Source organism: Microtus oregoni, unplaced genomic scaffold, assembly GCF_018167655.1.
Source record: "Microtus oregoni isolate MIOR12 unplaced genomic scaffold, Mior012 000019F_ref0000042, whole genome shotgun sequence".
In the NCBI taxonomy this organism is placed as follows: domain Eukaryota; kingdom Metazoa; phylum Chordata; class Mammalia; order Rodentia; family Cricetidae; genus Microtus; species Microtus oregoni.
The window spans coordinates 2,941,978-3,008,333 of NW_024543078.1; the positions used below are offsets into that span (position 1 = coordinate 2,941,978).

Below are 66,356 nucleotides of genomic sequence, written 5' to 3' on the forward strand. Positions count from 1 at the left end.
CACTAGTTGGGCGGTCGTGGTACACGCCTTTAATTTCAGCACTTGAGAGGCAGAGACAGACATCTCTGAGTTTGAGGCCAGCCTCATCTAGAGAGTTCCAGGACAACACAGAGATACCCTGTCTCAAAAAAAGAAAACAAAAAAAGCAAACAAACAAAAAGAGTGTAGGCACCTCCACAACCCTAAGAACACCCACCCCCACACTCTGGCACCCACAAACCACTTCCTGTTATGAAGTTTCACACCGTGTGGCCTTTTGTGTTGGATTTTCCCCAGCACCGTGTCCTGAAGGTTGTTCCATTGATATGGCAAATATCAGAACCCACTCCTGTCCACTGGGAACAGAGGGGTCAGTCCCTCATCCATACTGCCCCCCCCACCCCCGTGGCTACCAGTAACCTTTCCTCTCATTTTGTGCTCTATTTTGTAATATGGGGTGGTGGTGAGTGCAGTGCTCTCAGAGCACAGAAGGGGGCGTCAGATCCCCTGAAGCTATGAGTCACCCGGAGTGGGTGCTGGAAACCGAGCCCAGGTTCTGTCTCCAGCCTGAGGAGCGTCTGGGACAGGGGACAATGGGGATTTCAGACCACAGTTCTGCCAGATTCAGGGCTTCCAGGCTCAGTGGAGGGTAGAGATGCAGCTTCCCTAACCTGCCCTCTCTCACTTCTCAGCAGGTAACACATTTGAGACCCACATCATTGGGGGTCAAGAGGCAGTTCCACACTCTCGCCCGTACATGGCCTCTCTACAGAAATCAGGGTCCCATGTGTGCGGAGGAGTTCTCGTGCATCTAAAGTGGGTGTTGACGGCTGCCCACTGCCTGTCCGAACCGTGAGTATCCCACCCCCTCCCCCAAACCTCCAAAGACTCTGGCCAACCCTCTGAGGGATAAGGCTGTTGGTTCTGGTGTGGAAAGGATGGCTCCTTCCTGTGACCCCTAACAACCTGCCAAGGAGACCAAGTCTGCGTAGCAAGAACTGCCATGGAGACATCACTAAATACATCCATCCTGAGAGGGATGCACCCTGGGAGTGCCAGCCTAATGCCAACTCTCATCTTCAACACTAAAGGAAAAAACCCTGAGCCCTGAGCAAAAGGAAGGGGCCCTTATGTGTGCTTTAATCCCAGCCTTCGAGGAGGCAGAGGCAGAGGCAGAGGCAGGGGATCTCTAAGTGATCTACATAGTTCCAGAAAAGCCAGGACCAATATTAAGATTTATCTTAAAAACAAAACAAAAAACCCGAAGTTAGCTCTTGTATTCCAGAAGTCTAGGCCTCGGGCGTGGCTTCATCCAGGTATTCCCTTGAGGGTCTCTCTCACCTGGCTGCAAGCGAGGACCCCTGATTCTTGTGGAAAGAGGTTATTTCTCTGTTGTTTGGATAGATGCAGGAAGTCTTCAGAGTCTCCCCATCTGGCGCTGGGCAGGAGCCGGAGCAGGAAGTCTGGGGTAGGGGGTGGGGGTAGGGGGTCCGTGAAGATGGAAGACGACCTGCCAGGAGTGGGCTGGGGAGGATGCTGTGGGTGTGGGGAAGGAGGAACGACAGCTCTCAGGCTGCAGGCGGTTGTGTGCAAGCCGAGTTCTGCATTGCAGGGTACAGCAGCTGAAGCTGGTGCTAGGCCTGCACCACCTCCATGACTTGCGAGATCCGGGCCTCACCTTCCACATCAAGGCAGCCATCAAGCATCCTGGCTACAATGACAACTATGAAAACGACCTGGCGCTGTTAAAGGTGCAGGATGGAGGGCCTGAGGGCTTGCCATGGCCCGACTTCCCTCAGACACTCACTGCCCCTCTTGTCCCCACAGCTGGATGGACGGTTGCGGCCCAGCAGGAATGTCCAGCCGCTGGCTCTGCCCAGAAAGAACCAAGCCAGGCCGGCAGAAGGTGCTCAGTGCAGCACCGCTGGCTGGGGAAGGACCCACCAAGGTGGGCCTTTAGCCCGCGCCCTGCAGGAGTTGGAGCTGCGTGTCCTGGACACCCGCATGTGTAACAACAGCCGCTTCTGGAACGGTGCCCTCGAGGAGGGCATGCTGTGCTTGGCGGCGGCAGCCAGGAACCAGGCGCCCTGCAAGGTGAAGGGGACTTGCAGGCTTGGGCAGCAACTCAAGCTGGCTTCTGACACCTTCAGTGGGGCGAGGTGGGGGTAACACTCATCTCATTTCTCAGATGCAGAAACCGAGGCTCTGGGAGAGTAAATACACTGTCTAGGTTAGAAGTCAGGAGGAAGCCAGAGAATTGTGGTTTGAAATCCAGCCCACAGACTAGTCACCTAGGCCCAGAGCAAAGGCCCTGGGGTAGAAAGGAGAAGAGAGAAAAGGGGAAGGAAGACAGGAAGGCAAGTATGCACCGTGGCTTGTAAACCCAGGGCATCCCAGGCCCCTGGTCCACTCCACAGGCACAAAAACTCATCCATATCAATCACCATCAACAGGGCGACTCCGGAGGACCCCTGGTGTGTGGCAGAGGCCAGGTGGATGGGATCCTGTCTTTCAGCTCCAAAAGCTGCACAGACATCTTCAAGCCCCCTGTGGCCACCGCTGTAGCCCCCTACATCCCCTGGATCAGGAAGGTCATCCGTCGTTGGCCTGATGACCAGGACACGCTCGCTGACTAGGGTGGGGAGGGACTAGGTGTACCTCTGAGGACCAATAAATGATGATGTATCTGTTAAATCCAGCCCTGTCTGCCTCTGACCTCCGTAAGCCTCCGTTTTCTGGTGGCTAACACCGGCCTGCCTGCTGGGTGCCAAGGCAAGAACAATGGCAACAGGTCTGCCAGCAGGGGGCGCCAGCTGCCCTCTGCAGCTCTCCCATGAGCTGGCGAGATGGGGAGGCTCCACACAGAATCCCCAACACAGCAGCTAAAGGGTCGTTCCAGTGGGTGTCAGCACATCCAGCATCAGTTCCAGAACATTCCACCCTAAAACAGCCCCATCTTCTTGAGAGGTCTCTCCAATCCCCTCCTAGGCACAGGGCATTGTCCCTCTCTGGGTTCTCCTGGACATCTCCTGTCGTGTGGTTTCACACTGTGTAGTCTTTGTATCTTCAGGGTCCATCCAGACTGTGGCCGGTATGGGATCCTCCCTCTTCTGACTACCTGGTTTCCTATGACAGAAAGCGGATCAGCCAGAGAGAAATCATCACCACGGGTGTGTAAAATACGTTCACAACAAGGGTGCCTGGGAAATCTGTCACTCGTCACTCAGCCCTTACCTGTCCTCCCTGAAGTTGAGGGCTGAGGCAGGAGGATTGCCTCCATTTCAAAGTCAACCTGTGCCATATGACACCCTGTCTCAAAAGTGGGGGTAAGCTATCTCTACAGCCTGCTCCCAGAATATTCTTTTTTCCCCTTGAAATAGAGTGTCGCGCAGCCCAGGCTGGCCTAAAACTCCGGCATCTAATGTAACTGAGAATGACCTCCTGACAACCTCTTCCAGGCCTGGGTGCTGGGGTAGCAGCCATGTTGTCTCTGCTGCCGCTCACACCCACCTGACCTCTGTGCTGGGGGAGCGTGCTCTGCTTAGCTGTTCCCCTCATTTCTGTCACAAAACAGCTTTGCAAGAACAGGAAGTCTGAGAAAGGCCAGCCAGAAGTCAGAGGGTGGAATTACAGCCATGAAGCTCAAACGCCTTTGGGCGACTTATTTTCCACTCTGCACTTTGTCCCAAAATGCTGGATTGACTCAGCCTTGTTCTCTGCCTTGCCCCAGGGACATCCCTCCTGCCTCACCTGGCTTCTGGACTCTGGGTGGCCCTGGCACCGTAAAATAGGTTTCAAAGGTATCAGCAGATTAACTTGGTTTTATAGGTGAATGGCAGGGAAAACAAAGCTGGGGTGGTGCCGGCGCCGGCACACCTAGGATCCCAGCCCTCAGAGGCTGAGGTGGCCAGGGCAAGGATTGCACCTCAGGCCGGGCTGTGTAGCCAGAGCGCACCAGCAGGGTAGGGTGGGAGTGGGGGGACTGGAGAGATGGCTCAGAGATTAAGAGCACTGGCTGCTCTTGCAAAGGACCTGGGTTTGAAACCGAGCGCCCACATGATGGCTCACTGACCACTTGTGACTCAGTTTCCAGGGGCTCAGACACCTCCTGTCCTCTGAAGCCCCCTCCCCAAAATAAAAGTAAATCTTAGAAGAAGAGGAGGGTGGGAGGGTTGTGAAGGGAATGGGAGGAGGGGAGGGAGTGGGAATTTGGATTGGTGTTTTAAAAAATCTAATAAAAAAAAAAAAAGAAGAGGGAGGTAGAGGCCTGAAGCTTAGGGATTTGAGGCCTCCCTGGGCTACACGCGGAGACCCTGTTATCCCGCCTCCACCTCCCCAGCAACAGGCACGGCCTGTTCTGAACTTTGGATGACTGGGGTAGGCCGGCACTCAGATAATCAGCTTCCACTAGCTTTCTCTTTCTGTTTATTTTTCTTTTTATTTATATGTTTGTTTTGATTTTTTTGTGACAGGGTCTCTGTAGCTCTGGCTATCCTGTAATTCCCTATGGAGACTCACCTGGCCTCAAACTCATAGAAACAGCTCCTGCCTATGCCTCCCTAGCACCTGGATTAAAGGAGCACACACCACACCCGACTCTTGGTCATTTCTGCGAGGACACCTTACTCTGTCCCAGGGTGACCTTGAAAATCCTTGGTGATCCTGTGCCTCCGCCTTCAGAGTTTAGGGAGTCTAGAGTGCGAGCTGCCAAGCCCTGAGCTCATCTTCCTGGGACGTTTGTGCTATCTCTGGCCGTTCACGAACAGCCCTTGAAACCCTGGGTTGTGTGTGCAAGTTAACCTTCGGTATCAACAAAAGTTGTTTTAGTTTTGTCGGGGGTTTTTGTTTGCTTATTTGTTTTTGGGGTTTTTTTTTTTAAAGATTTATTTATTTATTATGTATACAGTATTCTCAGTACTTTGCCTGCAGGGCAGAAGAGGGCACAGATCTCATTACAGATGGTTATGAGCCACCATGTGGTTGCTGGGAATTGAACTCAGGACCTCTGGAAGAGCAGCCAGTGCTCTTAACCACTGAGCCATCTCTCCAGCCCTGTTTGTTTTTTGAAACACGTCTCTCAGTAGCTATGGAGCCTGTCCAGAACTCACTCTGTGGACCAGGCTGGGCTTGAGCTCCCAGAGATCCCCCTGCCTCTGCCTCCAGAGTGGAGTGCTGCGATTAAAGGTGTGCCTGACTGTTGTTTTGTTTTTTGAAACAGTTTCTCTGTGTAGTCCTGGCTGCGCTGGACTCTCTCCACAGGACAGACTGACCTTGAACTCACAGGGATCCGCCTCCAGAGGCCTCTACTGAGACCTGAAATGGCTAGCCTGGCTGTCCAGTCATTCCCAGAGATCTGCCTTTCCCTCCCTTCCAGCGCTGGGATTTCCAGCCCTCGATGCCACTTCAAATCCTCTACAGAGCTGAACCCAGACCCTCGAGTTTGTACAACAGGGATTTTACCAGTTTCCCAGCCGGCCCAGCTCACTCTAGGTTTTCTCCCGCTGATTAACACCCTTGAGGCTGAACTGTGTGGGGGCACAAGCGGAGCCAGGCAGAGCTCTGTGAGTGTGAGGCCAGCCCTGGTCTACAGAGAGGTTCCAGGACAGCCAGGGCTACACAGAGAAATGTTGGAGGAGGCCGTTAGTTGGTTCCCAGCCACTTAGCCCCAAAATAATCACACAGAAACTGTATTAATAGAATCACCGCTCGGCCCATTAGCTCTAGCTTCTTATTGGCTAACTATTACATCTTAGTTTAACATATCTCCATTCATCTGTGCATCACCACGAGGTCGTGGCCTGCCAGCAATGTTTCAGCACATCTGTCTCCAATGGAGGCTCCATGGCTTCTCTCTGACTCCGCCTCCTTTCTCCCAGTTTAGTTTTCCCTGCCTACCTAAGTTCTGCCCTATCAACAGGCCAATGCAGTTTCTTTATTCCCCAATGATACTCACAGCACACAGAGGGGAATCCCATATCAGAGAAACCCTGTCTTGAAAAACTTAAAAAAAAATTATTGAAACTTTTACCCATAAACCCTTATGACCCTTCCCAAGGATGTGGTGGCCTTTGTCCCTGACTATACCTCTAGCAAGATTGGTAAGGCGTAAGAAGGAAGTGGCCAGCTGGATCTCAGCCACCAGCATGCTCACAGCCTGCTGCACTTCCTCTCTGCCCTCAGTCCCTTCGCAGGGTTCTGGGGCGGCTCCAACTGGACACAGATCAAAGGGGCCTGGCCTGTATGTGACAGGCAAGATGTTTACTAGTGTTATCCAAGCCTTCTCAGCTGTCCCACCCAACCCCAAGAAGAGCAGGAGGCCAGGGGCTTATGAAGAGCCAGGCCCCCTCTGCAAACAAGAAAGAATATGGAGACCGGAGTACTTGCCCTACCCAAGTAGTGCAGACCCATGTGGCTTTTCTCTCCTTCCTTTCCCTCCCTCCCCCCACTGGAGGAAGAATGAGCTCTGTTGCCTCCTCTGCCCTGGCTCGAGCTCGCAGTGATCCTCCTGCTTCAGCTTCTAGTGCTGGGGTGGCAGACATGAACCAGCACAGCCTGGTTCCCCCAGGACAGCACTGGACATCAAACCGACCCCTCAGATCCCGACTTGCAGCGGAGTGGAAACAGCCAGGCTGAGTGTCTGAAGTGGCTGGGACAAGGCCTGTGAGGCATGACAGGATTCCAGAGATGGCACACTATGGAAGACAGAAGAAGAGCCAAGGAGAAGATCACCCTGCCACCGCTAGCAGCTGTCCCAGGCTGTGAGCAACGATCGATCACAGAACACAGAAGGCCTGGCCCTTAGGATCAGAGCCTGTGTGCAGCCAGCATGGTGTGCATGCCTGCTGTGGGGACTGCATGTCTGTCGCCCTGATGAAACAAGACCAAGGCAACTTAGGGAAGACAGTTCCAGGCGGTTAGAGTCCGCTGTGGTGGGGCAGCATGGCCCTAGGTGGCAAGCGTGGCGGAAGGAACAGAAGCTGAGAGCTCACACAGTGAACCACAAACAGAAAGCGCCAACTGAAAATGGGGTGATATAATTCCTCCAGCAAGGCTGCACCTCCTACCTTCCCAAACCAGACCCGAGGGTATGGGGACATGTCAGTCAAACCACCACATGTCATCGCTGCATTTGAGAGAAGGGGTTCTATTCCCAGAACCCACAAAGTGGCTCACAAATCTCTGTAACTTCAGTTCTAGACGATTCACTGCCCTCTTCTGGCTGCACTGGTAACTGCATCCATATGGGGCACACATATATATATGCAGACACACACAAAATAAAACCAAATAAACCTCATTTATACATGAATATATAATAATAAAAATAATTTAAGCCAGGTGGTAGTGACCCATGCCTTTAATCCCAGCACTTGGGTGAAAGAAGCAGGAGGATCTCTGTGAGTTCAAGGCCAGCCTGGTCTACAGAATGAGTTCCAGGACAGCCAGGGCTACAGAGAGAAACCCTGTCTCGAAACTGCCCCCCATCCAAAAAAAAAATTAAAAAAATTAAGCATTCTTGCCGGGCGGTGGTGGCGCACGCCTTTAATCCCAGCACTCGGGAGGCAGAGGCAGGCGGATCTCTGTGAGTTCGAGACCAGCCTGGTCTACAAGAGCTAGTTCCAGGATAGGCTCCAAAACCACAGAGAAACCCTGTCTCGAAAAACAAAAAAAAAAAAAAAAAAAACTAAAGAAAAATTTAAGCATTCTTATAAAAGTTAAAAAAATAAACCAGGTGTGGTGGTACATACCTTTATTTTATTTATTTGTTTGTTTGTTTGTTTGTTTTTTACAGGCAGGGTTTCTCTGTAGCTTTGGAGCCTGTCCTGGAACTAGCTCTTGTAGACCAGGTTGGCTTCGAACTCACAGAGATTCACCTGTCTCTGCCTCCCGAGTGCTGGGATTAAAGGCTTGCACCACCACCACCCAGCCTTTAAACCCAGTACTCAGGAGGCAGAGTCAGGTGGATTTCAGTAAGTTCAAAGCCAGCCTGGTCTACAAATTCAGAACTGCTAACAGAGAAACCCTGCCTTGAAAAAAAAAAGTTAAAAACAAAAGCTGCCAAACATAACAACAAATGTATATATTACAATTATATCTGAGTAGATCAAGGGGGTGGGAGAGTCAGAGAGCTGCCCCACCCACCCACCCAGAGCACAAGCACTTGGAAAGCTTTTCTATAGGCTGGGCTAGCTCCTGGTGTTCCCACTTCCCACCCGCTCCTCAAGAGTCCTCCGCAGGTGGGGAAGTCAGAAAGAATTGCTGTGGTCTCTCATCAGCAGCCAGAGTTCCAGATCCTGGTCTGTGTAGTTAGTGCCTGGGAGGGTCCTTCCTTCCTCTCCCAGACTCAGGGACAGGCTCTATGTGGGGCTTGACCCTCTTCCTCTGGCTCTACCTGGATTCCCCTGGGGGTCTGTAGTCAGATAGTCAGAGGCTATGGGAGTGAGTGGCTGGTGTGTGTGTGTGTGTGTGTGTGTGTGTGTGTGTGTGATCTCTAGTACAGTAAAATAAATAAATAAACGAAATGAAAAATATCCTGAGTTTTAGCCAAGTGGTGGTAGCACACACTTTTTTTGGGGGGGGGAGGGTTCGAGACAGGGTTTCTCTGTAGCTTTGGAACCTCTCCTGGAACTCGCTCTTGTAGACCAGGCTGGCCTACGAACTCACAAAGATCCGCCTGCCTCTGCCTCCAGAGTGCTGGGATTAAAGGCGTGCGCCACCACGGCCCGGCGGTAGCACACACTTTTTATCCCAGTTCTTGGCAGAGAAGCATGGGATCTCTGAGTTCCAGGCCAGCCAGAGCTACACAGACAAACTCTGTCTCGAAAAACAAAACAAAGCAACAATAACAAATCCCGAGTTTTAAATACACAACAGATAATTCTCAATATGTGTAAGTTCCAAACACTGGATGAAAAAGACCCTAAAAAAGTTTTAAAATTATGACATTCAAATTTCATTGATTGGTTTGTGTTTAGTTGTTTTCTTCTTTTCTTATTTCATTCATTTTATGTGCACAGTGTTTTTTATTTCATTCATTTTATGTGCACAGTGTTTCGCCTGTGTGCATGTTTGTGCACCCCTGTGTGCCTTGTTTCTGAGGTGGCCAGAAGCAGGCATCAGATCAGATGGCTGCAGGCTGCGTGTGTGAGGAGATGGAGCTGTCAGTACTCTTCAGGAGCTGTGCCATCTCTCCATCCCTCCTTCCCTTTGCTCAGGGGTGCTTTTTTGTTTTTGTTTGGTTTGATTTTTGTTTTTCTTTTTTTTATTTTATTTAATTAATTAATTTATGTATTTATTATTTATACAGTGTTCTGTCTCCAGGCCAGAAGAGGGAACCAGATCAAATTATAGATGGTTGTGAGCCACCATATGGTTGCTGGGAACTCAGGACCTCTGGAAGAGCAACCAGTGCTCTTAACCTCTGAGCCATCTCTCCAGCCCCTGATTTTTATTTTTGACACCTCTCATGCAGCCCAAGGTGGCCTCAAACCCCTGAACTCCTGATTCTCGGGCTTCCAGGGTGCTGGATGGAATGTCAGGAATGCAGCACCATTCCTGAAGGCTTTCCACGTTTTATCTGCTAATCCAGGCTGCTCTAGAAGCTGGACTTGGGAGGTCAGATGGCTAGGACAGAGTCAGGCAAAAGGATTTCAGGAGGCTGCAGGCCATGTAGGGTCAGAGAGGACACAGAAAAGTCTGGGAGGGGGCTGGGCTCCTCTGTGTAAACACAGGCCCAGGCTTCCTGGCCAACCTTAAGTTTCCCAGAGGCCTGGACAAGTAGGGGGTTAGGAATTCCACACTTGGCCTGACCTTGTTTGTTTTGACCCTAAGGCCCTTTGATGCCAGCTGGCAGCTCCCCTGCCCTGGCCCTCGTTCTGCACGTAACTTGGAAGGCTTTCTCCATGAAGGCTTTGGGGATTCTGAGCAGTTCTGAGGCCCCCAAACCTCCGGGAGGCCGCTGAGGCTGAGTGTAAGTGGGTCCCAAGGCCCAAAGTAACACAAGGCTCCTGTAATCGCCATCGCCTCTGTCCGTGGCTGTGTCCTTCCGGACATTTCCGAAGCTCCTGGCAGAGTGTGCGTACACTCAAAGGAGCTGCAGAGCCTGGTATGTGTTGCCTAGCTGATCTTGAACTCCAGTGTAAGCGATCCTCTGGCCTCAGACTTCAGATTCTGGAGCAAATTAGACCCACAGTTGGTTTTTGCTTTGTTCTGAGATAAGGTGTCTCTGTGGAACCACCCTGGCTCTTTGAACTCACTCTGTAGATCAGGCTGGCCTCAAACTCGGAGATCCCTCTACCTCTGCCTCCCAATTGCTACGATTAAAGGCGTGCACCACCACAGCCCAGCTCAACTACAATTTTTTTTTAAATGAAAAGGAGAGTGGGCGTGGTGGCGCACGCCTTTAATCCCAGCACTCGGGAGGAAGAGGCTGGCGGATCTCTGTCAGTTCCAGGCCAGCCTGGTCTACACGAGCTAGTTCCCAGGACAGGTACCAAAATCTACAGAGAAACTCTGTCTTGAAAATCAAAACAAACAAAACAAAACAAAAACAGAACAGCCAAAGGCATATGGAGAGGCCCTGTCTCAAAAGACAAAACAGAAAAAAGAAAAACAAGGAGAAAACAGAGAGAGAAAAACTTGAACCCACCAGAGGCCGCCCAGGACCCGGCCCCACCCCGTCGTGGGTGTGGCCTGTGTGGTTAGCGCCAGCGCTCCCCACCCCCACCGAGCGGCCGCTGCTGAGTACGTGCTGAGCGCCGGACGCCCTACCTGCGACGCCGCGTGCGTGCGTGCTTGCGTGCTTTCGCGCGTGCGCGCGTCCCGCCCTCTCGTCCTTCTTATAGAGCCGCAGCGGGGTCGCGCTTGGAGGAGTCGACATGGCGGCGGCGTTGCTGCTGGCGCTAGGCTTTGCGCTCCTGGGCGGCCAAGGTGCCTCTGCGGCGGGTAAGACCTGGGACTCGGGTCAGGGACCTAGAATGAGTCCCAGATTTGGGGGAACCCGGTGGTGTAGGGAGCCACAGCTTTGGTTCCCTACTCGAGGAGGAATAACTGGTTGTGGATGACCCTCGAGTTGACCCCCAACCTAGGCTGGGCGACAGGGTGGAGGGAGGTGATCGTGGGGATGCGGCCCTGGAGAGACAAATCTAAGGTTAGGGGTCTGAAGCTCTGGGGAGACATTCTAAGGTTGGGGGACCCGTAGAGGGAACCGCCACCTTGCGGTAGTCCCCACCTGGGCATGGGCTGGGAGGTAATCCCGAGGTTTTGGAGTACAGGAGTGGAAATGACCCCAGATTTGGGACAACTGGGGGTGGAGAGAACTGCCGTACTGTCCCCACTCCCGGAACAGGGCTGGGAGGTGACCCTGGGGATTTGGAAGTTTGGGGGAGTTGGGAAAGAGGCGACCCTGAGGACACCTCTGAAGTAGAGTGGTCATGGGCAGAGCTATCTCTGTTAACACCTGGGTAGCAGGGCTGAGCTGGGAGATGACCCCGGAGATTGACGACCTCCTGGTTTAGGGACCCAGGGATAAAAGGAATCACCACGCTGATAGTACCCCCACATGAAAGACAGGGCTGGGAAGTTATCCTGGGGACTGAGGAAGCTGCCACTGTGGTCCCCACCTAGAGAACACGTCAGGAAATGATCCCAAGTTTGGGGGACCTGGGAGTGGAAGGAATTGCAGTCTTGGTGTCCCTGCTGAAGGAACAGGGTAGGAGTGACAGTCCCTAATTTGGAAGTTAGATCTGCCACTCTGTGGAGGATCAGGGTAGATGAGAGGAAGCCTTTCCGGAAAGGTTTGGGGGACCTTCAAGGAGCTGGGGGACTAGGGTGAAAGGAGCTACCATTTCAGTGTATCTAAACTTGGGGGGCCGGGCAGGGAGGTGATCCAGAAGATTTGGGGTCCAGAAGTGCTCGGGAGCGATGTCTCCACATTTGGGCCTGTGGTTGGCAGTGAAGCGAGTGGGAATTGGGGAGGCAGTGTCTCTGAGGTTGTGGTGATATGAGGATAATGGAAACCAAACACTTGGTATCTTCACCCAGGGGGAAAGGTAGGGAGACAACCTGAGGGGAGGTCTTGGGGACAGTGTAGGGGGATGGAGCTGAGGAAGGTGCCACATTGATGTATCAACTTATTGAGTTCAGGGCTACGACACTTTTGGGGAATCTGGAAGAATGAGAGTAAGTTGGCCATGGGGTGGGGGACAGCTTTGCCTGTGCCCCTGGTGTTGTTATCTGGGTGGGGAGTTCCTGAGAGTGGAAGTCTCACAGGTCTCTTCAGGTGTTCCCAGCTGTCCCCGTCCTCGCTGGAGTGAGCTCCCAGGCTTGCTGTAGTCCAGGGCTGTAGTCACTCTCCCTGGTCCTTGCTCGGACTCCCCTGGAGTGAAGCTTCACAGGTCTGGGGACTGTTGAATCATCCTTCTGCACGAGATTCCCGGTGGCTGAGGCCCCGCACACTCAGTTGGCTCCTGCCCTGGAATCTAGCCTTGGGTTTTTGCCTGGTTGGGGCGCAAAAGGGAAACTGAGGCCATAAGGTAGGGAAGGCTGGTGCTCAAGGTCACGGCAAGGTTGATCTTGGAAGGCAGTGTGGCAGGCCTAGAGCATGCAGCTGCTCTCCTGCCTATTCCAGACAGCAGGCAAAGGGCAGAACCCAAGCTCTGCCGGAGAATTGGGGCACATGGCTGCCATCCCTAACAGCAGTGGATTTGGGAGGGGGCTGTGCCTGGCAGCAGTGCCCTGGGTTAATCCTGACCTGCTTTTCCCAGTCCCTCTTCCTCGTCATCAAAACATCTTGAGGTGCCCCATGAGGCTGGCTCTCGGGTGCAGATAGCTGCCCCCGGCAAGGTGGACACAGCTGATAAACTACCCTGTCCCGGATGGGGAGCCTGGCTGGAGTCCCCCACCCTGCCTGGGCACAGGTCCAGTGGCTTCCTGCCTGGGGTTAAGCAGACCTTTGCAGTGCCCAGAAGCCAAGCACAAAGTGTAGCTTGCGGGCAGGTCCCAGCCCTTCCTGGGAACAGCCCCACAGTCAAACAGCTTGGGCAGGGCTCAGGTCAGGCAGCAAGGTGCCATTTTCACTGTCTGCTGCACATGGGGCGGGGCTTCACCTCGAGGGCCTGTGTGGCATGGGCATTCCTGTTTTGTTTTCCTGATTGTCTGAGGCTGGGTTGGACACTAGGGCCTCTTACAGTTCCACACAGCCTGGAGTACACCTGTTTTCCCAGTGACTACCTCAGGTGACGAGCCTCCAGCCTAGGTCAGCCCTGGGTAGCAGGACACTGGGTATGGGCTGCCCTCCAGAGTAGTGCCCCCTTCCTGCACCCTGGAGTGTTGGCTTGTTTACCCATGGCCCAGTCTGGCCCTGCTCCCACCCTGCTGAGAGTGGGCAGGGAGGATGGCGCTGTTTTTAGACCGGGGTGACGGCTGGAAGCTGCGGGCTGCAGATCACGGGGCCAGATTTCCAGCTTGACTTCTCAGAGGCCCTTGTGGAGGCTCCTAAGGTTGGGATCAGAGTTATTGGTCACGCCTAAGTAGAGTAGATGGTACCTTTCCAGAGGTCTACACCCCACCTGTGTCTAGACACTGGGGAGGTCGGTGACAGATGCCAGGAATACCACAGGCCTTCCTGCATCCCTGAGACTAGATTGAGGACTACCTAGTGGGTCCTAATGGCCTGCCTTGTGGCCATTCAGCTGGTCCCTGGAACATGGCAGCCATGTTCCTGATGGATGATTCTCAGTGCCTCTTCAGAAATCCTGCTGGGGCTGTGGTCCTGGGGGCACCTGTCTTTCCTGACTGGCAGCCCCAGGTAAGCTGATATTGATAGAGACATCCTGGAGTAGTGGACAGGGAAGGGAACCAAGGGAAAGAGCCAGGCTGTGGCCTCTCCTACCCTCATTTTTGCCACACCCACTTGCCCGGAGGTCTAGGAGATCTCAGCTCTGGAATGTAGGTTATTAGGAAACCGGCTCACCGTCAGAGCTGCTAACTGTGTGTGCCTTGGGGCCACCTAGGTGACAGGTACCTACTTTGGTCCCCACCTCCCAATACAGGGCCTCAGGGCCCAAACCCGTATGCTTGTACCTTCAGACACATCCACATCCATGCCTTGTGTAGGCATGCAAGGACCTGAGTGTCCTGGGTCCCTTTGTCCTGTCTTACTTTTTCATTTTGGAGACAACTTTAACCACTGTCCCTTCTGGTCTTAAAACTCCTTGCAGCCCTCCTGCCTACACCTCCCACGTGGGGGAATTACAGGTGAACCACAACACCTGGCTCCTGTTTTCTGTTTTTCCTTTTAAAATTACATTTGTGTGTCTGTCGATTGTGCACAAGTCCTTCTACCACATGGGTCTTGAGGGTTGAGCTCAGGACTTTAGACTTGGTGGCAGCCACCTTTGCCCAGCCCCAGCCATTTGTGTTTTGTTTTCTACCTAACTTCTTACTTCTCCCCACAAGCTGAAAGGAGATGGTGTTTGCTGAGTTTGCCGCAGACCAGGCCATGTGGTAGGCCCTGGTGGTTGTCCTTCCTCCCTGTCTTCCCTCCCTTGTAGTGATAGGTGCTAACCCTCTCCCATAGCTGGCTTCCTCAAGGCGCTGCTGTCTCAGGAGCAGTGGGCGGGAGGCAGTGTGGCCCTGCACTGTGAGGCCGTGGGCAGCCCCATCCCTGAGATCCAGTGGTGGTTTGAAGGGGATGATGCAAACGACAGCTGCTCCCAGCTCTGGGATGGCGCCTGGCTGGACCGCGTTCACATCCATGCCACCTACCGCCAGCATGCAGCCAGCACACTGTTTGTGGATGGGCTCACCGCAGAGGATACAGGCACCTACGAGTGCCGGGCCAGCAGTGACCCTGACCGCAATCACCTGACCCAGCCACCCAGGGTCAAATGGGTCCGTGCCCAAGCGAGCGTGGTGGTCCTTGAACGTGAGTGGCCAGGACACCTGTTCCCTGTGTTTACCTCGTGTGCCGCTCAACCCTGGCTCCCTCTGTAGAACCAGGTGCTGCTCTGCCCTACCTGGGGACATCCCTGTCACCTTGCTGGGTGCAAACTGGTCCTGTCCCCCATAGGAGGATCCTGGGCTCCCATCCTGTTGTCTATGCACCTGCCCTCCTGGTGTTTGTCTAGTTGGGGTGGGGTCTGCTGCCCAAGTGTTCACTCTGACTGCTGCAAACTTGAGGGGTTGCGTCAGGTGGCAGGCTCCCCAGAACCTTCTGGGGACTGTTTTCTAGTTCTAAGTGAAGGAAACATGAGGCACCCACACGGTTTTGTTATGTGGGGAGCTGAGCCTGGTGCTACCCCTGAAGTTATAGCTGTGGGAGCAGCAGGCAGGGTCTTGGGCAGCGAGTGCCGTGCCTTGCCTTGGAAATGGATTTCTAGTGGGACGTGTGCCCTAGGAGTCGGGGCTGCAGGGTGCATCCACTGGGATTCCAAAAGCAGCCCTCGTGGGTATGGGACAGTGTAGGCTGAGCCCCTTAGCTCCTGAGCTGACTTTGTTCTGTGGTCTCTCAGCGGGCACCATCGTAACCTCGGTCCATGATGCTGACTCCAAGACATACCTTACCTGCGTTTTGAACAGCAGTAGCGTCGACGTGGTTGGCCACCGCTGGATGAGAGATGGCAAGGTGCTGCAGGAGGACACGCTGCCTGACCTGAAGATGCAATACATGTGAGTCCATGCTTCTCGGGTGCCGGGGCCCTGTGAACTGCACAGAGCCTGTGTCGGGAGGGGACCACCATACTTGTGGGCTCCTTACCTCAACCACTCTGCCTCCTACAGCGTGGACACAGATGACCGCTCTGGGGACTATTCCTGCATCTTCCTTCCCGAGCCCGTGGGCAGGGGTGACATCCATGTGGAGGGTAAGCTGGGAGCCAAGAGGGCTGTGCGTGGGCAGGGGCAGTCTGCAAGCTTGGGCACCAGGCTCTCGCCTTGTCCTCACAGGGCCACCTCGGATCAAGGTGGGAAAGAAGTCAGAGCACTCCAGTGAGGGGGAGAACGTGAGGCTGGTCTGCAAGTCTGAGTCTTCCCACCCTCCTATCACCGAGTGGACCTGGTTTAAGACCTCTGACTCTGGGGACCAGGTGAGGGCTGTGTGGGACATGAGGCTTCAGAGATGACAGGGACAGAGGGCCGTGGAGGACCATGCGGGAAAGGCTGCGACAGACCTTGACGAGCCCCTCTTCCCCAGCTCATCACCAATGGCTCCGAGAGCAAGTACGTCGTGATATCCACAGCGGAGAAGACAGAGCTGACCATCACCAACCTCGACATCGACAGCGACCCTGGCACCTACATGTGTAACGCCACCAACGACCAGGGCAGCGTCCAGGAGAGGATAACACTGCGCGTGCGGAGCCGCCTGGCTGCCCTCTGGCCGTTCCTGGGCATCGTGGCCGAGGTCCTGGTGTTGGTCACCATCATCTTCATTTATGAGAAGCGACGGAAGCCAGACCAGACCCTGGACGAGGATGACCCTGGTGCTGCTCCACTGTAAGTCCAGCTTACTGTGTGCTCCGGGGAGCCGCTGCTGTCCTGTCAAAATGGGGGGGGGCAGCATTCAGTGTTGCACCCATCTTTTCATGGGCCTCAGTGGTTCCGGGAAGGTGGGTCCCCACTCTTGGAACAATGGCCAGATTCCCCTCCCAGTGGGGCTGAGGCCAGCTGGCCCTGTGCCTCTCAGTGCTGAGCTCTTTTTTTGTTTCCTCAGGAAGGGCAGCGGGCATCACATGAACGACAAGGACAAGAGTGTACGCCAGAGGAATGCCACCTGAGTGGCAGAGCAGGCGGGGGTGGGGCACTTGGACACCTGACCCCAGCCAGTGTCTACCTCCACTCTTGTGTCCCATCTTGTCCCAACCCGAGCCTACCCACCCCAACCTGGGTGAAGACAGCCTCACCTTGTAGAAAGCCCACCTGGAAGAAGCAAGTCGCCCACAGCACCCCTGTTTCTAGTTTAAACTAAACAAGGTTTCTATATAGAGAATCTGTTCCTTAGGGGGTTTTGTTTTTGACTTTTTAAGCGTGTCACGATAGCCCCATGGAGTAGGGGAATGGGGCCTTGCCCTTGGCCATGAGGGAGAGACAAGGGTAAGCTCCGACTTCTTGGTGGAGGGAGCTACCACCTGGTCCCTGTATCGAACAGCCCATCCCCACCATGGACAACATGGCTGGGACCCCACAAATAAAGACCTACCCCGCCATGTGTGTGTTCACTATGTGGGGTTCCAAGAGCTCATCTTAATGGGAGAGAGTGTTGCCATCAGGGACTGGAGAGGGGTGTAGTTGATCAGGGCTTAGGATGTAGACAGTGAAGGGTGTCATTCCTAGGGCAGTTCCTCGTTGTGACCTCAACCATAAAATTTTCATTGCTTGCCGGGCGATGGTGGCGCACGCCTTTAATCCCAGCACTCGGGAGGCAGAGGCAGGCGGATCTCTGTGAGTTCGAGACCAGCCTGGTCTACAGAGTGAGTTCCAGGACAGGCTCCAAAGCCACAGAGAAACCCTGTCTCGAAAAACCAAAAAGAAAAAAAATTTCATTGCTTTTTTTTAAGATTTATTTATTTGTTTATACAGTATCCTGCCTGCAAGCCAGAGGAGAGCACCAGCTCTCATTATAGGTGGTTGTGAGCCACCATGTGGTTATTGGGTATTGAACTCAGGACCTCTGGAAGAACAGTCAGTGCTCTTTGACCGCTGAGCCATCTCTCCAGCCCCTCATTGCTGCTTCTCTCTTTTTTTTTTTTTTTTTTTTGAGACAGGGTTTCTCTGTGGCTTTGGAGCCTGTCCTGGAACTAGCTCTTGTAGACTAGGCTGGTCTCGAACTCACAGAGATCCGCCTGCCTCTGCCTCCCAAGTGCTGGGATTAAAGGCGTGCACACCGCCCAGCCTCATTGCTTCTTCTTAAGTGATTTTGCTACTGTTTTGAATCAGAGTGTGGCTATCTGATATGCCACCCCTGTGAAAGGGCCCTTTGACTTGCACAGGGGTTGAGAGCCACACTGCCCTAGGGTATCCGAGAAAAGCTGGCCTCTTGAGGGTGCTGTTGACCACACTGACATCCTGTGCTGCCCTCTGGCCGAGTACTGATCCAGCTGTTGGACACCCACTTTCTAGGAAGTGCTGGGTTGTGGGAGATGGGCGGGGCCTGGGTACTTGCTGGATCCACAGGATGGACAGGAAGCTTCAAGCCAAGCTGGCTTTCACACCTAAGTTTTGGGCAGGGGTCAGGACAGGTGTGTATGTAGGGTGTTATTGCATAGTTTGGCTCCAGAGAGATGGGACCCTGCAGCCAGCTTTGGTCCCAGCCGAGCGTGACCCAGAGTAGTGGCCTTCAGGGAAAGCTGGGTTCCTTGGGGACTGGTAGGCCTTTCAGAGAACCACAGGTAAAAATTGGAACTGGAGTCCTGCCTTCCAGCCACCAGAGGGCGCTGCGCAGTGTCCCGCTGATAAGACCTGTGTTCCCAGAACCATGCAACTAAAAATGGCCAGGATATCTGCAGTGCGCACCTGCAACTGGATATACCTGGGCACCTTGCTCTCGTGTGTCCCTGATACTACCTCCCCATGGAGAGTCCGTTCTGCCTGTGCAAGTGTCCACATGGACATTAGAGAGAAGCCCAGGATATCCACTCAGCACTGCCTGCCTATGGTGTGCCTGGGGTTCTGTCTGTGAAGCAAGCCCCCAGCTGCAGGTGCAGCCCACTCCCTGTGCTCTCTTCTTCCGGGGCCCTAAGCCTGTGGGACTTAGATCCAGAAAAAACGGCACAGTGAGGGTTTAGAAAGAGGCTTACTGAGGGCTCCCCTTCAAAGCAGTGTTCCAGGGGACATACCCCACATCATCCAGGTTCTTGTCCATACAACTAAAGCTGAGCATACCTCGGCCCAGGATAGTGCAGGCTCCGTTTCAGAGATGGGCACAGGACGATGTGTCAAACATTTAGAATGATCTGAAACTGGCCTCTGGGGTCCTCCCTGGGAGCCACAGGGTCATAGGGGTCCCAGCCCCCAACTGGCAGGCAGAGACGGTGCCCAGGGCCTTGGCAAAACAAAGGCCTATTGACAGAGCTGGAGCCCACAGGGGCCCAGCAGCTGGCTGCTCACTTCCGCTCCAGGCAGACAGGGCTGCCTGTGCCTCTCCAGCTCCTGGTTCACCTCTTCTGCCCAGTCGTAGCCCGTAAGGATGCTATGCTGGTGGGCAGGAGGGCCAGGCTGTCCTGCCTGGACTCCATCGTGCAACTGTGGAACCCAAGGCCCAGGGAAGGAACAGCAAAGGAGGTCAAGCAGAGTAGCAGAACTGAGGTAAAGGTTACTCCATGAAGTCCATCAGAGACGAGGCCTCCTTATGAACCGGCTGTTCCACATCCGGGGTGTCTGCAGGAGGAGCATCTTGGCAAGGCTGGCATGGCATTGCATGCCTGTCACCTCAGCCCTCCGGAAACAGACAGGAGGATCAGGAGGAGACCAAAGAAAAACACAGAGCCCCTCCCCCGCTTAATAGGCAGATGCTGGGCTGTGTGGATCAGAACCTGGGGAGCCTTACCCTTCAGGCCTGGAAGCCCACTGTCCAGATCCCGCCAGCCAAGGAGTTCAACTTTGGTTGCTGATTGCTGCTGGGACCAGCTTCCCTACTGTCCCACCCCTTCCCTGGCCTAGTTCTGTATCCATTCAAAACACCCAGGAATCCTAAATAGGAAATGACTAGTTACTGCTGGGAGGGTGGGCAGAGGGGTTGGGGATGAGACGATGAGAGAAGGCTGACAGAAACCCTTGGAACAAATGATCACATTCCTAGGGTCATCAATTTGTTTTCCAAAAGGTGATGAGATAGTGTGTGTGTGTGAGAGGCTATAGGAATGAGATGAAGTGTGTGGGGGGGGCTATAGGGCTGAGATGAAGTGGGGGGGCTATAGGGCTGAGATGAAGTGGGGGGGTTATAGGAATGAGATGAAGTTGGGGGGGTTATAGGAATGAGATGAAGTTGGGGGGGTTATAGGAATGAGATGAAGTGTGGGGGGGGCTATAGGGCTGAGATGAAGTGGGGGGGGCTATAGGGCTGAGATGAAGTGGGGGGGTTATAGGAATGAGATGAAGTGTGGGGGGGGTTATAGGAATGAGATGAAGTGGGGGGGTTATAGGAATGAGATGAAGTGGGGGGGCTATAGGGCTGAGATGAAGTGGGGGGGTTATAGGAATGAGATGAAGTGTGGGGGGGCTATAGGGCTGAGATGAAGTGGGGGGGGGTTATAGGAATGAGATGAAGTGTGTGTGGGGGGTTATAGGAATGAGATGAAGTGTGGGGGGGGCTATAGGGCTGAATGAAGTGGGGGGGGCTATAGGGCTGAGATGAAGTGGGGGGTTATAGGAATGAGATGAAGTGGGGGGCTATAGGGCTGAGATGAAGTGGGGGGGTTATAGGGCTGAGATGAAGTGGGGGGGTTATAGGGCTGAGATGAAGTGGGGGGGTTATAGGGCTGAGATGAAATTAAGGGTGTGCGGGCAGGAGAGATGGCTCAGCGGTTAAGAACATTGCCTGCTCTTCCAAAGGTCCTGAGTTCAATTCCCGGCAACCACATGGAGGCTCACAACCATCTGTAATGGGGTCTGATGCCCTCTCCTGGCCTGTAGGAATACACACAGACAGAATATTGTATACATAATAAATAAATAAATAAATATTTTTAAAAAAAGAAATTAAGGGTGCGCACAACTACACTCAGACATTGATTGATTGGCGGGGTCTCACAAGTAGCGCTAGCTGGTTTGCAGTTCACCATGTAGATCAGGTTGGTCTCAAATTCAGAGATCTACTTGCCTATCAAGGACTGGTGTTACAGACAAGGGCCAATATACCTGGCATAAAACAATTTGCAGAGAAACTGGAGTGAAGAAGGCTGGGTGCTTTAAGAGCATTTATTGTTCTTGCGGGGACCCTGGGTTTGGTTCCCAGTATCCATGTGGTGGCAAACAGTCCATTGTTCCAAGTAACATCAGTTCCAGGGGAGCCAGCACCGTCTTCTGGCTCATTAAGGCCCATGCTAGCATGTGGTACACACACACACATGCACATAAAATAAGATAAATAAATCCAAAAACAAAAAACAAAGTAGCTCGATAGTTTAAAAAGGTGGACAGCTCCTGAGGAATGAAGATTGGCCTCTGGCTTGTACACACACACATTTGTACACACAAGTGAGACGGTGGCCCTGAGCCAGGTACCCCTGGGGCAGGTGTGAGAACGGGTGTGGGTAGGACCAGCAGCCAGGTCATTGCAGACTCACAGCAGATCAACAAGACCCCCAAGTGCAGACACAGGCCGAGATCCCTGAGTGTTAGCACTCTCTCTGTGACCGCTGGACTGGCAGAGCGGTCTTCTAGTATGGCAGGGTCTCTGACAGCCTGCTGCTGAGCTGCCTCCTCCCCTGCATTCGGCCACAAGCCCTGGGGCTCTGGCGACCTGCCCAGCTGACATCTTCCCAGGGTGAACATAAAAGATCCCCCTCCATCTGGAACAGGCATGTGCCCTGGGGCGGGACACAGCCTGGCACTGTTAACTCTAATGTTCTAAAGTGGAGGCCAGAGGGGTTTCAGGAGCATCTCTGGAGTCCTCAGGGTCAGGGCAGCCCATCTGTGTCAGATGAGGACATGCAGCTGGTAGGGCACACCCCTGACACCATGAATACCTACTGTAAGCAGGCACAAGTCATATCTCCATCCTGTGACATTCAGGCAAGAAATGGTAAAGGCTGGAGGTTTGAGGACCCATAAAGGACCCTCTGGTTCAGGAGAACCTAGGAAGAACTAAGATCTAAAGAAGTCTGAAGGGGACCCAGAAGCATCAGAAGAGTCTAAGAGGGGTCAAGGGATTTATAGATGAACTTAGGCAGGTCAAAGGAAACGGGATGGGGGAAGGACAGGAGAATCTAAGGAGCCCAGAGGGTACACAAGAAGGCCCAAGAGTCCACTGCGTGAAAATTGTCTTCCCACCAACTCCCAGCTATCCTTTCCCTGTATTGCCCCCCCCCCCCCATTATACAATCCTCCCCATTCTGTGAAGCTGCTGGGCATCTAGAGCCAGATCTGGTGTCGCCTGGCTCGGGTCACAGCTTAGGACCCTCCAGGAGCCAATGTCTCTCCAGAGCAGGAGGGTAGAATGTAGCTGAGGCCTGAGTGAAGTGGATAGCTAGGGGCGGGGCGGGGGGGGGGCGCAGAGGCAGGAGCTGAGCCTTGATCCCCTGGAGAGAGCATTTACTACGCTGACAGCAGCTTTGGGGATGAGGTCGCAAGCAGTCACAGGAGCTTCTAGTTATCATGCTTTCGAGGCTTTACTGTGCCTCGGTTTCCCCACTAGCAGAGCTTGGAGAGGGACTGAACTTAGATCCTAGAATGATCTCACTTCTTCCCACACATATTCATAGGTTTCTTGTAGCGAAGATGGGGAAAACAGCAGAGCCGGGTGGCCTCTGGGAGCACACTTTTATTATGGAATCTGGCTCCTTGAGCCGAGAAAGGGGTTAGCGTCCAGCGGTTGCCCCGCCCGTGGTGTCCTAGAGACCGCGGAGGGAGCCCCAGAGTGGACCAGGGCCTGGTCTGCAGCGCGCGCAGAGGCAGGGGCCAACGGACTGTGCTTGGTGACCTTGGGTGCGTCCTTGGCCTCAGTTTCCCCTGGGAAACCAAGTCCGAGCGCATTTCCAAGGTCTCGGGGGTGCCTGACTGACCTTGAATCTGCCTGCTGACCCTAGCCTCAGTTTCCCCCATCCATCCCCGTGAGGGGGTGAGGGTAGCGCAGGTGGAGGCGGGGCTCCCTCCCCCGCCCCTCCCCCGCGCGCAGAGGCTCCGCCCCCGACTCCGCCCTCCCTCGGGCTCGGCCGGCAGTGGCGGCGGCCGCTGCGCTCCTCACTGCCCGGCGCCGCCTCGCCATGGATGCGCGCGGGGGCGGCGGGCGGCCCGGTGACAGTCCGGGCACGACCCCCGCGCCGGGGCCGCCGCCACCGCCGCCGCCACCCGTGCCCCCTCAGCCTCAGCCACCGCCCGCGCCACCCCCGAACCCCTCGACCCCCTCACACCCGGAGCCGGTGGACGAGCCCGGCCCGCGCGCCCGGCTCTGCAGCCGCGACAGCTCCTGCACCCCCAGCGCGGCCAAGGGCGGCGCGAATGGCGAGTGCGGGCGCGGGGATCCGCAGTGCAGCCCCGAGGGCCCCGCGCGCGGCCCCAAGGTGTCGTTCTCATGCCGCGGGGCGGCCTCGGGGCCCACGGAGGCCGAGGAGGCGGGCAGCGAGGAGGCGGGCCCGGCGGGTGAGCCGCGCGGCAGCCAGGCCAGCTTCTTGCAGCGCCAATTCGGGGCGCTCCTGCAGCCCGGCGTCAACAAGTTCTCCCTGCGGATGTTCGGCAGCCAGAAGGCCGTGGAACGCGAGCAGGAGCGCGTGAAGTCGGCGGGGGCCTGGATCATCCACCCCTACAGCGACTTCAGGTGCCGCCTCCGGGAGGGGCCCGTCCTTGGCGCGCCCGGGAGAGGGCGGGGCGCCGCGTCCCGGATGGTGACCTCGGGGTGGTGGCAGTTCGGGGCTTAGGGCTGGGGTGGGGGGAGTACCCTCTCGGTGACCTCGGGCGCGCCCCGGACCCGCCCCCGAGGGACTCTGCTGTGCAGAGGCTCCGCCCTTTTAGAGGCCTGGAGTGAGGGGGTCCCCGGCGCGCCCCCTCCCTCGCGCCCTCGTTGCAGTGGGCGCGCGCGGTGGCTGCAGGGCCAGGGGGGTGAAGAGGACGAATAGAGGGGAACGTAGGCACTCGGAGGCTGCGGAGCAGAAGCAGGGATGGAAGGATGGATAGGAGAAAGGAAGAAAAAGAGGAGGAAGGAAAAGAATAGGAAAAGGAAGGAAGGGAGGGAGGGCACATGGAAAGGACGCGCCCTGGAGGCCGCGGGGAGGGGATTATCAAGCGGATGCCGCGGGTTCCCACGGTCTCCGCTTGAACCTGGGGCGGGTGCGTCCTGGGTGTGTGGGTATGGACGTGGCCTGAGTTGGCTGCTGCGTGCAGCGGCAGGCGCTGGCGCAGAGCCACGACCCGAGTGTTTGCGTGTTTCTCCTTTCCGCGCGAGCTTGCGAAATGATGCCCACAGGGGTCCTGGGAGGCGCGTGCCGACCAATCAAGAGGAGGCGTGTCCCTAGGGGTGTGGCTGGTGGGTCTCTAGAACTACCTGTTGGGATACTGGCTGTGCACGCGCGCGCATGTGTGTCCCGGGTGGGTGTACACCCGCGAGCCGTAGGGAGAGCTGCGTGCAGGGAATGCAGGAGAATGTCCCTGTCTTCGTTGACAGTCGGGATGCAGATTTGTGGACAGGGTGCTCTGCTATCTTGGAAAACTGAAGCCTGGAGTTTCAGGACCACGGACAGCTCTGGGACCTGCAGCGGCTCCTGCTAGTCTGGTATCCAGGTCCCTTCTCCCCCAGGCCTGAGTCTCTGAAGACATTGACTTTTGAATAAGGATAGTTCAGTGGTGACGCCCCCTTTCTGTCATTCCCCTTTTTATCTCTAGTGCTTGATAATAGACACACAGAGGCCCAGGAACTACCTCCCTGAGACTACCAGGAACCTGAGTTTGGGGAAGAGTCCCAGCGGTGGGGAGGCACATTCTGGCCAACAGGAGTTGTTCCTGCATGCCCTAGCGTGAGTGCCAGACCCAGCATTGCTCCACAGACTTCCAGGCTTCAGAACTGGACTCTGGGCGTTTGCTGTGTTCCCACCTGTGAAATGGCACAAGAGAGGGTGGGCTTGCCAAGACTTCCTGGTTGGCCAATATGAATGGAGTCTAGTGCCAGCTAGCCAGACAGAGAAAGGCAGTCTGGGGCGGGGCAGGCTGTGAGGTGTATCATCACTCCACTCTCAGACAGAGAAAGGCAGTCTGGGGCGGGGCAGGCTGTGAGGTGTATCACTCCACTCCAGACAGAGAAAGGCTGTGAGGTGTATCACTCCACTCCAGACAGAGAAAGGCAGTCTGGGGCGGGGCAGGCTGTGAGGTGTATCATCACTCCCACTCCAGCGTCACCTTCATGTCCAGGTTTTAGCTGAGGGACGTAAGGCCAGCCCTTAGGCTTGGGTTCTCGGCTGCAGTGATGACAGGTGGTTGACTTTGGGGTGCATGGCGAGGGGAGGCTGAGAGAAGAATCTGAGCTCCTGTCCTTGAGTCCCTGTAGCTATAGATGCCTAGGGGACCCTGTGCTGTCACCGCTCTAAGCCTTGACAGGTTCACAGGCCACACATCTTGCCTGGACAGCCAGCTTGTAAAGTAGGGGATGAGCAAACAGGGGCAGAGACCGTGGCTGAGGCTAAAGGAGTCAGTGTGACCGTCAGATTTCAAAACTGGCTTATGGGGCCACCTGCCTTTCATGCCTGAGGACTTGTGCCCCTTCTAGAACCTTCTGGTCAGTGTTGACCAAGACAGGTCTCCAGAGCCTCTAGGGGCTGTTGGGAGCACCATGTGGGTGTTGACCGATGATGGCAGGCGATAGATTGGTTGATTTGGGTCTTCCTGGGGTAGAACCTAGGCTAGCTCTCTCCTGACAACGCATGCGTGCCCTCGACTCACTTTTTCCTTTTTGTCCTGAGACAGGGTTTCCTTCGTTGTTCTGTAGACTTGAATTTAGTCCTCTTGCCTATTTTCTGAAATGGCAGGTGTGCACCACTAGGCCCAGCTGTATTGAGTTAACAAGCACAAAAAAGGAAGATCGTATCCCAAGCCTGGGAGAGGAAAAGTCATTCAGTCATGGAGTTGTTGTGCTCCGGTGCTGGTGGATGGTGGGATGTGTGTGTGTGTGTGTGTGTGTGTGTGTGTGTGTGTGAAGTCTTTATACAGAGTGGTGGGTGGGGACCTCCTGTCTCTCTCCAGGGGCTGAGCAGCTAAGCATCTCCCTCTGTTGGCTCTGACTTGGCTCCCCAGTGATTCTGTCCTGTGACTTGGCTGGCAGGCCTGACATCCAGTTGGGACTTTATTGGTTAGTTCTCCCTCCCCAGGAAGGAGGGGAAGGCAGAGTCACTGAAGGCATGGGAGAGGCAAGGCTGTGGGGTGTGAGTCCCTTTGGGCACCAGTTACCTGCACCATGCAGTCCACAGGGACCTAGAGGAGCCAAGTTCTGAGCAGAATTCTGTCCCAGAATCAGGACTGCACAGTGTCTACCTCAATTTCCCAAGATGTGAGAAGGTTGTGGTGTGGGGGAAGGGAGCAGGTGTCTAGAAGGATCTTTTACCTTTTTTTTTATGGAACTTTGTTCAGTCATGCCCAGACAGCTAAAAAATATTATTTCAATTCTTATTACATTTATTTATTGTGTGTGGGCACCACGGTGCCCATGTGTTCTTCAGAGGACAACCTGTGGGAGTCAGTTCTCTCCTTCCACCATGTGAGCCCCAGGGACTAAACTCAGTCTGTCAGATTTTGGTGGCTATGGCTTTTATCCAGTGAGCTATCTCACTGCCCCCACGATGACCTTGAACTTCTAATCTCTGTGAGTGCTGGGATGGCAGGAACGCACCACACAGCCCGGCTTCTGTGTTCTGTGCTGCTGGAATTGTGAGCCTGAGCACTGTAGACACTACTGCAACCCACTAACCTCCCAACTTGAGGTCTCATTCTGTAGGCCGGCCAGCCTCTCACTTCCGGCAATCCTCCTGCTTCATCCTCCCAGGTCCTAGGATCACAGGCAGTTGGCACCTCACTCAGTCTCATCTGGTTCTTCTGAGCATCCACCCTGGCCATGAGAAGCTTCTGTGGAGAAGCAAGTTTGAGGGTTGGGAAGTGTTCCAGGTCTGGACGCACATGCTGAGACTGGGTGGTACTCGAGGAAGAAAGAGGCAAGAACCCAATCCAGACCTGTAGACACCGCTTCTGAGACTGCCATGTCCCCCCACTAGGTGGCCAGGGCTCAGAGTGAGGGCAGGATGTTGCTCCCGGCATGTAAATCCCTAGAAATGGGTTCTGTATCAAGGCCCTAGAATAAATCGCATTATCATCGATTTATCATCGAGGATGTGGGGTTTGGGCAAGCACCTGCCTCCCAGATGGGAGTATTGGGATCCTCAAACTCTCAGTGTTGTGAAAGAAGTCTTTGGGGGGAGGGATTGAGGTCAGGATAGCCAAAGCCCCCTCTTTTTCTACCCCAAAGCTATTACTTCAGTATTTGGAGAGACCCTTTTCCTTGGCCTGCCCTTAAGACGCCCTCCAACCCACACTGGAGCACCCCCATCATTCTGGAGTTGAGCCTTGCCCAGGGCGAGATCTCTCAGCCCTCTACAGACTCCAGTTTCCCAGGTCCCTCTGCCTCCACCTGGGAAGCCCCATGGTGGTCTCGGAGCCTTTGCACTAGCTACTCTGCCCAGGTACCGCCTCTCCCCCATACCATCAGCCCTTGAATGTCTCCCACTCCGAGCAACCTTCTTGAACACTGATACCAGGTCCACCCCTCACACCCTGGCATTCAGCACGATCCTTCCCCAATAGGAGCAGGGTTAGGGGTACAGCCTGTGTCCCTGGTCACTGTGTATCCCTGGTGCTTGGCATACAATGAACCTTTACAAATGTCTGCACCTGGGATTCTAGCTGTCTTCCCACCGTGGTTTCCAGCCCTAATCCTGTCACCTGCTCTGGGGACTCAGTGGGCTCAGGCCCTGATCCTCTGTCCGAGCCTGGCCCGTAATCCCTGACCTCCAGCCTCTAATCCCTCTAGCTTTGCTTGGATCTGTGATCCCAGACCAGACGACTTCTGGCTGTATCTCAGATCTGCCTGTAGAGATGTGGCTGTTCTGGTTGGTCAATGGAGGTCTGACCTTGGCTTTGAGGGCTCCATGATCAGCGATAAGATCCTGACTGTGCCAGTGGGGCTGTGACTCACCCAGCAGTGCCCAGGTGTGAATGGAAGGGGCTTCTCTCTGTTACCCCATGATCTATGGGCCTCAGTTTCCTTGCTGGAGCTGAGAACGACTGGGCAGCTGAGGGAGAAGAGAGTTCATTTGGTGTCAACCATCCAGAATCTACCTATGGGCTGGAGAGGGCTTGGGCTAAGATCAGCAAAAGAGATTCTTTGCCCTTGTCTCCACTGGATCTGCCCTCTGACCCCTGAGCCGGGGGTGGGGTGGGGTGGTGGTAACAGCATGGTCCTGAGTATGCCCCCAGAATTAGACAGCCAATCAGGACTCCTTGTTGTTTATTAGGGAATTTGTTTTGTTTTGTTTTGTTTTGTTTGAGATGGTCTCATGTAGTCCAGGCTCGTCCCAAGCTTCAGTAAGGAAGTCTTTGATCCTCCTGCTTCAACTTCCCAAGGATCAGAGGCCTGTCCTGTGCCCAGAGGTCCCCGAGGTCCTTGCTGTGGATGGGGTAGAGAAGGTGGGAATGTTAGGCAAGGAAGCACAGCCTGGGAGAGAAGTTAGAGCTGTGTCTGGATGGCCCGCCATCCCAGGTCCTGTCTCTTCAAACAGGCGAGGGACTGGTGGGGGAGGGTGGGGGAGGGGACCTCCAGAGTCCTGTTCCCCTTGGTGTGGAACTTCCGACCCATTCTGACTTTGGGGACCAGGTTTACTGCGGAAGATGAAGACTGGGGACACTTGGGTTAGAGCAAGTGGGCCCCACCCTACCAGGACCACAAGGACAGCCACCTCCTGTTCCCTCTCCTCAGGCACTGGGGGAAAACAGGCCCCTACCTTGTGACCTGGAGATGCAGTGGCTGAGGGAGGCTCCAGGACAGAGTGGCTGGGTACAGAGGACAGTCTCAGGCCTGGGCCTCCGTGGAAAGTATGCCTGGCCCTGACTACCTCAGGAAGGGAAGAGAAGTGTTGCGTGGCTGCAGCCTAGAAAGAGATACCTGCTGTGGTCTGCTGTGTCTTCAGACTAGTTCAGGTCCCTTTAATAGTTTCTAAGCCTCCTTCCCATCACGGTTGAAAGTGCCCCACAGTGGTTTCTAGGTCCCCCTGGTGGTTTAGTGGCCCACCCTGAGCTGTTGTATCCACCAATGGTGGTCCTGGTTCCTGTTGACTGTTGCCTGCTCATTCTCAATTGTTTTACTCAATGGCTCCTCCAAAGAGAAGGCATCCTCAATCCAGAAGGGGAGAGGTTGGGGCCAAGCTATGTGACAGATTCTGGGGGTCTGAGACAGCACTACTGTCCAGAGCCGGGCCCCACTCTAAAGCCGCTGGCTATGACTGAGCGATGACCCACAAGGCTCTTGAAGAGAAGTGTGCTTTGATTCTTCCCACTCAGTGGTTGGCTCCTGGGGACTTAGACACCCTCTTCTGCACCATGTGCAAGACCACCCTACCCCAGACATACAAACATACACATAATTTTAAAAGAAAGAATTCTTCAAATACGTTATTTCGTGCTCGCGAGGTCTGGTAGACCCCTCCCCCACAGCTGATGTTACCCCTCAGCTCCAGAGGACTTGTGAGGGGCATCACACATGAATACGGTCCCCAAATCCTCCCACACAGGGCTGAGGAGAGAAGGGACTACGGTCCCCAAGGGACAGAGAAGCCTGCCCAAGGTCACTCATGCATGGCAGGAGCTAGCACAAGGCTGTGCTCAAAGACACTGGGTGTTGTCCTGTCGTTGGCTCTCACGACCTGAGCTGCCCAGAATGCCCCAGTACAAATCACTCTTGAATTTTTTCTCTCGTTTTTGGACTGTTTCCTTGAGCTCAGTTCTCTGAAGTGGAGTCTGGTCGCCCGCTGGGCACTGTGTTTATAACTGGCAGAAGGAGCCAGCTCACAGGCAAGCTCTGAGCCAGCGGCTCCAGACACTGCACCCCTGACGCACGCCTCTCCTCTGAGCTGACTTGGGCGAATTGATCCAGCCTGTGTGCTCTAGAAACAGTGGGCACTGTGCCTACGGGAAGCCCAAATTCCAAGAGGTAATGACAGACCTCTAGGGATCCAAGGGGGCTGACACAATCTAGGTGTGAGGAGACCCCTGAGACTGCAACCCTGGCTGGCCTGGAACTCCCAGAGATCCTCCTGCATCTGCCTCCTGGTGTTGCGATTATAGGTGTGCATCACCATACCCAGCCTATTCCAGAGCTCTTCATCCTCCCGTCTCCTCTCAAGTGCTGAGACCACAGCTGTGCCCACGTGCCTAGCTCTCCAAGGTGACCAGCTGTCCCCACAGGAGCTGTGACCCCATCATGGTGTGAGCCCTGCAGCTCTAGGCGGGGAAGAGGGTGGCTGGTCACTACCCTGTCCCCTTACCCAGCTTTCAGCCTCCTGCCCATGCCCAGCACTGTACCACCTACCAGCTCCCATCCCTTTTGAAGACCAGATTTGTGCCAGGCACATTGTCCCTTTTTGGTCATGTGAAGTGTTTAGTCTATTTTGAGACTCTCTGCAGACTGGAGGTGCCTTCAAGGCAAGGTCAGAGTGGGCAGAGAGAGGGACCCTGCTGCCTGGCATCAGGAGGCTTCTTTGAGGAAGCCCAGTTCTTGCCACACAGTAAGACCTGGAGTCCTGGAGGGCTGTGTTATAATCTGGGGTCCTGGAGACCACCTTAGGATTGCGATCTTGGAGACTCACCTTAGAGTTGGGGGTCCCAGGAGAGAGACCTCCTTAGATTGGGATCCCAGAGACTATCTTAGTTTTGGTGGAGACCCACTTCAGCGTTGGGGTACCAGAGACTACCTCAAGGTTGGGGTCCCAGAGACCACATTAGGACTGGGGTCCCAGAGTCCACCTCAGGGCTGGGGTCCCAGAGTCCACCTCGGGGTTGGGGTCCCAGAGACCACATTGGGGCTGGGGTCCCAGAGACGACCTCGGGGTTGGGGTCCCAGAGTCCACCTCGGGGTTGGAGTCCCAGAGTCCACCTCAGGGCCGGGGTCTCAGAGACCACATTGGGGCTGGGGGTCCCAGAGACGACCTCGGGGCTGGGGTCTCAGAGACGACGTCAGGTTGGGGGTCCCAGAAAGCACCTGGGCTGGGGAAGAGAGCACGCCTGCCGAGGCCGGGCGTTGCGAGCATCCTGCCTGTCCTCAGGTTCTACTGGGACTTCACCATGCTGTTGTTCATGGTGGGAAATCTCATCATCATCCCAGTGGGCATCACTTTCTTCAAGGATGAGACCACTGCGCCGTGGATCGTCTTCAACGTGGTCTCGGACACTTTCTTCCTCATGGACTTGGTGCTGAACTTCCGTACTGGCATTGTGATTGAGGACAACACGGAGATCATCCTGGACCCCGAGAAGATAAAGAAAAAGTACCTGCGCACGTGGTTCGTGGTAGACTTCGTGTCATCCATCCCGGTGGACTACATCTTCCTCATCGTGGAGAAAGGCATCGACTCCGAGGTCTATAAGACGGCTCGCGCACTGCGCATTGTCCGCTTCACCAAGATCCTCAGCCTGCTCCGGCTGCTGCGGCTGTCCAGGCTCATCCGCTACATCCACCAGTGGGAGGAGGTGAGGGACAGGGAGGGGACCAGGGATGGGTGGAACCCCAGAGACGTGGTCTTGGGCAGGACTGGAGCTACAACTGAAGTCAGAGCCATCAGAGATGTGGAATACAGGGATGCTGGGCTTGTGTGTGTGTGGGCGTTGGCTGTGGACCCGGCAAAGGATGCAGGGGCATGGTCACGAGGGACCTTGGAAACTAAGTCTAGCAGTTAGAGATGGTCCTTAGGTGTGGGGTCTTGGGAGTGGGGGTGGGACCTCGGGCTTGGGTGGGTCTATTCTGTGGATCGAGCCAATCATCTGAGGTTGGGACCTTGGTGTGGGTGTGGTCATGACTTTAGGACCAGAGCTTTGACTTGGGGTGCACAAGAGACAGGGACACCAGTACTGTGGGTGCAGGGCCTTGGCAGGGCAGAGTTGGGGGCTCACAAGAAACAGACCAGGGCTGCAGGGCTGGGACTTTGGGGCATAGCTGGGTCAAAGCTGCAGGGAGAGAACCCATGCCTGGGCGGGGCCAGAGCTGTGAATGTGTGGCCCACATGGATGCCAACCCTGGGAGTGCAGGGTCTTGGGCTGTGGGTGTGGCCAAGGCTGAGGACCACTAGAAGAAGCAGGGCTAAGGCCTCTGTAGGGAATGAAGATGGGCATCTCATGGAAAAGCTGTAGCATTGGGCCCTGAGTCTCACCAGGAGCAGGACCAAAGTTGCTCCAGCTGCCAAGAGCCTTAAGGGAAGTGAGGTTTGCCTGTGATGGAAGGCCCAGGGTTGGGTCCTGGGAAGATGAGCAAGGTTTGTAGAGCGGTGGGGTCCGGGTACACATTGTTAGATGGAGGATGGGGGACAGGCAGCATATCACATCGGTGGCTGTAGGCTCAGGAGCAAGACTGGAGGACAGACAGTCTTGGGGACCACCCTGGAACTCCTCATGGAGTTGCAAGGCCACGACCTTCAGGACACGTTGTTACCATGCCCCTTCCTGTGCCCTGTAAGATGTGGGGGGAAGAGGCTCAGACTTCTTCACTTACCCAACCCCCAAATTCAAGATCCCTGACTCTGACCCATTCCTGCCCCTGTGACCACTGGGAGAAACTTAATGGGGCTGGCAGGTGGGGACAGAATTTGGGCAGGATGGGGGAGGATGTTCCAGAGAGGTCATGGGTAAGGTAGGCTGGGTGGAATTCAGAAAAGAAAGTGGTCAGGGAAGGGTACAGAAAGAAAGGGGTGCAGGATTCTCACGGCCATGCGCCCTCTCAGATTTTCCACATGACCTACGACCTGGCAAGCGCGGTGATGCGCATATGTAACCTGATCAGCATGATGCTCTTGCTCTGCCACTGGGATGGCTGCCTGCAGTTCCTGGTGCCCATGCTGCAAGACTTCCCCAGCGACTGCTGGGTGTCCATCAACAAGATGGTGGTGAGTACTTCCTGGTGGAGCTCCAGCTTTCCCTTGTGCCCACCAGCGCCATCTAGAGTCCTCCATGGGCAAAGCAGCTCCCACCCAATGACCACTAGTGCCTCTTGATGTAGAGGGCCTTATGCACACTGGCCCCTGTGCCTAATACCTGCCAGTGCCCCCCGGGACCCCTCAGCCCACCCGCCCTGGCGTCTGACGCCTGCCAGTGCCCCCGGGACCCCTCAGCCCACCCGCCCTGGTGTCTGACGCCTGCCAGTGCCCCCGGGACCCCTCAGCCCACCCGCCCTGGCGTCTGATGCCATCCTTCATTGCCACACGGACACACTACTCAGTGCTCTTACTTTAAAAATGTTTCGCTTAGTTGGCAATGGCGGCACATGCCTTTAATCCCAGCACTCGGGAGGCAGAAGCAGGCGGATCTCTGTGAGTCCGAGGCCAGCCTGGTCTACAGAGACAGTCCGGGCAACACAGAGAAACCCTGTCTCGAAATTCCCTCACCCCCAAAAAAAGTTTTTTTAAGTTTTTATTTTAGACTATTTTATGTGTGTGTTTGCCTGCATGCATGTATGTGCACCTCTGGGGGTCAGAAGAGGGTGTCAGATACTGGGAATTGGAGCTATGGATGTGGGTGCTGAGACATGAACTGGGGTCCTCTTGAAGAGCACCCAGTGTTCTGAACAGTCTTCTCTCCAGCCTCTCCTACTTGTTTGTTTAAAAGGATTCCCATTAAGTTTATTGGTTATTTTTTTAAATCTTGTGTCTGTGTGGGTATATGCACCTAAGTGCAGTGCCCTCAGAGGCCAGAAGAGGGCATCGGATCTCCTGGAGCTGGAGTTACAAGTGCTTGTGGCTGCCCTGTGGGTTCTGAGAACTGCACTCAGGTCCTCTGAAGAGCAGCCAGTGCTCTTAACTGCGGAGCCACCTCTCCAGCCTGACCTCTTACATTCTGTAACCAGCACTGCATTAGCCCAGGGTGGACAGGTAGCTGCAGATCACCTTGCCTCCGCCTCCAGCGCTCTGGGTTGGCAGTGTGCCGCCAGTCACTTCTCCTTATGTCTTTATCTAAATATATTTAAGACGAAACCAAGGGGAAAGTTGTCACCATCAGCCCTAAGAAGTAACAACTCCAGATACCCATTGTCTCCATGTCTGCATCACATTTAAAAAGAGACTGTACAGCCCAGGGAGGAGTCTCTGCCAGTTCCTAAGAGAGGCAGATTAGTATGATAGCAAGTTCAAGGTTAGCAAGACTTTCTCAAAATAAAAGTAAAAAGAGGGCTGGGGGTGGCTTAGCAGTAGAGCCCCCACTAGAATCCTCCAATGAGGGGCTGGGGCGTGGTCAGGATGGAGTCCGTACAGAATCCCCAGTGAGGTTAGAGGACTTGGTCCAGTGATGAACACTTGCAACACAAACCTGCGGCCTTAAGTTGCACCCCTGTAATTGAAAGTCTACAGCGAGGGTCGCACCCCAGGGCAGGGACACACTGAAGGTTGGTGTGTGTCAGTCAGGACACAGCAGGCAGGCATCAATGGAGTCAGAAGCCGGGTAGGGAGAACCCACAAGCGCCCCTCCTAAGAGCCTGGCACAGCTGCCCTGGCTGAGGAACCCTTTGTCCAACTGCTGCTTGCACAAGCGGTTCCATTTCCTGGACGGGCCCAGTGCCCCCCTTCTCTGGCCGGGTCAACTGAGGACATCTAGGGGTGGACTTCTCCCCTCCTTGCCCCTCGGGTGTTATTCCAGTGTCCCAGGACTCTGAAACGGGCACTTGAAGCTGCCTTGGCCGGACTGCAGCCCTTTTGTGGCTTAGTTTCTCCAGAGTGAAGTGGGAGGTGCTGTCAGGCCTGCCCCTGCTAGTGCCTCACTGAGACCCCAGACATGTCGCTGCCCGTGTCCTTTGCCTTGGTTATGTTTGATCAGGGGCGCTCACCCCCTTCAAGTGCCCACAGGAGGGTGGGCAGATGGGTTCAGGGCTCCCCCCGGGGTACAGCCCCCCCCCCCCGACCGTCTGCACTGTCTTTGCAGAACCACTCCTGGAGCGAGCTCTACTCCTTCGCGCTCTTCAAGGCCATGAGCCACATGCTGTGCATCGGGTACGGGAGGCAGGCCCCTGAGAGCATGACTGACATCTGGCTCACCATGCTCAGCATGATCGTGGGGGCCACCTGCTATGCCATGTTCATCGGGCACGCCACTGCCCTCATCCAGTCTCTGGATTCATCCCGGCGCCAGTACCAGGAGAAGGTCAGAGCGGGGAGGCCATGCCTTGGGTCTGCCTTGGGTAGAGTCTGGGTGGGGAGGGGGAAGGGTAGGATTCTAAGAGCTCAGGACAGAGTCAAAGGTGCCAGGCTGGGGTAGATGAGCTGAAGGGACAGGAGCCCACAGGTTTCAGAACCAGTATGACCAGTCCCCAGGGCCCATTTCTGAGTGTTCTGGGGTGAACCTTTGGAGAGGGTAGAGTGAACAAAGAGTGTATCCTCCAGGCTGGTCCTAGGGGCGGCTGCTTTGGAGCAATTGCAGCCCAAAGGGCAGGAGCCCTGCCTTCAACCACCTGCAGCTCCAGGCTCTGCAGTGGGCCTTAGTTCCCCACCCCCTACAGTGACAGCCGGGTCACCCGGGCTCTGTGCCAGGTGCTGGTGTCCGGAAGCCTCCGTCTCGCACCCAAACATGAGCTGGTGCTGCCACCCACCCGCCGTCACGGGGTCTGCTGAGATAAGGACAGCTGTGGCTTAGAAGTGGGGCTGGAGCAGCCCTGGGGTACTGTGCTGGGGACAGCCTGGCACCCACACCCCAGCCCTGCTAGGGAGGAGTTGACTCTGTTGTCCCCCAGGTCCTGGTGGCAGGACTCAGGATGGAAGTCAACATGCATACTGATGTTGACACTGTAGATAACCGCGTCTCAGAAATGTGAGCCAGGCACCCTAAGGTGCCCACACTGTGGTATCACATAGCCCAGGGTGGCCTCAAACTCACTCTAAAACAGAGGATGACCTTGAACTCCTGACCCTCCTGCTAGTGATGGGGTTAAAGGTTAAATACCAGCCTAGACTGAGGCAGATGCAGGACAGCGAGAGCAAAAGGGCGAGACTGGCTCAGTAGAAAGTAGGAAGAGGGGGGCATCAGCAGTAGAGCTCCGCCTTGAATCCCCAGTGGAAGCCCCGCCTAGAATCATAAACATAAATTTATCTGCCAACTGGGCTTGGTGTCTCAGGTTGTCATCTCACCAGTGAGGAGGCTGAGTTCAAATTCCAGGCCAGCCTGGACTACATAGTGAGACCCTGAGCAGGGGCTCTGTGACTACAACGCTGCACTAGCGTCTGTGAAGACCTGAGTTCCACCCCAGCATCATAAACCTGTGGTGGTGGTGACATCTGTCACCCTGGCACTTGAGGCTAGCCTGGGCTACATGAAACCCCGTCTCCAAACAAAACACATCATTTGTCTTTGGTGTTGCTGGGCTTGTCATCGCCCTGGGTCCCCGAGCTGGGTGGCACCGGGCTGGGCTTCTCTCTGGGACAAACACTGATCCTGCTCTCCTCCCTTCAGTACAAGCAAGTAGAACAATACATGTCCTTCCACAAGCTGCCTGCTGATTTCCGCCAAAAAATCCACGATTACTATGAACACCGGTACCAGGGGAAGATGTTTGATGAGGAGAGCATCCTCGGGGAGCTCAACGGGCCGCTGCGTGAGGTGAGGTGGCTGCAGCCACACCCCAGAATCCCATGGACACTGACAGGGCACATGGGATCAGGTCTGACATATGCTGTGGGTGCCCCTGGCCAACACCTGCAGTCCTGCCTGCTTCAAACACCAAGCTACAGTCTCTAGGTGCAGAACATAAAACACACATCTGTGCAACCATGTTCCATCCCAGACCCTGGAGAGGGTCCTTCTTGCCTCTCCTGCCATCTGGGCCCTCACTTATTTCATGCATGTGGATGTTTTGCTTGCATGTGGCACCTGTGGAGATCAGAAGAGAACATTGAATCCCCTGGGACTAGAGTTACAGACAGCTGTGAGCCACCATGTGGTTGCCGGGAATTGAACCAGGTTCCCTGGAAGAACAGCCAATGCTCTAACCACTGATTCATCCCTCCTGCCCCCCACCTTTTAAGATTTTTTTTTACATGTGTGTGTGCATGTGTGTATGTGCCCACAAGTGTGTTCAGGTGCCCATGGAGGCCAGAAAAGGGTGTCTGATCCATTAGAGCTGCCAGATGTGGCTGCTGGGATCAAACTCTGGGCCCTCATGATTGAACAACAGTTTCTTTTATTTCTCCCTTCCTTCCTTTTTTTTTTAAAGATTTATTTATTTATTAAGTATACAATGTTCTGCCTGCATATGTCCCTGCAGGCCAGAAGAGGGCAGCATATTTCATTACAGATGGTTGTGAGCCATCATGTGGTTGCTGGGAATTGAACTCAGGACCTTTGGAAGTGAAGCCAGTTCTCTTAACCTCTGAGCCATCTCTTCAGTCCCTCTTCCTTTCTTTTCATATGTATTAGTGTTTTGCCTGCACATATGTCTGTGTGAGTTACAGACAGTTGTGAGCTACCATGTGGTTGCTGGGAATTGAACCCCTCTGGAAGAGCAGCCGGTGTTCTTGACCACTGAGCCATCTCTGTAGCCCCCCCACTAAGAAATCTCTTGAGCCCCGTCTCCTTTTTTTTTTTTTTTTTTTTGGTTTTTCGAGACAGGGTTTCTCTGTGGCTTTGGAGCCTGTCCTGGAACTAGCTCTGTAGACCAGGCTGGTCTTGAACTCACAGAGATCCGCCTGCCTCTGCCTCCCGAGTGCTGGGATTAAAGGCGTGCGCCACCACCGCCCGGCTCCCCGTCTCCTTTTTAAATGCATACATGCATACGTCCATGTGTACACGGTGCACACGTATGTACATGGAAGCCGGAAGACAACTTAAATGTTGCCCTTGGGACCATCAGACAGGGTCTCTCACTGGCCTGGAGTTGAGCGACTCAGCTAGGCAGGCTGGCCCCTGTCTCTGTCTCCGCAGGCCTGGGATGCCAGGTGCACAGCAGCCTCAGCACGACCAGGGCAGAGGCCCCAGTAGGGACTTAGAGGAGGAGAGCCTTGGGGGCCGCAGGGTCTGGGGCCCACGTCAGGAGGCAGCCTGTCCTTTGTGGAGAGCCTAGCTCACAGGCCATGAAGTGCACGAAGCACATGGCTTTGTAGGGCACCCACATCCACTCCCAGCCCTAGAACTTTACCAGCCGCCCACAGGAAACGCCTCCTCCAAGCCAGGGTTTCTCTGCGTAACTCTGGCTATGCCGGAACTCACTCTGTAGACCAGGCTGGCCTCAAACTCAGAGATCCACCTGCCGTTGCCTCCCAAATTCTGGGATTAAAGGCATGTGCCACCACAGTAGACAAGGTTTCACTCTACAACACAAGGTGACCTTAAATTCATGGCAATCCTCCTGCTTCAGCCTCCCGTGTGCTGTGGGCCACCTTGTCTGGCTCAGTGGTCACTTTTTCATGTGTCCCTCTGACTCACAGTTGCGGCCCTGTAGTGAGTCATGGAGGCTGGTCTCCGTGAGTTGCTTGCTGGGTTCTTAGCAATGCCCTTGACTGAAGCGTCCTGGCTGGAATGACATTTCATATATAACCAAGAGAATGGGTGGCCCAAGGGCACGAGGACGCGGTCGGCCTCCTTTTTCTTCAGAAGTCTTTTACTGTTTCACAGGGTCTCACGTGGCCGAGGCCGTCCTAGAGCTTCTTATGTAGGTGATGCTAACCTTGAACTCCTGACCGTCCTGCCTCCACTCCAGCGCTGTGATAGGCCTGCATGATAGGTTCATGCCATGCTGGGGCTTAGGGATGGAACCCAGGGACTCATGCGTGCCCGGAAGAGCTCTGCCCACTGAACTCTGTCCCTCCTTTGATCCTTTTGGGTATTTTTGTGGTCCTGTTATCTACAAAGAGACCTACAAAGTTTGACTTTCCCAGTCCAGTGTCTGTCACCCATCCCATAGTGGTGTGGACTTGGGACTTTGCCTAGGAGGTTGGATAGGAGCTGAGGGGCCACTGTCTAGCACAGAGACTGAGGGTCTGAGTTACCAAGCCAGTCCGTCACTTGGCTGTCCTCCCTCCTGCCCACAGGAGATTGTGAACTTCAACTGCCGGAAGCTGGTGGCTTCCATGCCACTGTTTGCCAACGCAGACCCCAACTTTGTCACGGCCATGCTGACAAAGCTCAAGTTCGAGGTCTTCCAGCCCGGCGATTACATCATCCGAGAGGGGACCATTGGCAAGAAGATGTACTTCATTCAGCACGGGGTGGTGAGTGTCCTCACCAAGGGCAACAAGGAAATGAAGTTGTCAGACGGCTCCTATTTTGGGGGTGAGTACTCCAAGGCAAGGCAGAGATCTGGATGGAACCAGACCGTGGACAGCTCCAGCCCAGGGAGGTCCAGGAGGGTTTGAGTCAGCAGCGGGCGGGTCTGAGTGTGTCCTGGGCGGGTCTGAGTGTGTCCTGGGCGGGTCTGAGTGTGTCCTGGGCGGGTCTGAGTGTGTCCTGAGCGGGTCTGAGTGTGTCATGGGCGGGTTTGACTGTGTCCTGGGTGGGTTTGAGTGTGTCCTGGGTGGGTCTGAGTGTGTCCTGGGCGGGCAGTTTGTGCACAGGGCATGAGGTTCACTCTTGTCTTTGCAGAAATCTGCCTGCTCACAAGGGGCCGGCGCACAGCCAGTGTGCGGGCTGACACCTACTGCCGCCTCTACTCACTAAGTGTAGATAATTTCAACGAGGTGCTGGAGGAGTACCCCATGATGCGGCGTGCCTTTGAGACCGTGGCCATTGACCGCCTGGACCGCATCGGTGAGCTACCAGACTGCCTGAGAGGGGTCCCAGGATACAGAAAGGAGAGGGTGCTGAGGAGTGTCTGGGTGACACAGTGTCTTCCTGGAGCGAACATAGCAGGCAAAGGCCCTGGGGTGAAAAGGCAAGAAGAGCCAGAAACGGCCTGGTAGAAACAGCTCTGGCTCAATAAACCAGGCACATTAGCAAAGTTCTATGTCAGGCATGGAAGGCAGGGAGAGGTGGGAGCTCCTAGTGACAGGACATAGGAACCAGGTGTTAAGATAGTGGCCCGAATCAGAGGGCACACAGCAAGCGCTCAGACACACGCACACACGACAGGGACTCTCTACAGAGTGTGCATGCTGGATACACTTGCTGTATGCGGCAGGCAATTAGCATGCACTTGCCACATGAGAGGCACTCAGTACTTGGAATCTACACAGGAAATACAGTGGGTGCTGAGAACATGCCTGTTGCTGGACTCAGACTGGCTGCAGAGGCAGGTGGCCAAGCTAGCGCTGACCTCTGCTTTGCCCGCAGGCAAGAAGAACTCCATCTTGCTGCACAAGGTTCAGCACGACCTCAGCTCGGGCGTGTTCAACAACCAGGAGAATGCTATCATCCAGGAGATTGTCAAGTATGACCGTGAGATGGTGCAGCAGGCAGAGCTGGGTCAGCATGTGGGGCTCTTCCCACCACCACCACCGCCGCAGGTCACCTCAGCCATTGCCACGCTGCAGCAGGCCGTGGCCATGAGCTTCTGCCCGCAGGTGGCGCGCCCGCTTGTGGGACCCCTGGCACTCGGCTCCCCACGCCTCATGCGCCGCGCACCCCCAGGGCCTCCGCCTCCCGCAGCCTCACCAGGGCCGTCTACGGCCAGTCCCCCGGCCGCGCCCTCCAGTCCCCGGGCACCGCGGACCTCGCCCTACGGTGCACCTGGCTCCCCAGCCACCCGCGTGGGACCCGCACTGCCCGCGCGCCGTCTGAGCCGAGCCTCGCGCCCGCTGTCCGCCTCGCAGCCCTCGCTGCCCCACGGCGCACCCACGCCCAGCCCCGCGACCTCCACGCGCCCGGCCAGCAGCTCCACGCCACGCCTGGGACCCGCGCCCACCGCCCGGACCGCTGCACCCAGCCCGGACCGCAGGGACTCAGCCTCCCCCGGCGCTGCGGGTGGTCTGGACCCGCTGGACTCTGCGCGCTCGCGCCTCTCTTCCAACTTGTGACCCTTGCGCGCCGCCCCGCGGGCTGGGCGGGGCCATCATCCACACCAAAGCCATGCCTCGCGCCGCCCGCCTGTGCCCGCGCAGAAGCCATAGAGGGACTTAGGTAGCTTAGGCGGCGGGCGGCCTTGCGTCCGGCTGCCCACCCGCCCCCATCGCCCTGCGCCCACCCCATTGTCCCTGCCCCAGCTGCGGCCGCACACGGGAGAGGGAGGGGCGCGATCACCTCGGTGCCTCAGCCCCAATCTGGGACGGGGACGGGGCGGCCCTGGCCAAGAACCTGGCTATGCCCCGCATTTGCGGTGGCAGCCAAGGAAGGATATGGATCAAGTGCAATACTCGGCCCGCCGGCTTTCTGCTGCCCCAGCCCGGCAAGCTCATGCAATAACCAGCCTGGCCCCTGCCCACGCGTCCGAGTGACCTCCCTCAGGCACCCAGGGGCAGGCTTCACGGCCAAGCCGGTGTGGGGGCAAGGCTGAGTCCCCGCCGTCGCCATGAATGTACTGACGAGCCGAGGCAGCAGCGGCCCCCACACCCCATTAACCCACACCTCATTCCGCGCAATAAACGACAGCATTGGCGCCCAGCGCCGAGTCTGCTTGCTTTGGTGGGTTTGTGCGACGCCAGAAAGTGGCGGCTGGCATAAGCGGACACAGACTCAAATATTTATTTACACTATGCACAAGTCTAGGGACAGTACGGGGTGGGTCAGCTGAAGAAGTAGGTGGACCTCATCACCTGCCCCAGATCGAAGTTACCTGCGGAGCCAAAAGAGCATGGAGCTGAGGCTAGGTCAACTGGACATGCCTCGAAGGGCCAGTGCCCTTTTAAAACCCCTTTTTAAACCCTTACCTGTCTCTGGCAGGGACCGTAGTGTCTCCTGCAGCTTGGTGACCAGGGCAAGTTCCGATGGCTTCAGGGACCTGGTGGTGTAAACAGGACATGAGTAGGGAAACAGGCAGCAGGCAGGGACCAGGCCTCAGGAAGAGGGGCCGCTTACCTGTAGGCAGAGCAGAACCGCTTCTCCAGGAACTTAGCCAGGTCCTCCAGGATTGGCTGGCTATGTAGGCGTACAAACTGCTCGCGACACACCTGAGGAGTGACAGCTCTGAGTCACCCATGGTACAGACTCGTGGGGTCCCTGAGAGTAGGGGCTGGAAATACCTCGTTCATCACTGGGATGTCGGCGGCATGCGTCCAGAAGCAGTCGTGCACAGAGACGAAGGTCAGGCCCCTCCTGGCCAGGGAGGGTCCAAGTGAGGCAGCTGCTGCCTGCTCACTGCCCCCAACCTCATTCTGAGTCCCCAGCACACCCAGGTTCCCCAGTGCTCTAAGCAGTAGATGTTCAGGAAGACACTAACCTCACACACCCTCAAACCACTCGCCCGTTCAAATCCCAGCTCAGTCCAGTGGCAGGTGGCAGGCGCCGGGCGCCGGGCACAAGGACCCTGCCCTGCCCTTCACTGGCAGTGTCTACCCACTACACGCAACCCCATCATCACTGTCCTGTCGTGTCACCGCAGCCCCAGAGAGACAGCTACATCACAGATGGACTGCCCATGCATGTACCGTGGGTCCACCTGTAGCAAGTGTGTGCCTGCCCCTGGGACACACCTGTAGCAGTGCAGGGCGGTCAGCATCATGTGGGAGGAGTCCAGGGAGTGGATGAAGTTGGGTGGGAAGCCATTCTTCTGCTTCAGAGTGTTGGGCTTCCTGTGGACCCAGAAGCGCTAGGCTTGGCACCCTCCTGGCCCGTCTCTCTCCCAGCCCCTCCCCTCCCCGCATCCGGGACTCACTGACTGATGTTCATGGAGCTGGTAAAGGTGATGCTCTGGATGCCGCCTTTCACCTGCAGGCCGCGGTTGGGGGTTGGTGAGTGCAATCCTGGGCAGAAGGAGGGGAGGGGAGGGGAGGGGCCTTCCCGGGTACCTGGACCTTGGCCTCACGGTGATAGGGCTGTATGATGGGGATACCCAGGGGTGTGACCCACTCCACAGGCCAGCCCGCGTGAGAGATGAGGTTGGCGCTCTCAGTCAGCCAATGCTGAGGGTGTGACGGTACACCTGGTCAGATGGGCAGGCCACAGGGGGGAGGCCCGCCCCGCCCCGCCCCCCAGGGAGAGTTGGGCAGCGACTCACCTGTATGGCCCGGGTGCTGGAGAACATCTCCTGTAGGCTTTTGAAGACCAAGCGCACGAGGTAGTGTGAAGCTTCCCAAACAAACTCCTGCAGGGGCGGAGGGTGACGTGAATGGCAGGCGGGTGGGTGGGGCTAGCAGGTTGCCTCTCCCCTTGGCCCAGAGCCAGAACCCAGGGCTACAGGACTACCACTGTTGGGAAGACCGAGGCTCAGGTCCCAGTGCTGAAGGGAGCACGCAGGTGGGGACCTGGCAGGCTGCACACCTGGGGGAAGTCGCTGAGTTCGCGCAGACGCTTCTCTATCTGCAGGCGCCCACCATAGCGCGTAACCCCATACACCACGGTCATCACGGTCTGCTTCACCACCTTGCGGGTGATGAAGCCCTTCAGCACCTGGGCCACCTGCAGGCCCTCCTTGGCATCCTGCTGGCGGAACTCCTCCACCTGGATGGGGTGAGGAAGCAAGGAAGCCCTGTCACGCCACCTCCCCACCAGGGATTCTATGGGATTCTATTCAGACATCAGCAAGAAAGGACAGGGGCCCTGGCACCCACCTGTGTTGCTACCTCCCTGTACACATCTTGGGGCAGGTCCGAGGGTGTTAGGTTGACAGAGGCTGCACCAGCGCTGTCCCGGCCCAGTGCAGCGTAATGCTGCAAACCATTGCAGGAGCCATCCTGGCCACAAGGGGTGCTCATGAGCTGAGCCCAAGTAAAACAGGCATCATCCAGCATCCCAGTGGAAATAAAAAAGGAGGTCTTCGGGAGACTGGGGACCCGCCTCCCTTACAAAGCAAAGCCACTGTATCAGGAGGCCAGTTCCACAGGGCAATCCCAGTTAAAGATGAGACCCCACTGCAAGTACCAGGTCCCAGGGGGCAGTCAACTCACGGGCTCACCTGGTGAACCGGCAGGTGGGAGATATAGGCAGCGGGGTCTGGGGACCTGACTGCTTGTGCTATCTCCATGCAGCAGGCCAGGGTCTGCCAGGGCTCATCAGCTTCCATCCACCATTTCCGGCCCTGTGGAGCATAAGACCCACAGGACTCAGGGGTCAGCAAAAGCCAGCCAGGGCAGCTCAGGCGACACCAGGCAAGCGCGCGCGCGCGCGCGCGCGTGTGTGTGTGTGTGTGTGTGTTGGGGGTGATGAGGAGGGCCACTCATGGGACAGCTGTCAGCTGCTACTGGGCACGTTAAGAGGGACATAGTAGGCAGCAGGGAAGGAGACAGCTGGAGTCGGGGTTGAGAGATCTGAGTGCACAACGGGCTGGGAGGAACAAAGCAAGAGGCAGGAATGGGAGCAGCTAGGGAAAAGAGCACGCGATTCCCACCGTCATGGGGTTGTCTGCAGAATCCAAGATCTCCTCCATAATCTGGTCCGCGAAAGCCAGGCGCATGCTCAGAGAGTCACGCTTCTTGAGGCCAGTCAGGTTGACGAGGTGGATTTTGAGCCAGTCAAGGCCACGCAGCCCCAGCGGCCGGCCTTCGGCAAACTCCAACAGCGCACGTGCCAAATCGCTGCCCAGGTGGTTGAAGTGCGGTGGGCAGGGGTAGGTGCGGCCGCGGAAGTCCATGTTGTGTGGCAGCCAGAAGACACGGTCGCGCAGGTGCTGTGCCAGCGACAGCCGATACAGGGCTTCGCTGCGCAGGCTGTGCATCTCCCGAGCAGCTTTGAGGCAGCGCGCCAGCTCCTTCCGCAGCTCCGCCTTGTGCACAGGCGAGGAGCCGGGTGGCAGGTGCTGCCGGGCTGGCTGTGGTGCCTCTGAGCGTGGAGGAGGAACACCCAGGCGCATACAGCCCTTGTCCCTGAAGACCTGCAGCACCAAGTCTAGCAGGCGCCCGTTGACACGCCAGGCGCAGTTCCCCAGCTGCGTGAGCGCGTCCAGGGCACCATGCAGTTGGGCGGGAGCGCAGCGCTCTAGGAGATGCTGGTGCTGCGTGGTGCCCTCCATGGCACGCATCAGTTTGGTAGAGCTCAGAAGGTAGGCCCCGGCGTGCGGTGACGTCCAGGGCAACGGTGGGCACAGCATAGGCACTTCTGTGGTCTCGAAGGTTAGTGTGGGTTCCGCTGCCATCTCTAGCAGCTGCGTGAAGGCAGGGTGAGGCTTGAGGATGCCAACCTGGGGAAGACAGCAGACACAAGGGGCATGCACAAGGGGCTGAGCACGGGCGCCCTCTGCCACCACACAGGGAAGAGGGAACAACCCCCCACCCCCACCCAGCTCTCCACACACATCCCAACACAGATAGGAATGAGAGAGCAGCGCTGCCCAGAGTTGTCAGAGCCCCAAGGAATGGATGGCAGAGCCATGTTGCCCTGCATCTTTAGGCCCCTCACAACCCTCATTCAGGCCCTGCGGCGGCCCGCTCACCTGGCGGTAGCTTCGGAAGGAGTACACGTGGTAAAGCACTGGGATGAGGCGGCACGAGCCCTGCGGGGCAGCTAGGCTGCGTGGCATCTGCACAGCCTGCACCAGCAACTCAGCCAGCTGCTTTCCCAGCTGCAGCAGCACTGGCAGGGACCAGGGCTGCTGTGGCGGGGTCTCTGGTGGGCCCAGCAACTCCCAGTACTCCCGAGGAAGGAAAGGCGCCTCCACCTGCAGGAAGAGCTGATCAGGAGAGCCCAGGGCTGCCCATGTTCTCTAAACAGGGAGCGAGACTCGGACGGACTGATGTAGTTGGGGAGGGTGCTGAGGAGAGTGGTGAAGGAGTGTGATGAGCAGGAAGTCTGCCCCCTTCACCTGCGTGTTGGAAGCCAGCAGCCGGAGGTACTGCGAGTACCGCTGTCCCAGCTTCTCCACGTGATTGGTAACCTGCTTCTGCTTCACCAAATGCCGATTTAAGACCCGAAGGCCCAGGTCATGAGCCAGGTGGAGGAGGGGCTCGCCCTGTGACGGCAGAACCCGCAGAACCTAGGTGCAACAAGAGTTGAAGCTGTGGTTGCCTGAATCCAGCTGCCTGTTCTCCGCCCGGGCACCCAGCCCTGGCCCACCTGCAGCAGCATGCTGACAAACTCTCCTTCACTGAGCAGGCACAAGAACGGGTAGAGGGTGGGCTGGCCTTCCTGTGCCTGGCAGGCCATGGTGGCCTTGGTCTGCCGCAGGACTCGCAGCAGCTCCACTTCCCACTGCCCTTGCAGCGTATTCAGTGTCTTCCGCTACGGGAGAGCAGCGTCACAACCTGAGCTAGAATTTCCTGCCACAATCTCCCAGGACCTGGACTGGGGGAAGCCCTTACCGCCTCAATGACCTCCTTTGTCATTTCTGGGGCCTTCTCCACCGATTGGACACTGACGTTGGCACTCAGCTCCACACGGAGCTGCTGGGAAAAAAGGTCCTGCAGGGTCTCCAGGGGCAGATGCAGTTTCGGGTAGGACTTGGGACCATTCTGCTGGGCAGAGAGGCAAGTGAGGCAGGGGCACAGGAGACAGACCACCCTGTGCAAGCAAGAAGCCCATCACTGCCTCTGCCAAAGTGTGCCCACTCAAATAATCTGGAGGACTAGGAACTGAACACACATGTACTCAACATCTGGACACCTGACACGTGTACTCAACAGCTGGACACTCGACACGTGTACTCAACAGCTGGACACCTGACACAGGCACTCAACATCTGGACACCCGACATGTGTACTCAACAGCTGGAACATAGGCACCTGACACGTGTACTCAGAACAGTCCAGCATCCATGGACAAATGAACAGACACACTAGAATACTACTAAGCCATGAATAGGAACAAGGCTCCAATACACACCACAGTATAGAGGGACCTTGAGGACACTGTCATCAGTGAGCCAGGCACAAAAGGCCACACAGTATCAGGCTCCATGACAGAAAATGTCCAGGACAGGAGAATCTAGAGAAAGCTCACCTGTGAAGGTGAGTCTTCCGGATGCAGAGGAAAGGAAATGAGGCTGCCATGGTGGCTTCGTGCCTGGGGCTCACCTTGGCATAGATCTCCTTGAGCAGTGTGGACGTGTTGACTGGACTTGGCGCCTGTGGCGGTGGACTGAAGGCAGGCTCAGCCTTGACCACTGCTCTCAGCAGCGCGGCCTGCTCCTCTCCTGCCAGGGCCAGGTCAGTGAAGAGCTGCTGAGGCTGAAAGCCATTTTCCTTCATCTGCTTCAGACACCTGAGGCAAAAGGGGTGGGATGGCGTAAGCTGAGCACTCAAGGGGCTACCTTGCCCCCAGGACAGGGCCGCCCAGCACATTCCTGACTCACTTCTGGATGGTGTGGACATCCTGGTCCCTGCGTCCCATGCACTGGAGTGCGGCTGCATAGGACCACAGGTCGGGGGAAAGGCCAGCATCCTTCAGCATGACGAACACGTATACCATCTCCTTGAAGGAGCCCTGGGAGAAGGGGTGGGGCAGTGAGGACCAATGGCACCTGGACCTCCTTCTCTGAGATCCCTAGAAACCTACTCTCTACATCAGTGATTTGGGAGGGGACCTAGGAACAGGTGGACCACAGGGTGTCCTTCTGAGGAACACTGCATTACTGGAAATTTGAACCTGGGGCCTCTTGCAGGCCAGGTATGTGGTCTACCATTGAGCTCCAAAACCTACCTGTCTGTGTTTTATTGCTGGCTTTAATGATTTATTTATTCATGATTTATGTGCATGGGTGTTGTGCTTGCACGTACATCTGTGTGAGGGTGTCAGATCCCCTGGAACTCTCATGTGGGTGCTGGGAACTGAACCTAGCTTCTCTGCAACAGCAGCCAGTGCTCTTAACCACTGAGCCACCTCTCCAGCCCGATGTTGTTGTTTGTTTGTTTGCTGGCCTGGAACCATGCAGATCAGGCTAGCCTCAAATTCAGAGATTCTGTCTCCCATCTGTCTTATGTTCCTTTTCTCATTTTCGTTTTGTTTTTCTGTTTGAAATAAGCTCTTTAAGAGCGGGAGAGACAGCTCAGCAGTTAAGAGCAGATGCTCTTCCGGGGACCTGGGCTCAATCCCAGCACCCACATGGCCTCACACCTGTAACTCCAGTTGCAGGGCTTCTGACACCCTCACAGACATACATGCAGGCCAAACATCAATGAACATAAAATAAAAATAAATCACCCACACACACAAAAAAAGGGTCAGGTGGATCTGTGAGTTCAAGGTCAGCGTGGTCCAGACAGGGAGTTCCAGGACAGTCAGAACTACACAGAAAAACCCTGTCTTGGAAAAAAAAAAAAAGAAAGAAAGAAAGAAAGAAAGGAAAAGGTCTTGTTGTGTTTCTCAGGCTCATGTTGAACCCCTAGACTGACATTCTCCTGCCCTGCCAAGGTGCTGGGGAAGGAACAACTCAGAGCACAGGTTCTAGCTCGGGGATTTATGAAAAAGAGCAAGTTCCCAGCCGGGCGATGGTGGCGCACGCCTTTAATCCCAGCACTCGGGAGGCAGAGGCAGGTGGATCTCTCTGAGTTCGAGCCCAGCCTGGTCTACAGAGCTAGTTCCAGGACAGGATCCAAAGCCACAGAGAAACCCTGTCTCGAAAAACCAAAAAAAGAGCAAGTTCCTGACCCTGGAGCACCAAAAGTCCCCGAGCTTCAGGGCCACTGGGACAGGAAGCCCCACACAGAATTACACTTCAGGTATACTCAGTTTCTTATTTTCAGTGAAGGAGAACGGGGGTTTTTATTTTGCAGACCAGGCTGGCCTTGAACTCAAGAGACCCGCCTGCCTCTGAGGGCAGGGATTAAAGGTGTGCACCACCGCGACCCTGTTTGTTTTTGTTGTTGGTGGTGGTGGTTTTTAAGGGAAGAGTTTTCTACCTGAGAAGCCTGAAGGAAGTTGAAGCAGGCTCACCTTTCGGGCCCAGCCGAGCATCACAGTGTTATACATGTCCAGCGTAAGCAGCTGCTGCCTGTCACACTTGCTGTGCTGAGTGACCAGAACGTGGTGGGCAAGGGGCATGTTGTCAGTGCAGGCGCAGCACTCAAAGAAAGCCAGAAATTTCTGCTGGAGCAGCAACAAGTTTGCCTCCACCACCTTGGCCTGCATCCTGCCTGGGGTGCAGGAACTCAGCTTCAGCATGGCAGCCTGTAGGGCCCAGGTCAGCTGCTGCTCCTCCTCCTCTGAGCTCTTGGGTGCCCCCTTCTTGCTCTGCTGCAGGCAGCTGGCCAGCTTCTTGCTCCAGATCCGGGGCTCCATGAGCAGTGTGTGGCTTTGCTTCTGCTGGTCAAGAAATCTCTCCTGGCGCTTCTGCTTCATCTGTTTCTCGGCCTCCAGCTTCTGGGCCCAGCGGCCGCTGCGGCCCTTCAGGGGCCGGTCCATTGGCCCCTTCTTCACCATCACCTGGGACATGCTCTCCGCCTGCAGCTGCCGCACCCGAGCCTCCAGCACTGCAAAGAGCAGAGGAAGTTTGGGGACTGTCTCCTGCACCTCAGGATGCTCTGAGCCTAGCCCCAGGGTCATCCCAAACATCCTCCTGGATCGTGCCTTGCTCTGCCTGCCAAACCTGCTCCCCACAGCCTGCTGCTCTCCCTCCTTCACTCCACCTCAGGGCCTGCGCACATGCTGGAACCTGCCTTTTCTGATTCAGGCACATACTTGATACACCTGGGGAGCGACACAACAAATATCCCTAGCTCTGTGGTCCAAGTCAGTTGACCAAACGTTCACATTCTCTCCAGTCATACAGGGGTCCCTGCCACACAGCCTTCAGGTGACTAAGCTAGTGCTCCAGAAGGTCGAAGCCTGGCCAGGAACACAGCGTACAGGGGCAGCCACGGTTAGTGGTGAGTGCAGAAACAGAGCAGGCTCATCCCCAGGCCCTCAATACAAGTGTTCTTAGGACTAGCTGACTGCCATTTCCAGAACTCCAGTCCCCGGTTCACGGCCCAAGGTCAGCATGAGTCAGGGGCCTGGCTCTGATTTGTACAAAAAAAGTTGGGAGTGGAAGGGGTGCATAGGAGAGCCCCGAAGTTCTGGGTGAGCTCCCATCTCAATGCACACTTGACAAGGCAGAGGGTGCACCTATGTGGGGCCTCTGACAACTGAGAACGGGTGTGGACTGCACCCGCAGAGACCCCAGAGAGAGGAGAGACGTCAGCGGGACTGACCCCAGTGAGTGCTCATGTTCACAACAGAAAGAGACCTCATGGGAAAAGACGCACAGTATGCACTAAGTCTCTGCTACCCTCCTCTGGTCAGATGACAGATCCCATCGTGTTGAGATGGGAACCAATAGTTGCTGACGATGGAACAGGACCATAGCTGTGCACCATCTCAATGTGTGTGTCTGTCCCTCTACCTATACTTTCTGCAGCTACCATGCAGACATGACATTGGATCAGGAGGGAAGCCTGGCCTGGCCTGGGGCAGCCTGTCCACTAGACTTGGTTGCCTAACCCTTAAAATTGGGTTCCAAAGTTGAGTGGTGTTGCTCACCTTTAATCCCAGCACTTGGGAGACAGAGGCAAGAGGATCTCTGAGTTCAGGACCAGCCTGGTACCGAGCAAGTTCGAGCAACCTTGTCTTAAAAAACAAACAAATTGGATTCCAACTTCACCTTGACTGTACGGGACACAAACTGGAGACTACCTTAGCAGAAGACATTCCAACAAATGGACTGCGGGCATTTGTTCAGGTTTAATTTGGGCTCTCAACTGTCTTCCAAGTCCCAAGTAGAAATCTGGGGCCCAGGGAATAAAATAACAGCTCCCAGAAACAGCCCAGCACACAAGAGAACTCAACAGGCCACGTATAGGACATCTGGCCCACACCACCTGCTGGGTGTACTCTACTGTCTTGGTGTGCTCAGGTACAGTGAGGAGCCATTCCTCAAGGCCTCCACTGTAAGGAATGTGAACCCTGCACAGGGGTACATGGGTATTGCTTGGGATGCGGCTCACCCTCCAGCAGCTCAGCATGGCCCCACTCCTTCTGGGCATCTTGCTCACGGGGACTGGCGGCAGAGCTCCGTCTGGAGCTGCAGAGGCCACTGAGGGTCCCTGAAACACAGAGGGTGACACTGCACGTTAACCACCCCAGCGCTCCGGAGGCAGAGGTAGGAGGGTCTCCAGCTGGAGTTCAGCCTAAACCACAGGAAGAAATGGTATCAAAAGACGACAATCAGGCATGGAGGTGCAGCTTTGCGATCTCAACACTCAGGAGACTGAAGCAGTAGGGCAGGAATCCGAATTCAACATCCAGCATGAGCCACGTGGAAGAACCACGTCTCAAAAAGTAACCGCACCCCACTCCAAATAAATCAAGACCCAGGAAAATGTAAGCTCAAGGGCAGAGCAGGCCGAAGCTACGAGAGCCGAGGTGCAGGATCCGGGAAGGACCCATAACTAAAAGTAACGATAAAGGTCAAAGTCACAACCCTAAGTCCCCAACGATGGGTTAGAGGGCTACAAAAGCGCGCAAGAGTCAAAGGGAAAGTATCCTGCGGTTCCTCTTCAAGCGTGTTCCCAGAGACTCCATAGGTCAAAGGACAAAGGCTGGAGGTGACCGGACCTCAAGGAGGCGAAAAATCATAGCCTTGGGTCCGACACTGCTTTACCTTCCTCCGAGGTCGGGCGGCGGCGCCCAGAGGAGCTCAACGCCCTGCCGAGCCCCGCGGCGCCCCGGGTCCAGCGTAGCGCAGACATGCCGCCCGCTGTCCGCAATACGCACGCGCGCGCAAAGCCAGCCGGGAGTTGTAGTTCCGCGGCTGTCGAAAGCGTCTCAGGGTGGGCCCCTCCTGAGGCGCCTAAATAGAGCTACAACTCCCAGGAGGAAGTGCGCTGTGCAGCGGCAAGAGAGCACGCGCAGAAATACTCTTCTGATTGGATCTTTTCTTAGGTTTTTTTTTTTTTTTCATAATCCAAGTTTCCTCTTTGATTTGATTTTTTTCTTCCTTTTTTTTTTTTTAAGAAACTATTTATTTATTTATATTTTTAATTTTGGTTTTTCGAAACAGGGTTTCTCTGTGTAGACCTGGCTGTTCGGGAACTCACTCTGTAGACCTGGCTGACCTCAAAATCGGAGATCCACCTACCTCTACCTCCACAGTGCTGGGATTAAAGGCGTGCGCCACCACGCCTTTATCTTTTTACTTCCTTATTCTTTGATTGTTTGGTTTCTGCTTTGTTTTATCTGTTCTTGTTTCTGTTTTATAAATGTGTGTATCTACATATTACAGAATATATATATATATAGTATGTATGTGTGTATATATATATATATATTACACAGAGCCTCGCTATGTAAACATGACTTCCTGGAATGCGTTACATTTAGTGCAGGCTGGCCTTGAACTCAAAGAGACCTGCCTGTTCTGCCTCCCCAGTGATGGAATTTTACCGTGCACAACCATGCACAATCTCCTATTTTTTTGTTTCCGTGTGTGTGTGTGTGTGTATGCAAATGAAATCCACAGCCTTAAAGATGAAAAAGAAGCGTAAATAGTCCCACATCCCTGTTCACTCATGGTTCATTCATTCACTCACAGCCCCATGGAGCTCCTGACCCAGAGCTGGGGTGATGCAGCAGGCCTGATTCATCTGGTGTTGGTGCTGCTCTGCGCACACCAGGCAAGCGCTCCCCCTCTGAGCCACAGCTGACCCCAATTCCCTGGACCCCCAACCCTGTCTATTTTTTCTCATGCACCACAGATTTGCTTCAAATTTCCTATGTAATCAAAGATGACCTTGAATATCTGAACCTCCTGCCTCTAATTTAAGATTTAGGAGTGTTGGGATGACAGGTATACACCATCAAGCCCCAGCATTTTAGAGACAGAGTCTTGCTAAATTTTCCAGGCTGGTCTGGAAGTGATTCTAAAGCACAATAAACTCCTGAGATGACAGGAGGTCATTTCCCCCTCCCCACTCTCTACTGCTGTTCAGAGCTCATCAGGGAGAGGAAGTCGTAGTGCGGTGGTTTTAACCCCAGCCTCTGGAGGTGGAGGCAGGAGGATTAAAATTAAAAGCAATAGCCTGGGGCACAATAAAACTCTGTCTCAATGAGACAGACAGACAGACGCACCAAAAGAGAGGAAAAGGAAGAGAAGGTGGTTGCACACGCCTTTAATCCAGCACTTGGGGGACAGAGGCAGGCGGATCTCTTGAGTTTGAGTCATCCTAGACTACAGAGCAAGTTCCAGGGCAGCCAGGGCTACACAGAGAAATCTTGTCTTGAAAAGCCAAAAGAAAGAAAGAAAGAAGTCTCTTTGGTGCTAGAGAGGTGGATCGGTGGTTGGAACACTGGCTGCTCTTCCAGGGGACTCCGCTTCATTTCCCAGCACCCCCATGGCAGCTCACAACTGACTGTAACTCCAGTTTCAGGGAACCTGACATCCTCACAGAGATAAATACGGGTAAAAACCAATGTGCATAAAAATAAATTAATTATTCAGAGAAAGGGAGAGGAACAGAGATTGAATCTTCTTCTCAGCCTTTATGCAGAGACATCCATCAAGGGGCCCGAATGTGCAAAGAATGGATCTCAGACCTATGTGAGAAAACCCACTCGGGAGGCAGAGGCAGGCGGATCTCTGCGAGTTCGAGACCAGCCTGGTCTACAGAGCTAGTTCCAGGACAGGCTCCAAAGCCACAGAGAAACCCTGTCTCGAAAAACCAAAAAAAAAAAAAAAAAAAAAAAAAAAACCAGGTCTCATATTCCCCCTATCCTAGCCTCAGTTTATCCACAGACAGGATCTGAGCAAGAGGAGTTCCAGGGCAGCCACGGAGGCTAGACAGAGAAACCCTGTCTCAAAGGGCAATGAGTGAGCTAGACACAGAAGTGACAACCCCCCCAGCTTCTCCATCCCTTTGGTTGTAGCCACCAGGTAATCAATCCGCTTAGGTGTGGCATGCAGTCAAATCTAGAAGCATGCCCACTGAAGGCTCAGAGGATCACCCTGAGCTGTGACAAGAGGGATGAAAGGGAGGAATGCCAGCCAATGCCAAGGCCCTAAGGCATGAGCAGAGTGTCTGGGCCACTGGAGAGGCCTCCAGGGTAGGGACTCAACAGATTTCCTCTGCTTAAACTGAAGTTGCCACCTGCCCTCAAGTTGAGAACAAAACCCATGGCCCCTCCTCTACTACATGTCCCACGGTACCCAAGCTAACAATAATTTTACCACTGAGTATTGCCCTCCCGGTTGTAGCTCAGCTCATTCCCCAGGGTACCCAGAGCATGATGACCTCAATCCTGACTTCTTCTGGGGTCACCTTCCTGGTCCCCAGGGATGAAGCAGCAGGACCTGTAACCCCAAGACGCCCACAGCTACTCACATCTTTGTGGGCTGGAAGACTCGGGGACTCAGATTCTTCCCCGTCCCTTATTATTCAGGTTCCTCTCTGACTTGCTGAAGCACCAGACTTTCCACATCAGAGTTTTCAGTTGGTTCTTAGTCAACAGATTCTAGAGAAGAGTACTCCTGCTGAGCCCCACCCAAGTTCCTCACTGGGAGATTCTAGGCGGGGCTCCACCCTGACCACGACCCTCACTGAGGGATTCTGGGCAAGGGCTCTGAGTCAACAGCCTTAGTCCCCACCCCACCCCATGTTTACCTCACACACCCCCAAACTGATTTATGGCCAGTGATATAGGTTGTCCTGTCTCTTTCCACGATAATCACCCATCAACATGTTAATGGATAGGAGAGTTACTATTCTGAAGTTGAGGTCAGATTTTCTTATGAAACCTAAGAATTTTGAAGTATGGCCTGATCTCAGATATTCAGGAAGATGGAGAGTTTGAGGATAGCCTCGCAGCTTATTGAGATCTTGTGTTAATAAATAAACTACAAACAGGTTTGGGGCTGTAGCTCATAGCTAGAACCTCTGCCTAGAATTCCCCATTGAGGGGCTGGGGGTGTGGCCAGGGGTGAAGGTCTTAGGGATAGAGTCTAGCATGTGGAAAAGACCTGGGTTCAGTCCCTAGTACCCTCCAAGAAAAGATTCCTCCAAGTTTTCGGCCAAGAGTGTCGGCTCCTGCCTGTCATCCTAGTGCTCAGAGTACTCCGCAGGCTGAGTTCAAAGCTAACCCGAGCGGACTCTAGAGTGAGATTCCGCCCTGACCCTCTGGCCCCACGGCAGAAGTAAAGAAGTGATTCCAGGAGATTCTCTTTCTTCTGGCCTCTGTGTTTGAGCTGTGGCATGTGTACCATCCCCTCTTAGACAGATAAAAGGCAATCCAACATTGAAAAACCAAGAAAGAGCTGGGCGATGGTGGCACAGCCTTTAAGCCCAGCACTTGCGAGGCAGATGCAGGTGGATCTGTGAGTTCCAGGCCAGCCTGGTCTGGAGTGAGCTCCAGGACAGCCAGGGCCACGGAGACACTCTGTTTTGGGAAAAGAGAAGAAGGACAGGCTGCGAGAGGTGTGTTCCAACATCCCAGCACTCAAGGAGGCTGAAGGAGAAGCATTTTGAGTTAAAAGCCAGACTGAGACAACAAACAAAATTAATTAAATACAGTTACCACATGACCCAAAGATCCCCCTCCTAAGTATGTGACCAAAAGAAATAAAGACCCACATCCACACCAAAGCTAAAATACTCACAGTACCTGGAAGGCAAAGATAACCCGGTCTCAACAGGCATGTGACACACTGGCCATCACTGTCTTGGAATGTTACTGGGCCATGAACAGGAGTGAGGCTCCCACACATGACACAGCCGGAAGGTATTCAGTGAGAGAACCAGACCCTAAAGGCCATACAGTGCGGGTCTCCATGACAGGAAATGGCCAGAACAGGAGATCCCAGAGATAGGAAACAGACTTGGAGTACTGAAGGCCAGTAAAGTCAGGTGACTCTAGTGGGGACGGCAAAACACTCTGGAGTTGACAGGTGGGAGCTGCCCCAGCTCATGCACTAGTAATCAAGTTATACTTTAAATGAGTGATTTATGTGGTATGCAAATTACATCTCAATGAGCTATTTTTAATTTAAACCAAGTCAGACACCTCCCAGGCGTGCGTCTCAGTCTCTCACAGAGGGAATCTAAAAATGTCCAAGGGCGTGTCTAGGGGCTGCGAGGTGTTCATCCCAGAAGGGGAGCTTAGAATTTCAGTCACGGAACAAAAGTCACACGTGGCATTTGGAGCTGTGTGCTCCATTGCTTGCCCAGCATTGTCTAGACTTTCTCAGTGTACCTCCCAGACAGACACCCCCTCGCCAACCTGCCTCACAGGGAAAGCACACAGCACACAGGTGTAGGTGATCAGGAAGGGGTCATGGGGCCTTGTGCCATATGTGTGCAGTGAGAGCCTCTGATGAGCCCAGGCATCACCCCACAGTGTGACCTGCCCAGGTCCAGGAAGAGACGGGATCTACTGAGCCACCAAGAAGAAATCCTGGCATCCTGAAGGACTGGTTGTCTTTCCAGAGGACTCCCCAAAAGGCAAACTTGTCAGTGAACCTCACCCTGGTGCTATTTAAAGGTGCTGCCTGTGGCTAGGGGGAGGGAACTGGCATTGAGGTTCAAGGTTCCCCAACACCAGTGACTCTAGGCTGCATCTGAAGGTCATTGCACCCACCGTCAGAGACACTGGCTACTGGGAAGAAGATGTGGGTGACCATGGATGCCATGGGTGTCTCCTGGGAATGGGTGTGGCTGCAATGAGGAGCAGGTGTGAGGGTGGACGCACCACCCTAATTCTGCTACCCAGACGCTGTCCTCTTGTTCTCAATGCCCCTAAGATGGTGGTGACATACCTGTCTGTCTCTCCTGCTCAAACAGAGGTTCCCACATCTGCCACGCTGCCCTCCATTCATCCCATCCCTTCCCTGCCCGTTCTTCCATGGCCCAGCCCCTCCGGACGGGGAGCCTCAGAATCTCTGGGATATCCTGTGCACGCTCAGCCCAGCTGGCCAGATTGACACCTTCTGACATCTTCTGGTTTACTTCATTGTCACGTGCCCATCTTTTATACAGTCTTTGTCTCCTAGCACTGTCTTTTGTCCGTTTCTTTGTGATTCCTTTCTCCTGTCTCTGGTTTGTTTCTCTCCATAACCAGTCCCTCTGTCTTCAATTTCTGTTCCTCTGCGAGCTTGTTCTTGTGTCTCCCTCTCCACTCCCGCATCTGCATCCCGGAGTGACAGCGACCGGCCTGCAGGACACACTCCAGTGAGTTTGTGTGTTGCCTAGGTCGGTGTCCCCGCCCCCTCCCGCGCCCATTGGACAACCGCGAACCTAGCCCCGCCCCTGACCGTGCAGCTGGGCCACCGCGCGCGGGCGGGCACAGGTCGGGATGCGCCGCCGCCTCTGGCTGGGCCTGGCCTGGCTGCTGCTGGCTCGGGCACCGGGTGCCCCGGGCGGGTACCCGCATCTGGAGGGCGACGTGCGCTGGCGACGCCTCTTCTCCTCCACCCACTTCTTCCTGCGAGTGGACCCCGGTGGCCGGGTGGAGGGGACGCGCTGGCGGCATGGCCAGGACAGTGAGTGATGGGGAGGCAGGGTGAGATGGGCACACCTCCTGTGGGCTCCCGGGCGAGGCAAAGGCCAGCGCCTGGGCTATGTACAGGGCCAAACTGAGACTGCCCATAGGAACTGTGCATGCCCAGTGGGATCATAAGACAGGAATCCCGCTCCTGGAATTGAGACCTGCCTGAATTGGGGCTCGCTCTGTTCCCAGACACCCCTCTTTGGCAAATGAGGTAAGATGGATGCCCTGATCTCAAGGTCCTGCACAAGAAATGGAGCTGGGTCCGCAGGGAACCCTGCCTTGCATACGAAAGGCCTTCGATAAGTGTTTGTGGCATCTATGTAGGAAGAGGAAAGGCCACGGTTGAGGAGGAAGCTGGCGGTGATGGGGAGGCCATAGCTAGCTCCCCTGGTGCTAAAGTCTGGTAGGAGTTCCTGGGAGGGTTTGAGCTCAGCCCTGGGCAGGTGACACAGCACTGCCCATCCCAGTGGCTTTCATCTGGGTTCCAAGGCCCTCATTAGGCCACACAGGACGAGGGCTATGACAGGGGACTGGCTGGGCAGGTCCATCCGTGGCAGCACAGTCAGGTGGGGTGGCCCCAGGCTGGGGAAGAGGCCCAGCTGAGTGACCTGGGCCTTTTAGTTCTTCTGAGATTTAGATCCTGTCTATAGGGGTGGTAGGTGATGAATTGTGAGTTACTATGTGGTGCTGGCCAAGAGGATACAATGTTAACCAAGACGGCCCATTGTTTTCCCTGGGGTGGAGCAAGTACACTCATTCCCTAAGGGACAGGAACAGAGTGATGTGGCTGATGTCCTTAGCATGGGCCCTCAAGCTTCTAGAGGCCTGTGGTGGGCTCATCTCCCTGAATGGGTTCCTGGAGGAAGCTGCAGATCAGACTGGTAGGGCTTGCCAGGGCCATTCACAGGACTGAACAGACAGAGAGGTCCAAGGCTAGTTCTTTCAAGCCTGGCCCTCAGTTTCTGTTCTGGAAATGGGTACAGTTGGCACCTGACCCAGGGTTGTGTAGGCAGCTGGTGTCCAAGGCTCCCGAAGTCTCTTCTGGTTAGCTCCTGGTGGCTGTGGACAGACTCCTTCATCCAGGGTGGAGTCCTGGCCTTTAGGGTCCACGCGAGCTGGGGTTGGAGACAGTGGTGATGGGACTTGGGAAGCCTAGTGTAGCTACTGCTTCACTGTTCTACCCAATCTCCTAGGTATTGTTGAGATCCGCTCTGTCCATGTGGGCACCGTGGTGATCAAGGCTGTGTACTCAGGCTTCTACGTGGCCATGAATCGCAGAGGCCGCCTCTACGGGTCGGTGAGTGATGGGCAGTACCCAGCGGGTGGTGATGGTTGGTGGGGCAGCCAGCCAGCCTCACATGCCCGCACTGCAGCGGGTCTACTCTGTGGACTGTAGGTTCCGAGAACGCATTGAGGAGAACGGCTACAACACATACGCCTCACGACGCTGGCGGCACCACGGCCGCCCTATGTTCCTGGCACTAGACAGCCAGGGCATTCCCCGGCAAGGTGGACAGACACGGCGGCACCAACTGTCCACACACTTCCTGCCAGTGCTGGTCTCATCTTGAAGGGCTTGCTGGTTAAGGAAGCATGCATAGCAGAGGAGGCTGGAAGATCTGAAGTTGGGCAGGAAGGGCCCAGGCCAGAGATCCTGGACCTACACGGGTGTCTGCTGGCTGCCAGGCATGGAGATATGGCAGGGTCCCTATAGGGCAGGCCAACTCTCAGTGGATACACAAAACTGGCAGTTTCCACATATCTAGTTTGGAGGTGGGGACACACCAGGTGGACAGGCTGTAGAGGGAATGGCCCAGGTTGGTGGTAACAGCAAGGCACACCTATCGTCCCATGTGGTCAGAGTAGGGGCCAGATGCTAAGAGCATTTTCTTGCTCTTCCAGGGGGACTAAGCTTAGTTCTCCCAGACAAGGTCGCTCACAATCACCTGTATGCCCCACTCCAGAGGACCCGACTCTTTTCTGACCTCTGCAGGTACCTGCACTCATGTGCATGTACCCTGCTTCCACATGCCTAAGATCACACACTCAACACACACACACTTTTTTTTTTTTTTGAGACAGAGTCTCTACATATCCCTGGCTGTCCTGGAACTTGCTCTGTAGACCAGGCTGGCCTCAAACTCACAGAGATCTGCCTGCCTCTGGCTAGTGTCACTGGCCTGCAGACTGCTCTTCAGAACTGACAGGGCGTGAGGCATGGAGCCACAGGCCCAGTTCCCTGCCCATGGCTCCGACACCTCTGCAGCAATTAAAGGCATGCGCCACTATGCAGGGCTGACGTGGGGCCTCTGGACACTAGATGGGTTCACTGCCTGTCTTCCCTCAAGTCCCTGGGAGAGACTGAGGACACCAGTGTCAGCTTCTGTCCCAGAACCATCAATAAATGTCTTAAGCCTTAGTGAGCATGTTTGCTCGTCAGAGGTAGGATGCAAGCACCATGCTAACAGGGATGGCCAAGGGTACAGTGCCAGCACCTGCAGGGAATGGCAGTTTGCATGGTACCCATGGCTGGGATCTTTTCTGCTACCAGGCTGCCAGGTGGGATGTGGCTGGCACTTTGTCGTTTAAGCACCAACCTGAGGAAGCCAAGACTTGTGCTCCAGACGGTAGAGTAGAAGGCAACCAAAGAATGGCCAGTCGGCTGACAGCACCGCAGCACCAGGGCTGGAGGACAGGGTGGACAGTTCGTACCAGTGCCGACATCAGCGACTGCTCTGGGCTCTTCACGGAATCTCAGGAGCAGAGCTGGGGGCCTGCTCACCCACAGCAATGCTGGCGTGGCATTAGGTGAGCTTATCGATGCTGCGAGTCCAGGAAAGTGGCGTGTGGACGAGACAGATCCCTGGTCATAGGCCCTACCACGTGGTCACCCACACGCAGGGCTGGCAACAGACGGCTTCCCCTCCAAGCGGCCCTGAAGGCAGGAGTTCAAAATGCCTTCTGCTGAACACTGCCAAAACCTGGGTACCTTCTGGCCTTGGCCAGAAGCACAAACCCACCCTGTGAGCTGCCCCATTGGGCAGTCATGGATACCCTGGCTGAAGGAAGACGCCAAGCCATGGGCTCTGCTTTTTGAGGAGGTGTATTTTAAATAGCTTTCCAGATAACACACATTTCCCTTTAAAAAAAAAAAAAAGTCTGCTGGAGCAGTTTGTTCCTGGGTCTGCTGGTCACCCTTGTGGTCCCGAGGTCGGTGCTGGCCGGTGCTGGGCCCAGCCTCCCAGGGCATGTGGTGGGCTGGGCCTGGCGACAGTCCTGCCGACTCTCCACAGATCATGCATGGCCGCACGTGGCTCAAATGTCCATTTATTTCAAAGCAGTAATAATTTAAAATCATAAAAACCCTTCTGCCGTTGAACATTTGGAGGGTGAGGTTAAAGACGGACTGAAGGCGCCTGCTGGGGACATGGGGCACAGGTGCGTGCCTCCAAACAGGAGCGGCCACAGCCAAGTCCACGCCTGTCGCAGCCTGGGGCCCGCCAGGTGCTGCTGGCCACCACGGGACAGCACCTCTAGTCCATGGTCATGGCGGTGCTAGGGCACCTGGGGCGGGTGGGATGACTGAGCCCCGGGAGTGGGTGGCCAGGTGGGACTCAGGAGTTGCTTGTGGCGTTCTCGTTGCTGGGCGAGCTGGACGAGGATGAGGACGAGGATGACGAGAAGCCCACCCCAGTCAGGCCTGGGGGATTGGTGGCCGTGTTCTGTCCAGTGAGGCTCTTGCGGCAGACTGGGCAGCTGTCATGCTTGAGAGGACAGAGGAGGAAGGAGTTAAGAGGAGGAGGAGCAGGGCCTGGGGTCAGGGCCAAGGTTAACATCAGGTTCATGATCAGTCTGGCTCACAATCAGAGTCTGTATTAGGGACAAAGTCAGGGCCCAGGGAAGGTAGCAGACAGGCACAGCAACAAAGTCAGGGTCAGCACCGAAAGCCAACGCTTACTGCTTGCACATACTCTACCCGGGAACTGTTTCTGGATCTGGGTGGGGCAGAGTAAAGCCAGGGCTAGCCTGAAGTCAGCCTTAGGGTCACAGCGGGAGGCAGGCTCAGAAGGAAGTACAGCGAGAAGGCTATGGCTAGTGTTAGGGCTGCAGTCAGGATGAGCACAGGGTTCTGGTTGGCAGGCAAGCAGACTAGGGTTAAGGTCAGAGCTGTGTCTGGTTTTGTGGGCCGCCTCAGAGTGTAGGGCAGTCACCTGCTCTAGCCAGGGCACAATGCAGCTGTCATGGAACAGGTGGTTGCAGGGCAACTGCCGCACGACCTCGCCCAGTGCGTAGTCGTCTTTGCACACGGGGCACTCCAGCCCTGAGCCTGCAGAGGAAGCAGGTCGGTGAGAGGCATGCTGTGGCAGGGGAGGTACCCAGGGACTCTGGCCACCATCCTGTGAGCATACCCACGTGTTCCTCTGTGACGGGGACTGTGGGGAGGGCCTGAATCTTCTCCTTGTCTGCGGGTGGGGGGCCTGTGTTCTCAAATTGATTGAGGAGCTGAAAGACAAGAAGAAGCAGTGACCTGAGGGGGACAGGGTTCCCAACAGGGCAGTGTGGGGGGGGGAGATCGAGGAGTCTCCACCTGCCCAGATCTGCAAGGCTGCAAACCAGCAGGACACACCAGGCCCTTAAACCTCAGAGTTGTCTGAGGTATACAGACTTAGTACAGGCCACTGTCCTTCCTAGGACAGCAGGCATTCTTCAAGAGAGGGGAGAAAGGGACTGGTCACTGAATTGACACCAGAGGGCGGGATGCAGGGGCCTCTGGTACTACAGAGCCTGCACCCATGTGCCTCACCAGGCTGGCCGGCCGACTTCCTGACCCCCCAGATTCTGAGTGTGGCCGGTTGTACCTGTGTGATGATGGTGTCCAGGCCGTTGGCCCCCCAGGCGTAGTCCATTGGGTTCGAGTGCAGGACGCCCCTGGGGGGGAGAGGCCGGGTCAGGGGGCGCAGGGTGTGAGGGGCCAGGCACCCGTCCCCTACTCACCAGGGACCAAGGCCCAGGCTGGGTACAGCGGCCGGGGAGATGATACCATTCACAAGTTGCTGGATGATCCTGTGGGAGAGATGGTGTCACAGGGGCTCACAACAGTCAGGACCACCACCTCACGAGACAGAGCAGCCAGTCTTGGACTGCATGGTCTTTCTGTCTCCACCACTCAAGTACTGGGATGACAGGTAAGCACCCTCCTACCCAATGGCAGGGAGTCAATGGTGCAAACCGTTTTATAGGCACTCCTGATAGCCAGTAGCCATGGGGCATGGCCCCAAGGACCTGGACCCCAGCCTACTCCTCTTCCACAGGGGATTGGGGATGCACTGCTCAGGTCCTGTGGGTGACCCAGACTCCCTGGGTCCTGTCTAAGGAGAGAGGTGACCAGATGACTTCCTTATAGAAGCCTGGAGACTCAGGTCAGTGGAGTGTGCTTGCCCCCCATGTTTCTAGGCCCCACTGTGGTCATGAGGCCCTCACCAGCTACCCCGTCCACTCACCCTTCCAGCGTGGGGACACCTTCATGCCGGCCAGTGGCCCGCCGGGCAGTAAGGCGAGCCCGGGGCTGCCGGGCTCCGTACCGATGTCGAGACTGGTGCTCTCTCTCCCGTCGGCTCTCGGGGTCCCTGCCATCATCGGCCTGTGCCCCAGGAGGAAACGTGGGAATCTCAAAGCTATCGTCGAAGATGCCGAAAGCAAACTGGCTGTACCCCTGCGGCAGCGTGAACAGGTGCTGGTCCACACTCTGCGGGGAAGATGCAGTGAGGCCGCCATATACCACGACAACGAAGGGGGAAGGAATGGGAGACAACTGTCAGGGCTAGGAAGAGCACCATCAAGTATGGGGTAGGGGAGGACCTGGGGACTAGGGACCCTGACTCACCTCAAATGGCTGCCGGTTCTGGTCGGTGGAGGCTGTGGAGGGGGCAGAGCCATTTTCTGTGTTCCTGGGGAGAGAGAGCCTGTCAACTGCAGCTCAAGTCTCTCCTAGGTCCTCAGGTCAGAGAATGCCAAGGTTACGGTAGCCCCCCCAACCCTAATCACTACCTGGTCTCTTCTGGAAGCTCCTCAATGAAGCCAGACTCGCACCTTGGGCAGATGTAATCCTGCGGGGAAGGCAGGGGTCAGTATGGCTATCCATCCTAAGCCACATACGGCAGCTCTGGCTAGCCCGCGTCAGAGGGGCATAGGCTACAAGGACAGCTGCCCCTCTCACAGCCTTAGCAACTCTAGCACCCTGCCAGGTCTCCCCAAGTCTGGATTCCTCCAGTGACCTCCCAATCCTGGTGAATAGCAGACACAGTGTACATTCCACAAGGACAGGGCAGGGCCTACAGTTCCTTCTTCAGACACACAAGGGTGGACATGGACTCGTATAGGCCCAGCAGGAGGAAAATCTTCCCTGAGACCAACTGCAAGCCGCATTTGTGGTTCTGGTGCCAGAACCCATGGACCCAGAGGCTGAGTCACCTCTGGGGACACCACCACACACGGGAGGTCCCAACAAGTGCGGAGCGTGCTTCCCAAGGCCACGGCTGGCAAGTGCTAAGGTGGTGGTGCAGGCGGGCAGCCAAGACCATGGGCCTTGCATTGACAGAATGGATCCCAGACAAGCACGGCCCCAGGCCTGACCACTGGGCTTCACACAACACATCCCACACTACGTCCTGCCCCAGCCAAAAGCAGCTTGCAAGCTGTCAGACAAGAGTAGCGCGGGCAGGGAGGGTGACACACCTCCACAGATGGACGCACCGCCACGAACATGTGAAGGGGTGACGCCAGCCAGCACGACTCAGCTGACCTGAGACAGTCAGCAGACCCAGGGCAGCCTCATCAGAGCTGGGTGGCCAAAGTCTGACCACCACCACCTCTCCTACACTGGCCTGCAGACTGCTCTTCAGAACTGACAGGGCGTGAGGCATGGAGCCACAGGCCCAGTTCCCTGCCCATGGCTCCTAGTGTAGAAGCATCATCCTTGGGCACATGTGTGTTCCACATCTCCAGAAGATGCAGCCAGCCACTACCTGTCTCACAAGCCCATGCAGCACCTTACCCAGTGCATGGCCATGCTGTCTCCCACCACACCCACCATGCCTGGGGCTCTGTCTGTAGGAGTGGTTCTGCCCAGAACCCAGGCAGGGCTCCACGTCATGCAGCAGGCACTGGTCCCCTCGTCTACTTCCTTTGACCCATGAGGCTGTGAGCAGGTAAAATGAGGAGCCGGGCTGCAGGTGTCTGCACACGGAAAGCCCATGTCTGCACCTGTACGTCACATGGCCTCCACCAACACACCCTGAAGAGGATCAAGTCTGGGCACGCACTGCCCACAGCCCCTGGCTCTAGCCAACTCATCTGCTCCCTACTGATACGTTCCCAACCAAGCAAACTATCCGTCACAGCCCCACAGGCACCGACAGACAAACTGCCCATCAGAGCAGCAGTTCTCACCCTGTGGGTCGGGATAACCCCTGGGAGCTGAGCGGCCCTTTCTCAGGGTACATCAGACACTGAGTGTTAGAGATTTGGATTACAATTCCTAACAATAGCAAACAGTTATGAGGAAGCAATGAAAATAATTTTATGGTTGGGGTTACTACACACGAGGAACTGTAGTAAAGGGTCACAGCGTCAGGAAGGCTGAGGGCCTCTGTATTGGAGACCGGGGTGCTGCTCACTTGTCTGGAGTGGGCAGCACACTGGACAGCTGATGGCACAGGGCAGCCCAGGGTCTGTGAAGGTGCCATCGCTAGAAGTGGGAGTCTACAGCAACCAACTTAGGTGTCTAGAGCAGCAGCTGTCACTACAGCTGTGAACAGGACAGGTCCTCTCCTGGGTGGCCTACCCTGGAACGTAGACCTGCCCCAGCTCCCTTTACCATGCTAGCTGCTCGTATAAAAATCACCCGTGCCACTGTCTAAGCACTTGTCACCCCTGGCTGCCCTCAAACCCTGTAAGAACAAAGACCATGCTAGGTCATTGGGACTTACAGGAGGGCCCTTGCCAGGCACAGTGGCACTAGAGGTCAGGGTCCTCCGTGTCAAAGTCACGGGGCCAGCACCTGGAACTGTGCTGGCCCCAGTAAGAAGAAGCGACGGCAAGGCGTGCACCTGGGCCAGGCCATCTCCTAGCAAAGAGACCCGAGACCCACGCTTCAGTTCCCAGAATTGATGGAACTGCACAGCCCCCAGTCCAGGCTCATCCTTGATACTGAGAACAGGAAAGGTCCAGGCAGAGCTGGGGGGGGGGGGGGCGCAGGGATGAAGCTCAGCAGACAGAGAAGCAGAAATCACAATCAGGGAGACGCCCACTGCAGACACCACTCTCCCTTCAGCCTGCTTTGCTCTGTTGTTGTTTTGCTTTGTTTTCTTTTTTCTAGACAGGGTTTCCTGGTGTCACCCTAGCTGTCCTGGAATCCTTTATGTAGACCAGGCTGGCCTGAACTCCACTTGCCCCTCCTTAGTGCTAGGATTAAAAGCTTGAGCCACGTAGCCTGGTCAAACTGAATTCTGAAGAAAGCCACTGTCACTACCCAGAGGGGCAGTGTGCAGGGAGACTCGAAGAAACTGTACCAACTCTCACTTCACCCGGAATGCCTATGCATGGTCCAGATACCACTCCACCACCTTTGCAATGGCAGTGTGACTTACACCAGACCAGGTGCCCCTTCAAAGGGCCCACCCAAGCTTCCTTTTCTCAAAAAGCAGGAGCTGACTCCATGCCTGGCCTGGGAAGGTGGCGGCAGGCCTCAAGTACTGGGAGATGAACCCTCCAGAGGGCGAGCCTCAAACCTAGGAATAAGACAAGGGATGATGGGGGTAGGGGGTGTTGGGAGGATGCTGCCCTGGGAACCTAAGAGCTATCCATCAGGGTTTGGACAGACAGACCTGGGAAAAGGGGAGACCTGGTTGATACCAGACACAGAACTAGTCAATCACTCTCAACAGGCTTCCAAGAACCCTGGGAGGCACCTGGTCAAAACTACCTGTACTAGA

The 66,356-nt window shown here is 55.5% G+C and overlaps 6 protein-coding genes across 15 annotated transcripts in view; 4 read left to right on the forward strand and 2 right to left on the reverse strand.

Moving 5' to 3' along the window:
• Gzmm (granzyme M) overlaps positions 1-2,838 on the forward strand; it is a 6,164-nt gene extending 3,326 nt beyond the window's left edge. The window contains exons 2-5 of the mRNA XM_041669860.1: positions 672-831; positions 1,592-1,730; positions 1,807-2,073; positions 2,433-2,838. Of these exons, the coding sequence (XP_041525794.1) occupies positions 672-831; positions 1,592-1,730; positions 1,807-2,073; positions 2,433-2,615 (749 nt within the window). The 3' untranslated portion in view covers positions 2,616-2,838. The remainder of the gene's footprint in view (positions 1-671; positions 832-1,591; positions 1,731-1,806; positions 2,074-2,432) is intronic.
• Positions 2,839-10,766: 7,928 nt separating this feature from the next.
• Bsg (basigin (Ok blood group)) lies at positions 10,767-17,183 on the forward strand. The gene is made up of 6 exons (XM_041669756.1): positions 10,767-10,923; positions 15,492-15,648; positions 15,760-15,842; positions 15,925-16,064; positions 16,172-16,473; positions 16,691-17,183. Exons 1-6 carry the CDS (start codon positions 10,857-10,859, stop codon positions 16,752-16,754), a joined length of 813 nt encoding a protein of 270 aa, XP_041525690.1. The 5' UTR covers positions 10,767-10,856; the 3' UTR covers positions 16,755-17,183.
• A 5,660-nt stretch (positions 17,184-22,843) lies between these two features.
• On the forward strand, positions 22,844-41,425 carry Hcn2 (hyperpolarization activated cyclic nucleotide gated potassium and sodium channel 2). The gene is made up of 8 exons (XM_041669862.1): positions 22,844-23,449; positions 30,981-31,404; positions 32,649-32,810; positions 34,834-35,052; positions 36,355-36,501; positions 38,928-39,168; positions 39,478-39,642; positions 40,165-41,425. The coding sequence occupies exons 1-8, from the start codon at positions 22,899-22,901 to the stop codon at positions 40,845-40,847; spliced, it is 2,592 nt and encodes an 863-aa protein (XP_041525796.1). The 5' UTR covers positions 22,844-22,898; the 3' UTR covers positions 40,848-41,425.
• Positions 41,426-41,479: 54 nt separating this feature from the next.
• On the reverse strand, positions 41,480-51,617 carry Polrmt (RNA polymerase mitochondrial). Of its 8 annotated transcripts, none has more exons than XM_041669940.1 (21): positions 51,491-51,617; positions 50,835-50,933; positions 48,787-49,322; positions 47,207-47,337; positions 46,929-47,115; positions 46,218-46,367; positions 45,973-46,137; positions 45,722-45,892; positions 45,353-45,577; positions 44,312-45,100; positions 43,880-44,002; positions 43,536-43,658; positions 43,246-43,425; positions 42,983-43,069; positions 42,774-42,887; positions 42,641-42,693; positions 42,459-42,557; positions 42,009-42,081; positions 41,845-41,936; positions 41,697-41,767; positions 41,480-41,602 (listed from the first exon to the last, which is right to left on the reverse strand). In XM_041669940.1, the coding sequence occupies exons 1-21, from the start codon at positions 51,576-51,578 to the stop codon at positions 41,553-41,555; spliced, it is 3,606 nt and encodes a 1,201-aa protein (XP_041525874.1). In that variant the 5' UTR covers positions 51,579-51,617; the 3' UTR covers positions 41,480-41,552. The 8 variants fall into 8 exon arrangements, 6 of the variants coding, with proteins under 6 accessions (XP_041525874.1, XP_041525873.1, XP_041525872.1 ...); XM_041669939.1 differs by having other exon boundaries at positions 43,536-43,682; XM_041669938.1 differs by having other exon boundaries at positions 41,492-41,626.
• Positions 51,618-57,141: 5,524 nt separating this feature from the next.
• Positions 57,142-60,451, forward strand: Fgf22 (fibroblast growth factor 22). 3 transcript variants are annotated; one of them, XM_041669920.1, is made up of 3 exons: positions 57,142-57,355; positions 58,557-58,660; positions 58,737-60,451. In XM_041669920.1, the coding sequence occupies exons 1-3, from the start codon at positions 57,169-57,171 to the stop codon at positions 58,932-58,934; spliced, it is 489 nt and encodes a 162-aa protein (XP_041525854.1). In that variant the 5' UTR covers positions 57,142-57,168; the 3' UTR covers positions 58,935-60,451. The 3 variants fall into 3 exon arrangements, with proteins under 3 accessions (XP_041525854.1, XP_041525853.1, XP_041525856.1); XM_041669919.1 differs by having other exon boundaries at positions 59,915-60,451; XM_041669922.1 differs by having other exon boundaries at positions 58,760-58,918.
• Positions 60,452-60,670: 219 nt separating this feature from the next.
• Rnf126 (ring finger protein 126) overlaps positions 60,671-66,356 on the reverse strand; it is a 6,431-nt gene continuing 745 nt past the window's right edge. The window contains exons 2-9 of the mRNA XM_041669918.1: positions 63,412-63,470; positions 63,248-63,311; positions 62,865-63,109; positions 62,359-62,427; positions 62,223-62,292; positions 61,773-61,866; positions 61,575-61,690; positions 60,671-61,127 (exon numbers count right to left, since the gene is read on the reverse strand). Coding sequence (XP_041525852.1) covers positions 60,978-61,127; positions 61,575-61,690; positions 61,773-61,866; positions 62,223-62,292; positions 62,359-62,427; positions 62,865-63,109; positions 63,248-63,311; positions 63,412-63,470 — 867 coding nt within the window. The 3' untranslated portion in view covers positions 60,671-60,977. The remainder of the gene's footprint in view (positions 61,128-61,574; positions 61,691-61,772; positions 61,867-62,222; positions 62,293-62,358; positions 62,428-62,864; positions 63,110-63,247; positions 63,312-63,411; positions 63,471-66,356) is intronic.

What these genes read in the sequence shown, in the direction of transcription:
- Bsg (XM_041669756.1), top strand. Translation starts at nt 10,857, where the DNA reads ATGGCGGCGGCGTTGCTGCTGGCGCTAGGCTTTGCGCTCCTGGGCGGC. An exon ending in GACCTGAAGATGCAATACAT is followed by an intron (nt 15,649 to 15,759) that starts GTGAGTCCATGC and finishes TGCCTCCTACAG; the next exon opens with CGTGGACACAGATGACCGCT. An exon ending in CCTCTGACTCTGGGGACCAG is followed by an intron (nt 16,065 to 16,171) that starts GTGAGGGCTGTG and finishes CCTCTTCCCCAG; the next exon opens with CTCATCACCAATGGCTCCGA.
- Hcn2 (XM_041669862.1), top strand. Translation starts at nt 22,899, where the DNA reads ATGGATGCGCGCGGGGGCGGCGGGCGGCCCGGTGACAGTCCGGGCACG. An exon ending in ACATCCACCAGTGGGAGGAG is followed by an intron (nt 31,405 to 32,648) that starts GTGAGGGACAGG and finishes GCGCCCTCTCAG; the next exon opens with ATTTTCCACATGACCTACGA. An exon ending in GGCGCCAGTACCAGGAGAAG is followed by an intron (nt 35,053 to 36,354) that starts GTCAGAGCGGGG and finishes TCCTCCCTTCAG; the next exon opens with TACAAGCAAGTAGAACAATA.
- Polrmt (XM_041669935.1), bottom strand. Translation starts at nt 51,578, where the DNA reads ATGTCTGCGCTACGCTGGACCCGGGGCGCCGCGGGGCTCGGCAGGGCG. An exon ending in CCGCCCGACCTCGGAGGAAG is followed by an intron (nt 50,934 to 51,490) that starts GTAAAGCAGTGT and finishes TCTGTGTTTCAG; the next exon opens with GGACCCTCAGTGGCCTCTGC. An exon ending in CCAGCACCCGGGCCATACAG is followed by an intron (nt 42,888 to 42,982) that starts GTGAGTCGCTGC and finishes TCACACCCTCAG; the next exon opens with CATTGGCTGACTGAGAGCGC.
- Fgf22 (XM_041669919.1), top strand. Translation starts at nt 57,169, where the DNA reads ATGCGCCGCCGCCTCTGGCTGGGCCTGGCCTGGCTGCTGCTGGCTCGG. An exon ending in CTGGCGGCATGGCCAGGACA is followed by an intron (nt 57,356 to 58,556) that starts GTGAGTGATGGG and finishes CCAATCTCCTAG; the next exon opens with GTATTGTTGAGATCCGCTCT. An exon ending in GAGGCCGCCTCTACGGGTCG is followed by an intron (nt 58,661 to 59,914) that starts GTGAGTGATGGG and finishes TTCTGCTACCAG; the next exon opens with GCTGCCAGGTGGGATGTGGC.